We start from the raw sequence: 72,089 nt of genomic DNA on the forward strand, positions 1-72,089 counted from the left end.
AAACTAGTCACTTGGTAGAAGTCTTTGAGGTCTTCTATACTATCAATGAAGTCTTAAGAACCCCTGAGTTTCTTTGAAGGGAGAAGAGGAGTGTTGAAATCACCAACTAGTATATATCACTAGCTAGAATCCATCAATATTTGGGTTGTTGCACATCATATTTTCAGGGGATTCCCATTGTTGTTTTCTTTTCCCCTTTGAATTTGAAGCATATATGTTCACTAAATTCAAGTACCAACTAGTAATAATGTCATGGAAAAGAAAAATAACAGAGTTCACATCAGAGTGAAAAAGAGTACCTAAAATTTTATTTGCATTCTGGGTGATAGCCAAACCTCCGAAGGCAACATTGGTCTCCTGGGAAACCAAAGAAGCCATGGGCCAGATATAGGGCATCACCTTGTCCAAGTTATCTTTACTCATCTTAGTTTTTTGAATGAGAGCCATATCAACATTAGAATCAAGTAATGCACTTTTTAGCGTATGCTACTTAAAGTGATTATCCAATCCTCTTACATTCCACAAAAGTGTTTTGACCATAATAAAAAAAGAGAAACTACTCTAGTTTCCAAAAAAACCAAACCCTTTGGCCTGAACATTCGGTTAACACTAAAAAGGGGCCCCATTGTCTGCTAGTATCTTTTGGGGGTCCCTCACCCCTTTAGCAGTTCCTTTCACCCCTAGGGATTTACGATCCACTCTTCTATCTTTATCCACATCTATTTTATTCTTCCTTTTTTTCTTATCAACCACTATCCAAACTACCTCTTCCAACATTGTCCATTAAAGTGGGCCTTAAATCTCACAATGGAAACATTTTCACATCAATGAAAGAAGAATGATGTAATTGGAATGAAGTTATCAACATAACATTGCTCATCCAAATGGGCCTCAAGTCTCCCAACAATCAGCCAAGTTATGTTGATTGCAAAAACACTTGATATTTTAGACTCCTATAAAATAAGTAATGTAAGTACAATAACACACCTAATGATGAAATTGTTAATTATAGTTTCTATGTCCCCTTAATCATTTTTTTTTATTTATGGATTTCCATTTGGAAGCTTGTGGCACAGGAGGATGGAGAATTTTCCATCGCCTCAAATTAGTTTATTGATTTTAGATGATGCTATGTACAAGACACCTTTTTAGGTTATTTTTCTTGACTTTCAAAGATATTTTTATATACTGAAAATGTTTGAAGAATGCATAGATTATGAAAATTAATCTTAAAAATAAGTTAAATATTAATCTTAGATCAATATGGATGTTTGATCAATGAAATTTAAAATATAGAATTTTTCAAGTTGTATCCTTTTGATAGATCAATATGGATGTTGGACGAGTGAAATTCAAAATACAGAATTTTTCAAGTTGTATCGTTTTGATATCATCTAATAACAATAAAGCTCTATCATAATTTTTAAATAACTAATAATTTAATCTCGTGTCATTTGAAATTTCAAGATTGAAAGCTTACCAACACAACTCCAAGTTATACCTTTTAAGGATTAAGAGATGGCTTTAATAGATTCTCTCTTGATTTAAGACGTGTTTCTTGACGAGAGAATCTTTTTAATGCATATTCATAAAGGAAGGGTCACTTAATTAGAGTGAAACTAAGGTTTGGATGATGCATTTGTCCGAACAATGCAACAAGGGAGGAAAAGTCGGCATAGCTTCATTATTACATTGTCGTGCAGTTATATCGACTGTTGGTTGTTAACAATGGTTAAATCAAGTTATCACCAATATTCTATTGTTCGATGATACGGAAGTCTTTTAAGATTAAAAAAAATACCCCAAAGTGGTTAAAATTGATGCTTTTATCAAAATGTAAGGCATAATCATGGAAATCACATTATATTCCTCCTGTTCTCAACAAAACCAAATTGGAGGAAATTGATCTGGTATTTCAAAAAAAATACCACTTTGAAAACATCTTTAAACTACCCTGGTATAGGCTGGCTTGTTTAGTATAGTTTCCGGTTTTGCTCTATTTTATCATCAGCTTTTGTTTTTGCCCCGTCCAATTTGGTTGTCTCGAGATTCTTTGAATTGTTTCTGTTATGTTCTTACAAAAATGAAATGCATGCAACCGCTAAAAAGGTGTTCTCTAATTAATGTATTAAGCGCTGTCTGTTACGATCTGAATTAAACGGTGGTCAAGCCTTAGTTCTCCATCAAAGACAAAATTCTTAACTATTGTTAATTTAATAAGATTAAGACATTTAGTTGCAGTTATTGTTATCAATTATCAAGCTTAAACTTCATGTCTTCCTATCTAAAGTTGTAACTTTTTATTTCCTATTTCGGATCTTGTAACAGAATTTGCTACAACAAATCCCTGTTCAAGATACACACAGTGACAATATCTCCATGCAATGAGGTGATCTAATTATCTCATTGTTACTATATATACCTTGATGAAAACATAGATCCAATAACACCTTTCATACGATGCACTTAAATAAAAATTGTGTGCGGTGTATAGTGGCATTCGAGGGTTAAGATGTTTTCTCTAGCACGAATGTGTTGGTTTATATGTGATTGTGGTAGGAGTTTAAATCATTTTTTCTTTACACATAGAAGTATTTGTTGATATTGTGAAGGCCAACAGTCACGTCATTCTTCCTTCCAATAAGCGAGTCTCTTGGTTTCTGGAGACTCTTCATTTGTAATATTATTGGAGCCCTTTTTATGTGTTGTTCTTGCTCATTTGGTAATCACCTTTTTACATATTAATTCAATACTCTGCAGTTTGGATGTAGTCACTATTATGGTGAACCAAGATAAATCTGGTGTTGTGTATTTTTCTTATTGCAACATTTTTATTTCTCTATTTAAATCCTTTCAATTGGTATCAGAGAACGAGGTGTGTAGATTGGGAAATCGGTGTTGAATTTTTCCGAAAAGATGGAGGATATGAAAATAGAAAAATTTACAAGAAAGAATTACAGCCTGTGGAAAGTGCAAATGCACTCCTTTCTGGTTAAGCAAGACTTAGCTCTCGCAATTGAAGGAAACTCTAAGAAATCGTCCACAATGTCTGATGAAGATTGGGAAAAGATGGATGAGAAGGCGATGGCATCCATTTTTCTCTCACTAGCGAAAAATGTCTTGTTCAATGTCTCAAACGAGAAGTAAACAAAAGAAGTTTGGGACAAACTTCAGAATATGTATCAAATGGTGTCGGTTGAGAACAAAATCTTCATTATGAAGAAACTCTACAAACTAAAAATGAAGGAAGGGACTGCGATGTCAAATCATATAAATGATTTGAATACCCTATTATGTCAAGCAAGCTTGGTTGGTATGACTCAAGATGACAAAGCGCAAGCCATCATCTTGTTATGTTATTTACCTGACAGTTGGGATCCCGTAGTTATAGCTGTAAGTACTTCAAACTCTACGAAGTCAAAGCTGGCCTACGACAAAGTTGTTGCCACTTTATTAAGTGATGACATCAGAAGGAGTAACAAAGACTCCTCATCCGGTGATGCTCTCGCTATGGTCAGCGTTGAGAGAAGAGGAAGAAGCCATCATAGAGGAAATAATAATAATTACAATCAGCGAAGATCAAAGTCACCCAATCGCTCAAGGTCAAGAGGTAGGAATGGAGAATGCTGGTTTTGTGGTAAGCCTGGCCACACAAAGAGAATTTGTCAAGCTTACAAGAAAGCACAAGAAAATGTAAGAAACATGGAAGCAAATACAGCCTATGAGAAAGATGAAAGTGCTTTAGTTCTTTTTACAAGTGACACAAAATCATATTCTTGGGTGATAGATTATAGAGCTTCCTTCCATGCCACTTCATGTACGGATTGTTTCACAAATTACCATGAAGGTCAATTTGGAGAGGTATTTCTTGGAGACAACAAATCCTGCGAAATAGTTGGCAAAGGTGACATTTTGTTATAGCTGGAAGATGGAGGGAAATGGTTGTTAAAATATGTTCACCATGTTCCCAAATTAAAGCGAAATCTGATTTCTGTTAGTCAACTCTTTGCACAAGAATATTATCCAACCTTACATCTAGATACTTGGAAAGTTACCAAGGGTTCGAGAATAATTGCCAAGGGAAACAAAGTTGGTAATCTTTATCTTCTTGAGAAGCCTATTGAAATAGGGGCTGCTATGACATTCATGGGCAGCGATGCAGCACTTTGGCATCAAAGATTAGGCCACATGAGCAAAAAGGGCCTTGAGATAATGCTCAAAAGGGATCAACTACCGGGTCTCCAATCAGAAAATTTGGAATTCTATGAACATTGCCTTTACGAAAAGAAAAAGCGGGTCAGCTTCTTGAAAGATGGACATAATGTTAAGGAGAAACTATTGGAGCTTGTACACTCGGATGTCTTTGGTCCGGTTGAGGTAAGCTCTTTAGGAGCTGCAAAAAAATTTGTTACTTTCCTTGATGATTGTACTAGGAAAGTATGGATATATATGATAGCAAATAAATTTGAAATTTTTTCAAGTTTAAAGTTTTCAAAGCTCTTGTTGAAAACCAAAGAGGCCATAAGATCAAATTTTTAAAAATAGATAATGGAGGTGAGTTTTGTTCGTTAGAGTTCAACAATTATTGTGCAGATAATGGTATTTGTAGGGTGAAAGTTGTACCCTACACCCCTCAAGAAAATGGGGCAGCGAAAAGACTCAACAGGACAATAATGGAGAAAGCTCGGTGTATGCTTTCAAATGCAGGATTGAGAAAAGAATTTTGGGATGAGGCATGTAATACAGCCGTATATCTCATTAACGGAGTTCTTTTTCAAGGTTGAACTTCAAAATTCTGGAAGAGGAATGGCAAGGTAGAAGAATTTCTTACTCTCATCTTAAAGTTTTTGGTTGTCAGGCTTTTGCATATGTGCCCAAAGAAAAGAGAAGCAAGTTGGATCCTAAATCCAAGCCTTGCATATTCATTGGATATGGAGAGTATCAATTTGGCTTCAGGCTTTGGAGTTTAACAGATAAGAAAATTATTAGAAGCAGAGACGTTGTCTTCAATGAGAAAACATTTCCAGCATTACATTCTCAGGAAATATTTGAAAAATAATTTGTGCCAATCTCTGCACAAAGAAATGTTGGATTGAATCCACAAATAGTTCCTAACACTATCTCATATAGTCCCACCTCTGTACTATTTCAAAATTTATCATCTTCTTCTACTCCTAGGAACATAGGACATGATGATAGTTTTTCACAAGAGTTTTTTGATATCTCGTCTCAAGACAGGAATTTGTCTCTGCATCATGACCAAGTCTGTGAAAGCATTTCCAACCAAAGATCTCATAATACAAAAGTCTAAATCATCGTGGTGTTGGCAATCAAGACCCTTCATATCTACGGTCCTCTATTACTCTCGAAGAAACACACCCAAACAATGAATGGGATGCATGCCATAGTGCAGACAATAAAGACTACATTTTTGGGGGAAGACAACTTGATAACCCACATGTTGCAAAAGCTAGTCCACGGACGCAAGCAATTGAAGTCAATCTGCAGGGTAATCATGTTAATGTGTAGGGTGTTAGAGCCATTTCATAGGGTCAAGCTAGACTGCAGGTTGAATATGTTAATCTGCATACACAAGTAGCAGAAGTCAATTTGCAGCGTAGAGAAGTTAATTCGCAGGGTGCAAGTAATCCACAGGGTAATCACTATGAACATATGTCATACTTTCCTCTTGACCAGAACCTTGGCAATCCTCAGGAGCAATTTCACATAGAGGGGGCAGTTTCATAGCATCCATTCTCTGATTTCACTCACCCTTATCATCGCAAGTCTGAAGGAAGTCACAGGAAATGGTTTTTTACTAGCCCGCAAGATCAAAGGAATAATGGATACAATAAATTGCCTCCCCAAATCACCAGCGACCATGTTATTAATGACACCACACGAGATATTTTTTCTCCATCTGTTGAACTTGGGTGTGATGGATCTCATAGGAATTTAGACTCTGTCTCCCCTACTAATAGTCTTGGCCAAGCATGTTTTGGGCATCAAGATAAGGCTTCTCCATTTGGTCTGTCTAAGGATTATACACATAAAATGCCCAATCAAGAGTATAATAAAATAGAGAAGCAGAAGATTACTTCGAATCATGAAAATAAAAAGGATGTTCAGCCTTTGAGTGGAAAAACTACAGTCACCGGTTCTCCTTTTGAATTAGTTCAAGCTCAAACAGAGAACTTAGAGCCAAAATTAAGAAAGTCTACTAGAGAAAGGAGAATACCAGCCAAATACTCTAATTATGAATTATTGTACCCTGAAGAAGCAGAGCCTTCAATTCTAGTTTCAAAATTTTCAGAACTGCCTACATTCAAAGCAACTCTCAAAGATGTCAATAGTGATAAATGGCAAATAGCAATGCATGAAGAAATGGTTTCTTTACTCAAGAATCGAACCTGGGATTTGGTCTCTCTTCCACCTAATCAAAGACCACTTAGGAACAAGTGGGTATACAAGTTAAAAGAAGAAGCGGAAGGCAACAAATGCTTCAAATCCAAATTGGTGGTAAAGGGATTTGATCAAGAAGAAGGGATAGATTTCAATGAAATCTTCTCACCAATTGTCAAGATGACCACTATCCAAACTATTTTGGGATTAGCAGCAGTGCGGGATCTTGAGTTAGAAAAACTTGATGTGAAAACCGCATTCCTACATGGTGATTTAGAAGAGGAACTTTACATGGAGCAACCTCAAGGGTTCATAAAGAATGGACATGAACATCTTTATTGCAAATTGAATCAGAGCTTGTATGGCCTCAAACAAGCCCCAAGACAGTGGTACGTAAAATTTGATCACTTCATGGTTGAGCATAATTTCACAAGATGTGAATTAGACCCATGTGTCTACTTCAAGAAACTTCTGAGTGGTGAATTTGTCATCCTTCTTCTTTATGTCGATGACATGTTAGTAGTTGGCACAAACAAAAGAATAGTTAATGAGTTGAAGCAAAAATTGGCAAGCAAATTTGCAATGAAAGACTTAGGGGCGGCCAAAAAGATTCTTGGCATGACAATCACAAGGGATAGGAAAAAAAGGGAAATCACTTTGTCTCAAAAACAATACATTGACAAAGTTGTTGAAAGATTTGGCATGGCTAATGCAAAAGTAACTCCTATTCCTCTTGCTGGTCACTTTCAATTAAGTTTTGAATTGTGTCCTAAAACACAAAAAGAAAAAGAATTTATGGAGAAAATTCCCTACAAATCAGCCATTGGTAGCATTATGTATGCTATGGTTTCTACTCACCCCGACATTGCTCATGCGGTGGGAGTTGTGAGTAGATTCATGAGCAATCTCAGAAAAGCTCATTGGGAAGCCGTCAAATGGATACTAAGGTATCTAAAAGCTACTTCAGATTATGTCTTATGTTTTGGCGGAAACAAAGTTCATCTACAAGGTTACATTGATTCTGATCTTGCTGGCGACTTGGACAAACGAAGGTCTACCATAGGTTACACCTTCACATTTGTTGGAGCTGCAATCAGTTGGGCTTCATGGTTGCAACATTGCATTGCTCTTTCTTCAGCTAAGGCTAAATACTTAGCTCTTTCCAAAGGTGCAAGGGAAATGATTTGGCTTCAGCAGTTACTTGGTGACTTGAAAGTTCATCAAAGTGAATATAATCTGTTTTGTGACAGCCATAGTGCGATCTTCATGGCACATAATCAGTCATCACAACATCGCTCCAAGCACGTTGATGCACATCCTCACTTTGTTCGTCATGCAGTCGAAGAGGGCAAGCTGAATGTTGTCATGATTGACACCAAGATCAATCTAGCTAATATATTCACGAAGGTTGTTGCCAAAGAGAAGTTCAAATGTGCTAGAACTTCTCTTGGGCTTGTGAAGAAAAGATAGATCATTTGAGCAGGGTATTGGGTGATCAGTTGCAGCATTGGTTGTCCTTCAGGTGGGAGTTTGTTGATATTGTGAAGGCCAACAGTCACGTCATTCTTTCCTCCAATAAGCGAGTCTCTTGGTTTCCAGAGACTCTTCATTTGTAATATTAATGGAGCCCTTTTTATATGCTGCTCCTGCTCATTTTGTAATCACCTTTTTACATATTAATTCAATACTCTGCAGTCTGGACGTAGCCACTATTGTGATGAACCAGGATAAATCTGGTGTTGTGTATTTTTCTTATTATGACATTTTTATTTCTCTATTTAAATCCTTTCAGTATTCTCTCATTGATGAACACAGCATAAATATAACATAATTTATAACCTTAAGCCAATTACAATATCGGTTGCAAAATAAGACAGGTTTCTAATATGACAACAAAGAAGATTGAAACTCCAATCCCTACAAAATGGATTGGACTAAATGCTGATGAGCCTGTGATGCAGCAGTGCTCCATAGAGCAGCTCACTCTCCCTTCACGTTAAAATGAAGACGTTAGGGAAACACTCATTTCTACCGCGCATGCCGTAAAATGCATTATTTTTGGCTCTGGAATGTGCACGCTTTTGGACACAGAATAGTGCAAAAATATATAGAGAAGAAATAGAAGTGAAAGGTTCTAAAAGTTGAAACTATTACTGATTTCTAGCCATGGCTACAATGCGTGACGGGACCAAAGATGAGAAAAAGGACAATAATTAGATACACAGAGGGCTTACTACCTGAACCACAGGTAATATTGGTATTGATGATAACAGTAAGGCCATCATGTGAGGAGGCTCCTGCAGCGCAAAATCTGAGGCAGCCGGAGCATAATCAGAGTCATCGTCGTCGTCGTCGTCATCATCGTCACCATGTTTCCTGTACCGACTGGGTTTTGTGCTCACAATGCAGAAATACACTCCTCTCTTCATTGTCGACATGCTCGTGCTTACTTTCTTTATTGACAATGAAGTGCACCTGGGATTGAGTAGGAAGGAAGAGGAATTGTGAAAGATTGGCATGGAAGTGAAGGGTTGAACAATGCCTATTTATGATAACGAGCCACGCGCTGCTTGATGGCCTCCTCGTTCGTAGCGCAGGGTTTGAGCGTGGCCAACCGTGGCCTCCGCAGTACTACTTTCTACCATTTCCGACAAAGGGAATTTCGCTTTTGACTCAACTGGATCGATCATGGAGCAAGCATAAATATCTCTTGTTTTTTTCTAAGGGTTTACCGTCCACAAAGAGACCCATCATCCCACCGCACCACGCGTCTCTGAGTGAGTGCCGTGACTATGATCTAATTCTCAATCTTGTTAATATCATTACTTTACACTTTGGTTAAAAAAAAGAAGAATCTCGTGAATCCCTGGCAACAAATCATATAATTCTAATTAATAACAAGGGCGCGAGCTCTAAAGCTCCTGTCTTTTGTTGTGGTGGAATATTTAAATGTTATGTAAGGAGAGATGTTGATTCAGTCCTCAATTATATAGGGAAGAGATGTCTTTAGTAAACATAGAAGATTATTATATTTCAATAAGGTAACATAATTTACATGCTAAAAATACAACCTTCAAGTGAGAATTAGTGAACAATGTGTTGTCTTTTGAGAGGATAGATATTGATAATGTCCCTATGCATTCAACTATGGAGTTTGATGTTGTGTGTTAGTAGTAAGTGTTAAATATCTACCTTGGTTGGTGTTTCAAGGTCAAATAGTATATGTCTCTATAATATACAACTAATATTTTAATTGATAATTAACAATAAATCAATGGGAAGAAGGGATAAAATATAATGACTTGACCATGTTAACATTAGTTCACAAACTCTAAAGTTGAATTTTCCAATCACTTACCTTTCAAAAATATTAACATTGATTATAGGCATAGATAACATTGATTAAATTTCATTGGAGAAGGGAATGATCAGAGATAACACATTCGTAAGAAATAAATGGATGTATAGGTTGCTAAAACAAACAACTATATTATGGAATTATAAAGATATAAGAGTAAATTCATGCATGAACACTGCACATAAGTGAACACACAATCATTTATAAATCTGGTTGAACAAGATATAACTTAGTTTCCAGTAGATCAACATGTTCTAGGTTCAATTCCACTAGAAAATAAATATTATACCTATTAAAGAATTATGTGAAGAATAACAATTCTAAAAAAACCTTATATTAATTTCAATGTTCATTGAAAATTGCATCTCTAAAACAATTATTAGAAAGGCACTAATCTAGAATTTGAATGGAAGAGTCATTTGATATATTTTACAATAGATAACCTTGCATCTTATTAAATACAAATAGTAAGTAAACATAAAAATTGATAGAACCAAAAAAATTAAGTGAAGAATGGCCAGCTTTAGAAATATGAGTAAATTTCAAAGGTAAATTTTTCATAGGTAACAAAACTCCAAAAAAATTAGGTGCACAATGTACACAATACCTTATGCTTGATCCCTTTGTTGTGGAAAAAATTAGTATGGATAAAAATGTATAGATTGTATAAGAGAAAGCTCAAGGATAAATTTGCCTTGAGGTAGGTAGTAGGGTTGACTATCCATACTTTTTTGTTGAGTTTGTAATAGTGTTACACATCCTTTCTAGGTAGGTTTTTTTTTTCCTTCTATTTTTTTCCTTGATTTGCCACATTTTTATTATTTTAAGATTGAAATCAATCAATTAATACTACTAGGGGGAGGGAGCTCACCATCTAAAGATAAGCCATCATATTACTCTTTTCTTCAAACTATATTACAAAATATAAATTTTGTCCTTTTCTTTATTCATTATAAATTTTACAATAAAAGATAGGATACAAGCTTGGACTTCAATTTTATAATTTCCTTTGTATATGGATGAAGTTCTAGAAAGGCCTCATAGCCAAGCATGTTGACAGATTTTTGTTAATTATTACATCAATGTGGTTTCGAGTTGCATAGCCTCATGTAATCTTGTTTCTAATGTTTTAAGTAATATTATATATTTCTTCCATGTATATATTTGAACAAGGGATGTTGTATGTTTAAGTTTGATATTTTTCTACCCTATTCCTAGGTCAATATATGATCGTTAACTTGTACGCAGAGAAGACAAAAAAATATAGGATTTCCTAAGTCAAACCTCATGTTGGTGTTTCCATATCCTAGAGAGAGACTACATATTTGAATTCTTAATTTATATTCTCAATATTATATCATGAAGAGAAATATATTTGAATATTATAATTTGAAACAATGATTGAAACTATATAAAAGCCTAAAAACTATCTATTTTCATTATAAACACTTAAAACCTTTATTTCTTCCCTCAATTTTTTCTTGTACACAAAGAAAGCTAATCTATAAAAGGAAAAATAAGTTTAAGCAAACAAAGTCTAGTCTTCTACTCTGGTATCATAATGGCCAAATACTCTTTGCCAAATAATTTACCATTTCCTTCTTCGCATCCATTTAGTATTAGATGCCCTCAATAGAATTAAAAGTACACTTTATTTCTATCTGCAAGCTCATTTTGAAGAATCCCTAAAACAAAATGTAATCTACTTTAGAAACATCTATGAAAAAAATCAGACCATACTAATTTGTCGTGAGTTATCAATCAAAATGTCAATTGTTAAACTTTTAGATTAAACTAGGTGTAATGTTTTCATTATCCTCTTAGATCAAATTCTCGTTCAAGTTGTTTAATATTTTGCTCTTTTCTTTAATATTGATGATGATGAAAAACATTCTAAACAATTAATTTTAAAAATTTAACAGCCAAAGCATGATAATGTCTATCTATGATGACTTAAGCATTCCACATGGTCAAAAGATATTTTGAATGCTCACTATTTCCTAGCAGGTCGACATTGTTGTTTATGATAGGTGGATTCCTTAAGGCACTGGTGGGGAGCTCCAAGTCTCTAAGAAATGTGGGAAAATAATGTTTCAATGCTAACATCAATAAGAGCAACATTGCACATGATGTGTCAACACTTTGACAAAAAAGTTGGAAGCTTGAGGAGGTTATGAAAGTATACGCTATTTTTTTGATCGGGTCCTTCTCACCAACATTGTATGGTATTTTGGGTTCACATAGATGATAATTCAATGGAGTCATCATACCTAAAATCATTAGCACTTTTATGCAGTTTTTTTTTACTTTCAAAGTGATGCTAAACCACATTATGTGACTATGAAGGTAAGGATTGCTTGAAATAAAGCATGTGTAAAATAAGTGGGTTGAAAATATTCCAAAGTTAATATGAACACCTTTGTGGGTGTAAATTCCAATTCAGTCCCTTGAACTGTATCCTTTCCCATTACACAAGATTAAGAGACTTGCAGGTTGGACATCCATCTATGTACATCGATAGATGCACTCTAAAATCACTAATGAAATGTGATTGGGAAAGACTTTGTGATGGGATGGACTGATTGGAGATTGTTTCAACATTTTGTACTCATTCAAACAAAATGGGCTCAACTTGATTGTTTGTTTGACATAGTACCTTGTGATCTAGTATTGAACTAATGGAAGCTCTTTATAGACAACGAATTGAAGATAGTTACTGTAGATTAATTACACTAATTGAAGAATGCTCATGAAAGACCTTGGACAAATTCTTGTATTCATCTGCATATCTAGGTATATAAAATGTTCACCATTATGGACAATGACATTGCAATGGTGGGGTCATACTAATTGGTTCATGTCTTATGAGTACTAGTTCAAAAGAAACTAGCTTTGATGAGAATATATGGAACATAACACTCATTGCATTTAAGTGAATGAAAAACATAGGTTAGTGAGTTTGACTCAAAAATTACATAGTTGAATCTTGATAGCAATATAATTGAATCTAATAGATCTAAGAAATAACACAATTTAATTTGTTGTTGAAAATATGTCGTATTGATAAATATTATTTATGATTGATAATGGTGGTGATCATATTCTCTTTAATTCGTCTAAGTATTCACAATTCACCTAAGCTAACACAACCTACAATTTTATTTCAACTATAAACACAATATATTATCTACCAAAAGGTTCAAACTAAGAAAGCCCTTCATCATTTTCATGAATCTCAAATGATTATATTCATATAAGATAGTGGTCTATCCAAATTAAGAAGGCATCTAACCATATGAGCTATAAGAATGTCCAAAAAAGACCAGAATTCATCTATGCATAAGTTAGACAAACATCTAGCCAACCAACTATGACAAATCAATCCATTAATAATAGGAATTGATATGGAAAGAGAATTATATTTTGATAAAAAAAACCTAACTTAGAATAAGGTGTTGCCAAGTAAATGAAATAGATGATATGTTTTGTTTTACAGAGAGTAGTTAAGTGGGGTAAGAGGAGTAAGAACCATGAACAAATAATACATAATTTGTATGACATTTTGGAAATACAAAATGATTTGATGGAAGTAAATTTGAGACATAATTGTCACACTTTATATGTTGAGATGATGATAACCAAGAAATTATAAAATAAAAAATGGACAAAGTTGTGATGGTTCAAAATAATACCTAAATTGAAGATGATAAACATGAGATATTTTACCCATTATTCAATAGTATATGCAAAAACAATCCAATATAACCACCATTATAACATATTATTTGATGACTATAAATTCTCAGAAATACTATAATGTAGATTATAAAATATGAAGGCTTTTGTTCTACTAGAAACCTACTTTTTGCAATCTTCTAATAGCAAATTGTCATGAACAGGTGCAGATAGTATTTCAATGTTTTCAACATAACTAATGTTTTGATCTTATTTGTTGCTACTAATCTTTTTTTTTTGGAAATGGTTTGAATTAAGTAAAATTCTGGTATCTTATGGTTTCCTTGGATTTTTTTATATAAATGAAATTTTGATTTTTAATTTATCATTTTCTAGCTATAATGTTGGATGTGTGATTCATATAACTACTTGTCATCGATGTTTTGTTGCTTCTTTTGTAACTCTTGTTGTCTATAGCTATTTAGGTTATAGTGATTAGTTATATATTAGAAAAGATCAATTTATATATTCAAATATATATCAAGCTAGAAAAAATATAATGATAAGATCTCCTACTATGATTGCAAGACTCAATAGAAAATGACATGTGTTATCAATTATAGCTTAGAGTTTATTAAATAGGTGAAGGATTTCAATTCAAACCTGGTGTGAAATTGTTTAGCTTAGAGAATGGGAGACTATAGCAATCATATACTCTACAAGTAGGGATAGAGAAAGTTAGGTTGTGCATGGAAGAGAGACAAATTAATTGTATTATAAATCTATAAATTAGTAGAGAAGAAAAGGACTGTGTATGTCCTACATTGTTGTCTTGCTCTACAATGCTTTGTATGGTATCATCCATTGCTATTGTGAAATTTTTGTAAATCTCAAATGTTAGTAACAGGTGAACAACTATGGACATGTCTTTTTCATAACTATGGAATGGTATTTTTGCAAGCTTTGGGAAGTATTGTTCAAGAAGCTTTCCACTCATGATGCAATTGGCAATGTCCTCATCATTCTCCACAATGCAGTATAGGGAAGGCTGGTAGGCAAAAGTGATGTCCTTCACACATGTGAGACAATTTATTTCATTTGTTGTGACAATTCTATTGTTGTACTTGGCTAGTGACAAGTTGTGCAAAGTAATTGGTATGGTGTTAGATATGCATTCTTTGGCTTTAATATACCTGATATCTATAACATTTTAGAAAGATCAAAAGATGAGTTATTCTGGACTAGGCATTTTAATTGTAAATGGTTGTGAGTTTAAAAATTTAGATGATCTTGATACTGACCTGTATGCAAGAATTAGCTAAATTTTGTAGAGTAGCTTTTTCATGTGTGTCATTCAGAGGGTCGATAAATGTTGATGGTGTTGACTTTATCAAAGTTGAACTAATTGGTCCACTATGAATGACATTTTTTAATAGGAGAAGGGAAGTCCTTGTTGAGGCCAATATTATTTTGAGTTTTGTGAATGCTTGAGATGGCTATCTGAAACCATAACCTACAAAAAGATGCAAATTTGTAGGCCTGATAGTGGCACAATTTTGGACCATGATAGTAGGGGGGAGATTTTTTGGCATTTCATGCTAGCATCTTACCGAAGTTGTGTCATATGTATTTTCTCCATCTTTAATGTGAAGTTGAATTTTAGATGCTAATTGATAATGAGCTACAACAAGAATAGTTAGTGTTGTGAATAGGTACTCATTTGTTGACTCGACTATCAAAGAAATAGCCATATTGGGCATGAGCTTATGATGGTTGCATACTTTTGCAATTGTTTGGATACATGTCTCTAGAGTGAGATGGATAGAGCATTCAAAATCTCCTCTTTCAAATTGGTTTTTTTTCTTAATTATGAATTTTGACAAGTGTAAACTTTCTCTAGGAGATAGCTTGGGGAGGTGTGTTTCTATTTCTTTGTTGGTAACATTGGGAGTGATTATTGTTTGACCTAGCCTATCTATGAGGTCAACATGAACAATTTTTTCTTTTGTTGAGCTATCAGCATCCTTTGCTAAGGCTGGTCCATAAATGACAAGAACATCACCTTCAAAGGCCTTAGTAGAGTGGGATGTACAAATCTGTAAGATGGTTGATGGTAAAAGTTGTGCTAGCTTTAGTTTGTATTTTAGAAACATGAGACATTTTAGATAAAGTAGTCAGGGTGGAGGTATTAGAAAAATTAGAGAGATGTAGTATAATGTTTACCTTTTGTGGTCTTTTGATTGAGATACATCTTCATTTGAAGTTGCTAATAGTTGCTAACAAACGCATAACAAGTTTAGTATACTACACTCTTTCTAAATCAACTACAAAATGTTATTACTTAGAGAAAGCAAAAAGAAAAATTTAAGTGTAGGTCAGAATACTTTGGGTCAGTGTTAGCTTGTTTCTTGTAGATTAGGTTACTATTTTTTGTAGAAGGGCTTTGGGATATGGGAGCTGTGTTGGATGTATCCTCATTGGTTGGGCAGTTTCCTTAATGTATAGATACGTATGACTTATTCAAAAAATGCATAACATAATTGACACTTTAGTAAGCATTCTCAATTAAACACTAAATATAGTATGTAAGACAAACAAGAAAAGAATATGATAGAACTTGAATTATATAATTTAGCAATATGCTTGTGTGTCTATCTTGTTTCCTTTTGATGCATCCATTGAGGCTATTGCAGTAACTTTCTCCAATGGATGAAAGACATGTTGGTGAGATAGTAAGTGCAAGGAATGTACAAAACAATTTGGTGGACTTCTAGCATCCTCAAATATGAGAAATGAAACAAAATAATAAAAATATTTTAAGTTAAACTTTATTACCAACTATCCTAAATAGAATAATATAAAGATTTTAGGACACATGCAAAGTATTCATCTAAGAGTAGGTTATAAAACGATGCAATACAAAAATTAATTTATTTTTTATTTTTCTTTGTAGGAAGCTTATTTTCATTATTTATTTTGATATTAGTTTCTTTTGATTAGCTTAAATATAATAATTGGACGACTTCTGAATTTTGTTAAAAATATTTTTTATATTAAATTATGAAGTATCAATATAATTATATGTTGATAAGTGGTATACTTTTCAAAGATTTATAGCTCATATATAGACTTCTCATTAATAAAGTGATGTTTTTACAACATCTCATTGAACCAAGGGTTTTATCTATATGCTTAGAGGCATTTACAACATTTATTTGAATATAAGGTTTCATCTATTATGGAATGTTTTGATTTCTTGAATATCATTTACATTTCTTAGATTAGACTAAAACCTAAAACAAATAAAAATGTTTCAATTTAACTCATTTCTTGTTTTGGCAAAATATTCTAATTATCAGTGACATTTTTTTTTCAAAACTTAATTGCCAAACAAGATTTCTTCTACTTTACAACTACTCACACCTTTTCTTATTACACTACTAAAATCTTCTTCATTGCTATAGAAAAAATGTGATCAATTTTAGCATACAATTAAGTGTATCCTTGTATATAAATATTAACCCATCATAGAGAGGTTTCCCTATGCATTGATATTTAGGAATCCTGAGATACAGGTTCTTGTGCAATATTGTAAAAAAAATCCTACAAAGCTAGTTTGAAATCCATCTCGTGCTGATATAAAATTGTCTACACATGATGATACTCCAACAGTTACAAAAAAATCCAAAAATAATAGTCCACCTCCATAGTTGTCATCATCGTACATTGGCCCTATAGACTTTTTAGAAATCTCACTATTAGGAACAGATGGAAAACAATCTATAACTACAGGTAGGGTCATATTGCTAACTTTAAGGATAGAAGGAAAATGTCACATTTTAGGTTGGAAATATTAAATAGAATTGTTTGACTTGTAGGTCTAAGTAAGGTTAGAGATGATAGGAATATAGAAAACTGTATTGAATATAGAAAAAAACATTGAAGATCATGGTTTTCTACTACTGCATCTGGAAAACAAATAAAAATGTTGTTAAGAATTTTATATTTACTAAAACCAGTCTCACAAGTTAAAGAAATTAGGAATGTTGTATTTACTAAGACTTGCTTCCATTTTTATTACATTTTATTTTTCATATTATTTAGATCAAATTTAGTTGGATTTTGAAATTTAAAGAATTGAGTTTTAAAGTCAAAACGTTAATATTAAAATCTATTCTATTTATACATTTATTTTCTTCTTATTAACCACTAATAACTATTTTCATACATATTTTATGTCACATGTTTTTATGTCTTGTTATTAATTTGTTCATGTTGTCCATAAATATTTGCACCTATTATTTTTGGCATTGCTATTTGTTAGTTCTTTCCTATGTGGATACAGTCATGTCAATAGTTTGTTGAAAAGACTTTATTGATATTTGTTTGGATTTACCATTGATCTTGGCTAGGTTAACATGAATTGGTTTTCTTGATACAAATTTTGTATTTTTGTTTTTAAATATTTTTTATTCTCTAGTTATTAATAGTTATTGTTTTGTTTCACTAGGATTGGATAAATATTTGTAAAAAGATCATATGTTAGATGTTGGATAATTTGAGCATGGATAATTTGAACATGAATTATCATGTATGTTTATGGCTTAATATTTTGAAAATTATAATCAATTGTTTTTATTTATTTTTTAGTGAATATAAAAATTTAATAAATTTAAAAGTGTCTAGGGCTTATGAGGCCACCCTAGATAGTAGAAATTGAACATAATAACATAATTTAATAATTGGGCCTTCGCACAAGACTCACCAGGAAGTCAACATTGAATAGAAGTAGGGGAGACAGTGTAGTCATCAATGATTAGGAAAAGAAATGATCACTTTGTATTCTATCCATAAAATAAAATAAAATGACTTCAAAGAACATAATTAGATTAAGAGAGTGCTAGATCATGGATATGATAAAACAATTGTCAAATCTACAATTGAAGTAGCTAATATGTTACCTTTGTAGAAAAATAAGGTAGTTGTATAGGAAAGAATATGCTTGCTGCTAGTTATTTATTTTCTAGAAATGTATTATCAAGAAAAGATCTGCAACATATTTGATAGGTTCGTAGCAATTTTTCCTAATTAGAAGATTATTTGTGTTGTTTGTGCTAAAGTGGGCACCATAAGGATATTGCTAGATGATCTAACCAGCAAGCATCTAGTAGAGTGAAAGTGGCAAGACTAGGGTCAATATTTTTTACCCAAATTTGATCTAGCAATGTTCCTACTTGTGTTGTTGGCATGTTCATAGTTGGTGTGAGCTTATGATATTGCATAAATTGGACAAGAGTTGATTGGACTTTTGTGGATTGTAGCATGTCAATATTGAAGTCTCCAACATTTAAGAGTTTGCAATTGGGTATTAGTATTATTACAATTTTCTCTATTAGATCTAGCAATTCTTCAATGGCACACTAAGCCTAAGGTAGATATTTGTGATGCGCAACATATTTCCTAGATATAATAGTTTAGTTGTGATATATTCAAGATGTTTTATTGTGGAACTTTCATGTTTTACCAATGTAATTGTTTTTTCATAACATGTTAGGAGCCCATGAATAGATGATGAGGAGTGGTGGTTGAATTTGGTGATTAGGTGATTCAATTGTCCATGAACTTTGTTTCTTGTTTCTTGGAAGTAAAGCACAATTGATTAGAGCAAATCATGATTGTGGGCTATGTCCAAGGCAAGCAATTGGAAGCTTCATGTGTTCAAATAACATATTATGAAATAGTATGATTTTGTTGAGTAAAGACTATATTTTATTTTCCATTGCGGGAAATTGTGTAAGTGTTGTATTTCTTCATCACCTTTCTTGCATGTTTTGAAGTTTTTATGTTCTAATTTGTGTATCAGGTACAACGAATCAATATTTCATACATAGGACAAGGCAGTGTAGGATAGGCCATGTTGGTGGACTTTGAAAGGGTCAAAAGCAACTACATACATGGTCAAGCCCATTGCTCAGTGAATCGTTCATGCACATGCTAGCTGAAGTAGTAATTGTGATCGAGAAACTATTTTCGTTCTTGTTTTGTCTCATTTTGATATTCTCATTATTGGTGTCCAAGATGGCTAAGTTGAGTTTTTGTAAAGCCTTTTTAAATTTTTTTGAAGTAATCTACCAATTATAGGGTCGATAAAATGAATCTAGAGGATTTCTTCTTCATTAGATGTGTGCATTTGGAAAATACCATCAGCACCATTAACTAGACCATCTTGTGTCCCCAAGTTTCCAACAATTAGTTCAACTAATGCTCCTTCATTAAGGTAGATCATGTTGGGAAGGGAAGACTTTTCAACTTGGGAATAGAAGCTATCAATTGGAGTACCCTTCTTATCTATGGCTTCAAATACATAGAGTTTAGTAGGTAAGCAATCTAACATTCTTTTATTGTGTTTGTCAATGGTTGAATTTGTTTGAAATAAGTATGGTAACCTTCAATTAGTGGAAGCAAGTTTTAGGCATATTCTATTTAGGTAGGATATGTCTTCATTATTTTGTTGAGAGATTCTAGCATGATTTAAAATGGATATGAATTGTGCATTTGTTTGTCTAACTATAGTTTGCAATTCAAAAAAGAGGACATTATCAGACCAAAATGTGTCTGGGAATTTATCATTATTTATTATTGGTTGATCAAATATCCAAGAATCACATATAGGTTGTGCCTAGTATAAGTTACCACAAAATATGATGTCAATGTTACCAAAGGGTTTTGTTGGCATATGTTCGATTTGATAGAGCCTTCTATCTATATTGTACAACATTGTGGAGCCGATCAATCAGGCCTCATCAATAAGAAAAAAATTTTAGTTGTTCTATTTTTTGGTTAAGGTTGTCCAATGTGTTCGAGTCTAGAGGTAGCATTCTAGAAGAGTTGCATGGAAGTTGAAAGATGGAGTGCGTAGTTATTCCACCTACATTGAATGCGACTTTTCTTGTGGAAGCCATCATTAATCCTTTTAGTTTGAAGGGGTCACTATCTAACTACTTATCATATATTCGAACCTTTATTTTGAAGATGACTTTGGCTATGAAAGTTTTGCCAGTACCAGCCTGCCTGTGAGGAATAGGTGCAATGGCTTATCTGGGTCAAGGTGTTTCTTCAGTAGCATGTCTTTGACTATTGATTTTTTCTCCCTATTTAATTGTCATTATAATCTATAATATTAGTCATTGTTAAGTAAGAATGGGTGGGCTATTTCCAAGAATTGACATTTTCTGGTGGCATCAATTGGTGTCGGATACTTGACATGTTTGAGATCAGCCATCATGTCATATTTTTCTACTTCATTGTCTAGTTTGTCTTTGGTGAGGTTTATAGCTAGATTGTTGTCATGCCTAGCTTCTATTGCAGCTTCATCTATGTCACCCTTTTTTTGTGAACATGTGAAGTAAATATTTTTTCAATTTTTGAGATGTGTAGCTTATTTGCATCAAATGTTGAACTCCATGTTTGATGTCCCTATTGCAAGGTTTCTTCATTTCTGCAAAATGGTACATATAGCAAAAGTTTTTCCCTGAAATAATTTTCTTGATCGATATGAGGATTGAATTTTACATAATGTATTATCAATGTCTTCATTGTTCTACATAAATGTATTGAATTGGAAGAGTAGAATGATATATACTTAGCTAATGATAAGATTTCTAGATGTTTTGGCCGTTGGATGTATTTTTCAATTGTAGAGGCACATATGATGTTTTCTGAGTCATTTTTTTCTTTGGCCAATAGCTTAGGTTGTTTTAACATTGAGATTCCATTCTCTGGTCATGTCGCATTGATGGAAATAGTTTTCTTTGAACTCCTAGTCAATGGCAATGAGAGAAAAATGTGGATAGCCTACAAACTATAAATTTTTTGGTAGTTCAGTAGTGTTTCCTAGCTTTCATATATATTGGACCTTTTCATTGTAAGCATGAGTACTTTGTTTTCATAACTAGTGAAATGCAAGGGATAGTGTCAAGTCTTGTTTAATCATATATGAGCTACAGTAGGATGCAACAGCATAGGCATCTAGTATAAATTATGTCTATTTTCACATACCATAGTGGTGGTGCTTCTCTAGAAAATGCATTTATCCATATATCAACAAGATGTCATTTTAACAAGATTACTATCCAAGACATTGTTAATTGCAATATTTAAACATAGTCTACTTCTTCTATTTGGAATTCGTTAAGGAATCCATCAAAAGTCACCTCTCTTGTATAGTTCTTAGTTGCTAATTCCTTGAAGAATGTTTTTACTCTATCTTTAAGTTGAACATTGATAGCTAGCAAGGGCTTTGAAATGGTTGTCTTCCTTATGGGTGGCAGGGGGAAACTAAATTGACAACTAGAGGTCTTTTATTTATTACATGTCCATGTATGATGATGCATTTGTATTCTCATTAGAGCTTCATCTAACAACATGGAGTCACATGAGACATAAGTGTCCATAAAGAGCTCTATTTCATAGTCTTTACAATGGCAATATACAAGTGCATTCTTTGTCCATACCATGGCATGTACATGCTCATTTCCTTGATTTTGAAATTTAGTGATAAAAAAGTAGTTAGAAACTTTGCCAAATAGTCTTGGGTTTTTTAACATCATCTTTTGAAATGCGTTCACCCTATGGTTGAAGTAGTGGCTACATAGCACAGGGGTTTTTCTGATTTCAAAGTCCAGATCTTTATCTTCTATAGTTTCATTGTGTTTGGTCCGTTGCAAAGTAGTGTTATTTTACAATGCTTTGCATAGTGTCTCCCATAAGTGTTCTGCATTGGTCAATGTCACAAAGAAAGTTGGAGGACCCAACTATCTTATCATAGCAAATATATTTTTTTGAGTTTTTTCTAGGTAGTTAGGAGATGTTCAAATACTTTTTAGAGATATGAAGCCCAAGGGAGACTGTAGTATTTTCTCTAGATTTGAAGGATCTCGCACATCTCTAGCACATAGTTTTCTACCTCTTAGTTCAGCTTTTTATATGCAAGCCCATGAAAGTGAAGCTATTTGATGAATAATTAGTTTTACAGCTTTGAAGAAAATATTAAAAATATGGGATGCAAAGTCCTTATCTTTATGCATGAGCTACCACTTTGCTATTTTTTGATAGCTAATTTTTTAAGTTATGTCCTCTAGTCATGCAAAGCCATAGGAAAGTGTTGGAAATTCATTTCCTCTAAGTAGACATCTTGGAATATGCTAAGAGGATTTAACCTTTCTGATGGTGTAATATCAATAATAGTTGTATCTAGGTCTTTGATTGAATGTGGATCATTAAACCAATGTATAAGTGATTCAGCAATTGGCTCATAATCGACATTGGACAAGGTGTCATCCACATCTGTTTCAATGTCAATCTCCATTTGGTTCTTCTTTGTCTTTGTGGCAAATAGAACTTCCCAATCTTTTCTTATTGAGATTTTATCTTGCATGTATAGGGGAGTTTTTGAAAGGATTCTTAAATCATTCATCACACAAGCAGGCCTAACATTGCCTTGTGCATATGCATTGTCATATTGTAGCTTATGTTTTAATCTAACTACTACTATTTTAGTTTCATCAATCTGCTTAGGAAGAGCTACTTGCACCTTGTCAAAATCCATAGGAACATTAATGATTGTACCATTCAATCCATATTGTGCTCTTTTGTATCCTAATTTTGTAATTTGTGCAAAAGTAATATGAAGGGAGACAAATCTTTCTTTTAAAGTAGTCAATGATTGGACAACATCAATACAATTATTGTGCCTAATGTTCCATGGAGCTGTAAAAGATGGGATCTTTCCAATTGTGATATCTTTTGCACATTTCTGGCAGATGGGATAGCCCATTGGAATTTTTTCTATGCATGTCAATGGAAAGCAAAGACAAAGCATCAATGATTGTTTTGTCAAGTACATAGATATATTTTTGGAAATGCAACATCTCACACAACGTACATGGTTGTGTAGGAGTGTTCTCTATGCTTTGTAGGTATTGGTTTATGGATTTTCCAATTGCATGATTTTCTAGATCTATCAGGACATCTCTGTTAGCATGATGACATGGTCTTCTTTGATAGAATGGACATCTTCTTTTTAGTTGTGAGCATTTTATCTTGGTGGTCTTTGGAGAATATTTTATTAATTAAATTTAAAATTAAAATATTTAATTAATAATTTAATTATTTTGAAAAAAAATAATATAATGTCATGATATTTTGATATTTTGATTTTAATTAATTAAATGGGGAATTAATTGAGAAAAATAATTAAATTAAAGAAATTAAAATTAATAATAATAATAATAATAGTAAATAAATAATAATAATAGAAATAATAAAAGAATTAAAATAAAAGTTATAAGTCTACCTAGGAGTAAACGCACCTCTTGATTGCACATATGTCAACAACACAGGAGTTAGTGCACAAATTAAGCACATGGTGTCTACAACCTTGTGACTCATCTAGAAGGTTGGAAAAGACTCGTGCTTAGTTGTCAACACCTTCTGGTTGTTTCTAGAGACATTATAGGTGCTTCCTGAGAGTTCTTTATATTCAGGCACTCCTAGAAGCTTGGGGAGCGTGTTTGGAGGACTTGGAAATGTTGGAGAAAGAAGGAGCTTGCTCTTTGGATTCTGAGGAGAAGTGAATTAGCATCAGTGTCCAGGTAGACACTTGTGATTTTTGCTTTTGATATTTTGCTACTTGCACTTCCTATCTTCTGAATGCTTTCTAAGGATTCTATGTGTGAATGTTCTAGTTATATGCAATTTTTTCATGGATATCTAAATTGTCGTATGAGAAACCTCTACATGCGTAGATCTAAGAATTCTATGGACTAGGGTTTAAAATTTTATAGGAAAACCTATTAGAAAGATCAATAGGTAAATCTAGAGATCAATCATTATAGGAAGAGTTTTAATTTATAAAATGGAAAAGCCCTATTTGTTTAAAAACTATATTTTATTTGCAAGCATTATTGTAAATGTTTCCTTTTTAAAATATGTACATATATATATATATATATATATATATATATATATATATATATATATATTGAAAAATGTTGCTTTCATAATCACAGTGGAAAAATGGTTAGTGAAATTCTTTATAAAAAATTTGAATCGCATTGGCCGAACGTTCATTAAAAAATGATTTTGAAAAAAAAAAAAAAAAAAATTATTAATGCACAATGGAGGGACAGAATCCCATGCCCACACGCTCTGCTTTGTGCAGAGCACCTACCATAGTAGGTACTGTAACGTCAACAAGTACTATGTACCTGCTACTGTCGCAGGCCCTGCAACAACAGGGTTTGCACGCCACAACAGCGGTATATAAATATTGTATGGTGTTTTTTTTTAATAAAAAAATTTTATGTTATGAAATCGTTTATGAAGAATTTCAATTTTTTTTTAATATATGTTTTTAAAATATTATTATTATATTTAAATATTAATAGTTTTTAAATATATATGTATGTATGTATGTATGTATGTATGTATGTATGTATGTATGTATGTATGTATGTATGTATGTATGTATGTATGTATGTATGTATGTATGTATATGTATGTATATATATATATATATATATATGTATATATATGTATGTATATATGTATATATGTATATATGTTATTAATAATTAACAATTATTATATTTGACAATGAATTGTATTAATAGATTACTTCTTTAATAATTAATTACTTTGTAATATTATAGTCTAACAATGTAGATTTAATTTAATCATTTAAATTGACTTGAATTATGAGGGAAAGTTATTAATGAAAAGAATTGGTAATTAATCATGTTAAAATCTACAATGTGTCCTATTGGAATTCGATGGGGGTCATTTTCGAATAACATTTGTATAAACAATACATCAATTAGAAAATTGAGTCTAACAACTATGGGGAAAAACTTTAATCCATCAAAAAACCTATACATGGGTTAGGTAAATGTACAAATTTTTCCACTCAAGATCTAAAATTTGAAAATGAAAACTGAGACCTCCACACTTAATTCAACTATGTGTCTTCAGTAAACCAAAACATGTGCTTGCATTTTGTTTTCTCTATGCTTCTTGTTTTGAGTTTGGGTTGACTAGTTGGTTGACCAATTATAGAACATCTACCAGAGGCTCGGGGGTTATGCTTGTGATGTCATCTTTTGATCTCGATCTTTTTAACTCAACCATGGTTATGTGATGGTATGCTGATTGATATTGTTTTCAGTCTTCTTGTGTAAGTTGTGATTTATGTAACCTCTTTATGAGATATTGATCAGTTGTATTTGGATTACTTTCCAGTCACTTTGATGGAATTAAATTGTTTGTTGGATCTTGTTAATGTCATGTCGTGACATGTTTTGACTCGACCATTTTGGAGTCTTCGATTAGTATTACTTTGAGATACTTTTTGGTTGCTTGTTGAGAACCAATGGATATTGTGATTATTAGTGATACCTTCAGTTGCCAATAGAAAAATGTTGTGGTCATGATTATCTATGGATTCTTTTCAGTTGCTCATGGAGATTTTGATACTCTTATTGTGGATTATCTTTTGGTATTTTACTAGTCACTTGTATAAGACTGTGGTGATTTTTTGATTTATGATTCCATGAGCTTAGGGTAGGTTATCTACTTGTAGTGTCGGGAAGTGGCTTGCAATGGGGGCCAGGGCCCTAAGAGGCTGCCAGGGTAACTCATTATAAGTTTTTTTAATAAGTGAAAACATTACACCTAATACTAACTTAATGAACCTAATAAGATAATTGTTTGTTCTCACCCATGCCTCGAGTGCTAGTATAGACTAGGATGGGAGTAGAGAGAACGCTTGGTTGCAACCTTGCATTTTGTAGTATGCCTCATCTATATGAGAGGATACTAGTGGCCGCATAGGGATCACTAGGGGGCCAATGTCTATTGGGAGACTACTAGGGTAACTCTAGCATGATCTGTGAGATGACACTTTCCTGCTTGCATAGTAGGTTTCCTACATGTCTATGTTGTGCCTCTGGGATTAGATGTCGATTTATATTGGAACCTTTGAGTTAGTATAATTTTAGGATTCCTAGACTTAGAAAGTATTTGTGCTATGTGATTTGATAACCTATTTGGGACTTGAGATTATCTCCTCAGTGCGGTGGGAGTGGACCATTTAGGTTCCACCCGGTCAAGCGGTAGTGCTTTTCCACTCTTCCATTTGAGATCCATTTGAGACACTGTGGTTGATGCATTCCTTGTTGGCATCTATCTTCATTATGTTCATGGATTATGATGGTGGACACGTATCCTTATATTGATGATTAGCATATGATAGATGATGTTAAATACTTGTCTTATGCTTTATTTTGCATGATTAAATTTATTTATGCACATAATGTAGTATATTTTAGGAGTGACATTCCTACCTTGATAATACTGATGATCTCTTCAGTGATTTGGAATGTTACACATGGAGGGATGGCTAGGGCCCACAATGGTCTAATGATGCTATATACGGTTGGGAGGAACCGTGCACTTAGATAATTATGTTTGTGATAAATGGTTAACTTTTATGATGGATGTTTATATCTTCTACGATGATGTATCATGTATGGTATTTGGTTCCATTTACTTTGTTGCATCATGGATTAGAATTAGGATGATGATGTACTTTAGTTTCATAGATGTATATTCTTTTAAGCCTTTCATACCTTGTGGCATGTACAGTGGATGATTGAGCAAACAAAAATGTATTTAAGAACATTGGACTTTCCATTATTATTTCATGTGGATGTAGTACTAGATGGTATTAATATTAGTTAATTTAAACGTGATTCAACATTAAGGGATCCTTGAAGAATGTAACCTGTTATGTATGTTTATGTATACTTTCAGTCGAATGATGTTATTGCTTTCACTACTATGTTATGAATGGTTTTACTTTTATGTTTCAAAAAAAAAATGCTACCAAACTTAGTGAAACTTTAGGTTAATTCTTTGGATCCCTTTGTGAGGCGTTACATCTTGAGTGACTTGTTCATTATTGTTTGGACCTGCATTCTCAGTAGACTTTGGAACCCATTTTTTTCTTATCTATTTTTTAATGTTATCAGCCTTTGTCTTCTTTTCATCTTCAATATTTCTAGTATTCATGCATTTCTTGGCAAGATAACCAAGTTCAATACAAATGAAACATCTTTTAGTAGTATCTCTTTTCCTCAAATGATGCTTTACTCAATTCATTCCAATGTGTCCAAATTCTCCACAGTAACGACATCTGCAGGTGTTATAGTCCCAACCAAATATAGCTTTCACAATTTATTCTATTATATTTAATATCTTGGTTTTGCATTCTAATGATTTGTTCCCATGCTTCTTAGATTTGTGAAATTTGCCTTCAAATCTTGGTTTCTCTTTGCATTCATTTTCTCTATGAATATTTTAATTACAATTGTAACATTTTCCATTGAATTTTGCTTTTCTATTGCTCTAACATTTGTTTGAAGTATGACCTATCTTACCAAGGTGATTGCAAGTATGTCTTTGATTCTTTCGAGCTCCTTGCTTGGATGATTCTCCTTCTTCTCTATATCAAATTCCTACTTTTCATTTTTTCTATAGAGATTTTTCTAATTCAATTGATTCATGTCTGCTTGGGATTTCATCATTCTTTCATTGGTTTGCCTTTCAGAGTTTAGATCATTCTACAATTTCATTCTGTGATCTCATGTTCATAATTTCTTCATTTGCATTTGTGAGTTGATCAATGAAATTTTCTTGTTGAAGGGATAGGTGATAGCTTTCATTGTTCTTTCCTTCTATCTCTTCTCTTATCTTGTTTTTCTCTTCCATAACTTCACATAGCCTTACTGACTAAATTTTTTTTTCTCTTCTTAGTTTTCTTACTTCTTGCAGAGAACTGTTCTTTTCTATAAGTTCTTTGATTGCTTCATTTGCTTCATCTGAGCTACTTGTTGAATGAAGGTCTTCAATTCTTTCTTCAATGTAGAGATGATCATTCATTTGAATTGCAAGATATTTTCTTCTTTTTAGGGATTGAGAGAGTTGCTCCTTTGCTTTCTTGAGTTAGGCAGTATCCATTTCTAAATCTATCTTCTTATTATCAATAGCCTTGTCAAGTCTGAATATCTTCATGGCCTTTGATCTTTGCTCAATATGTCAAACTTTTCTCTAAGAAACACAAAGCTCTGATACCAATTGTTGAAAATATTCTTAAAGACTAAGTTATTGAGAGGGGAGGGGTGAATCAGTAACTTCTAAAACTTTAAACCAATCAACACTTAGTCGAATATAAAAATTCTAATCTAACTGCATGCATGATAAAATGAAAAAATGAAAGCATACATTACACTTTGACACAAAGATTTGGTGACCCAGAAACCTTCCAAATAGAAAGTAAAACTAGGGTGGGATGATACCCACAAGCTTTAGTACTGTAGTATGAAGTTGGCTTGTTAAGGCTTACATTGATCACTTCTGATGATCTTCCCTATTAGGAGCAATAAGGACTGCTAGGTCCACCTTGCTAAAGGATTTACAAACATACAATGAAGTATGCTCTTAGTAAAGAGATTTAAATAAGATTGTAAGGTCTACCTTGTTAAAGGATTTGACTTATCCACCTATTGGGATGAAGCAGTAGCTGATCTTTGATCTGTAACTTGGTTTGCTGAATGAGATTCCTCTAAGTGTATAAATCACCTTGTTGTGAGAGATGAATCTTTGCTGCTCCTTATACTTTTGTAGCCTTTGTAATTTTCTCTTTCTACTCTTTTCTGATTAGATTTGATTACATTCTATTCTTCATATTTATTTTGGATATGATACAATACACTACATATATATATCAATCCAATTATAAAATTACAAATTCAGCCACAATACAAGTGTACACAAATATTACAAAGTTAGTTCAAATGTAGATACTCGTCTTTTGAAGACTGACTTGGTGAGGTTTTGATACTTGGCATCCATTGTCACTACTCGGTATCATCATGCACTTGGTAGACATAGAAGCTTAATCCATACTAATCACTTTCAAGTAGTCTTGAACTTGGTCTGCACTGGTGACTCGATGAATACTATGAAACTTGGCATATAAACTGAATCACTTGTTTACCAATGCATAGATTGCTAAACACTATCACCTCGAGCTCGGTATAAACTAAGTCACTTGGTTAACACTGAGTAGCTCAATCAATACTGGACTAGCATCACATCAACTACAAACTTGGTAACCATTGCACAACTTGGTTTCCACTGGTAAACTCGGCATAAACTGAGATGCTCAGTTTACACTACTGATCTTCACAATAACTATAACTGCTTGGTATACACTGAAATTTGTCCAAAGGTCTCGGTAGCAACTGTGGAACTTGGTAACAACTAAAATGCTTGGTTAACATTGTTAACTGTACAATAAGCTTGGTAGATACTTATAATATGAATAAGTGTATGTTACTAATGACAAACTTGACTAATATATGTCAAAAGAGCTTCTTAGAGGGAATATCAAAATATAAAAGGAGATGAAAATTGTTGATTAATTCAAGGATTTAAATGGAAAGATTTTCATTTTTGGGGATATCAATGTACCATATACATCATAGAGTAAAAATTGAGTGTAGAGTAAATTTGGAAATGATAATTGTTGATTTTCTCAAGGATTCACGTGGAAATATTTTCATTTTAAGGGAGTTTCAACAAGGGCTCTTGCTTAGTATGAAATATTATAAAATTTGTTTTATTTATAAATTACTTTCCTATTGAGAAGGTCATCATGGGGCATGAGTTGTTATAGAAATTTAGATCATATTAGTCATTTAGAGAGCTAAATTAGCACAAAGAAACTAGATTTTGGATGATACTCAACCTAATGTTGTCCTTTCAATGATCCCAAGAAAAATTTACCTCTCAAAAAATTTTATGAATCTATAATGAAGTCTTCTAATTTTTATGCTCTTGCACTTAGTATTTGCCTATACTCAACTATTCAATTGGTACTTTCCATGTGGAAGAGCATAGACAAGGAAGAGAGGTCTTAGAAAGATGTATTTCCCTAAAGTATTTTAGACTTCAAATTTAAGAGTTAGTTTATGATATTATATTATTATTTTATAATCTAAGAATTACTTTCAACGACATAGAAAAATGGAAGATAGTAGGAAACTTAGTCATGAGGGACAATTGCTTGTGAGTAGAAATAGAAGCACTACTAGTTGGACTTAACCTAACCATGGAATGGGGAAGAGGAAAGTGGTTATAGGAATTTAAGGCATTTCTTAACTAGAAGATTTACATGGAGAAGTTTCCATGTAGTTAGCGGTGATTCTAAATTAGATTTTCACTGCCTATTTAAAGGTTAAGTTTGTCCCATTTAGTTTGGCTAAGTTTAGATCTCCTGATAGAGTTCGAGGCAATGAGTAAGGGATAAAGAAAGCATTAAGTTATTTTTTTATCACCTTAATGGTGAAGGTTCATATGCTATAGCCATTAAGCCAGAAAAACACTGGTCACATACTTGAATTTATGGTTCATGCAGGTGAGTTTGGAGATGCATCAAATTGAAACACCTCTATATAAAAGCTTGAGCCCAATATGGGTCCTATGCAAAGAGGAAATAGTGCATCAACCACTTTGAATGATTTAAATTTTTAAAAAGCCACATCCATTGTAAAATAAACTATAAAACTTTTACAAACAAAAAGAGCTGATTTTAAAAATAAAATAAAAATCAAGAGATAAGAATATTGGATTCACCCATCATTAGTCCACTATTTTCAATAGGTATATACTATATTCTCTTATAAAATAATCCATGAAATTTTATATAATATCTAATACAAGTCAAGAAATCAAGTCCAAGAAGCTTGAATGGCAAGAGAAACAAAATAACTATTCCCGAATCTAGGCAACTTGAAAGTATAAAGAATATGTATGTATGTGTAGATATACATAAATATGTATATATACATATACATATAAATATAGTGAGGATGCCAATTTAAATGGAAATGATGTTATGTTAAGACATAAGTAAATAGCCAATAGTATTGCCTATTACAAATTTCCATTGGAACAATCTACCAGAAACTAGAATTGGCACTATCTATGGACCATTAAATGTTAGCTTTCAAATTCTTGAATAACAAAAACAAAGCTTAGTATGACACCTCATTGTATGAAAATTCTTATGTGATGTCATGGTATTACTTTGGAGAACAAGTCAGTGGATGCATACTCTTTTCCATGCTTAGCAACATTTTAAAATATTCTCTTTGCTATAATTGTTGCTTGATGTTCACTATTGAACTTCAACTCATGTTTATCATAATTCAAAGACCTGTCAATTGTGTTAGTGATTCTCAAATGCCTAATCTTCTTTATCCATCTCTTCATTTTCCAAGCATAAACATTCCTCTGATTCAGCTTCTTTTGTTGTTTAATAGTTATCACATTGGTACCTAGTATTCTTGACATGTGTTTTTAGTCTCTTTATATTTTATTTGTGATCAATGAAATGGGTTTTTAAAATATATGCAATCTATAGTAGTGATCAAGAGTACTTATGGATCTTAACTATTTGAGCATGCCAGTTTAAATGGCAATGACGTTCTATTAGGACATAAATATACTACCAATAATACTGCCTATTACAAATATTCATTGGAACAATCTACTGGAAACTAGAATTGGCATTATGTATGGACCATTAAATGTTAACTTTCAAATTCTTGAATAACAAAAAAAAAGCTATGTATGACACCTCATTGTATGACAAAGCTTATGTGACATAAAGGTATTACTTTAGAGAACAACTCAGTGGATGCATACTCTATTCCAAGCTTAATAGCATCTACACATCACAAAATCTTCACATGGATGCTACTAGAAGACAAAATGTATGATTTCTATGATATTATGATTATTTCTTTTCAGAAATATCGCATATGTTGACACTTTGTTTAGAACTTTATTAATCAACATATTGACTTGTTACTATGTGACTTCTGATAGAGAGAAATACCACAATTAGTTTGAATTCTAATATGAATCAAAGTGACAAAATCATTAAAGATATTCTCAATATATTCCAATTAACCATATCTTCCAATGAAATTGTTCGACTTCATTCGATAATTCCTGTGATGAAAAAACAATATGCAACCTAAACTAACAATAAGGAAATCTTAGAGAACTTAAACCCAATTACTTCTCTACTATGATAACATGTGGTGTGATGCAATGATTATCTTACTTTGCTTAGTTGGAGTGTTTATATAAAACATCTGAATGGATATGCCAATCATGTGAATCACTTTTCTTTTAGGAACACTTTCTCTTTTTGGTATTCCACATTTTTCTTGCTTTGGGTAAGTTACCAAGAGATGATTATATTTCGTATCTTTAGATCTAACTATATATTGATGTATTTTCTTTTCTTCTCTAACTATGGGGGGGGGGGGGAGAGGTCTAGTTTTAGGCAATTTTTCACATAAAAAATATTTTTACCATACTAATATCAAAGGCTTGTTAAATAGATATAGATGCATGAAAATTCAGCCAGCTCAATGCCCATTTTTTCATTTTTTCATCCTAATGAAACTTTTAAGCATAGTGGACCAAAAAGAAATGGTCTACTATTCTTTTTAGACTATTCCAGCCATTTTTTATCATGACTTACAACAAAAAGAAATTATTTTGGGCCTAATTCTACAAAAGGACATCTTTGCTAATTCTACATGACATTTTATTTTATTTAATATGGAAAGGTAGATGCATGGATTTATTTTCAAATCATGATAGTTATCTAAGTGGTGAAATGCCAAGGCTTTATTCTGAAATCATATTTCAAGCACTTTTTTTACCATTTTTTGCTCTCACATACATAAAGACACAAAAGATCAGTAGTGTTCCCATCTTTAAAACAAAATCCTAGCCTTTTAAAATATATAATAATATTTGCACTTTTTAGAGTATCTATTATTTGAATATATAAATGCATTGCTCAACCAATACTATCTTTTCCAATAAGTAATAAAAAAAGTTTTGAGACAATATTTGAATGAGATCGAATTGCTTCAACAAGCACAAACAATTTTCATTATTGTTCTGCTCTTGGATTGTGTAACTCACTAACCATAATTTTCCTATTCATTTATCTTGAAATTGCTAATGTATTCCTTGGTTGATTAAGTTTCTTAATTCCTTAATTGTAGAGATAAATTTATGTCTAAATTTCTATTTATAATTGTCAAAGTTGAAAGGGGAAATGTAAGAACATCTCATATTTATTTTTACCTTATTTTTTATTTAAGTCAAGGCTTATATTAATTCATTGGTAATAAGGTTCTAGACCAAATCACCAATAGTTACATATTGATTCAAATCTAGTTATTAATTGGAGTATGGTTTTTTTTTTTTAAATTTGAGATTTTGTTATTTGATACAAATAGATATGTATTTTATCTCTAAACTAATGTGTGCAATGCATATGCAGTTGTGTCAAAATTTGATGTAAGATAAGTGGGATGTTTTTATTTATTTGGTTAATTTTTGTCAAATTTTGTTACTTTCCATTTATTGACATATCATTAATATTGAATGCCATTTATTCTAAACAATTTTCTTGTGGCCAAATTTGAGTTTGATGTGAAATTGGATCAATTGAGTGACCTATCCTTAACTGGCATATTTTTACTTCTAGTTTCCAGTTACTATGAACATTATTTGGCATCCAATTTTAATTTAATGTTGAATTTCGTTAAATTGATTGCTCATTAGGAAACTAATGCAATAGTGTCACCTATTGAAATTTTCAATATTTTTGTGGATTTTATGATTTTATATTAATATGGAATATATTGATTCCATACAATCCTTTTCTATAAACAAGACTAATGGCCAAGTTATTCAAGTTGTCTTTTCCTAACTTCTACACTGGGAGAACTATTGCCTTCTTGTACTTCAATTTTTTAATGATTGCTTATATCTAGGTTCAATTTTCATTAGCAAAATTGTACCATATTATATTGTATATTATTTTATAAGCTAATGTTCTTTTAGAGTATTTAGAGTTCATAGTATTGGGAGTGTTGGAAATAATCAAGACTAGCTAGGTGGAGGGGTGAATCAGTAACCTTAAAAACTTTAAATCAATTTAGCACTTAACAATATAAATCATTCACCATTCATTCATATAATCTACTGCATGTGTGAGAAAGATAAACATTCATAACACATGAACACAGTATTTTGGTGACCTAGAAACCTTCCAAATAGAAAGTAAAATTGGGGTGGGGATGATACCCACAAAACTTCACTAAGTCTGTAGTATAAAGTTGGCCTATTAGGGCTTACATTGACCACTGCTAATGATCTGCCCTATGAAGAGTAATTTGGATTGCTAGGTCCACCTTTTTAGAGGTTTTACGAACATGCAATGAAGTATGCACTCTATTAGGAAATTTATGCGAAGACTGTTAAGTCTACCTTATTAAAGGATTTGGAAAACTGATTCACCTATTAGGATGAAATAGTAGATCTGACTTACAACTTGATTGTTGATTAGATCCTTCATGTACATATCACCTCTTGTGACTAATATATGTTTACTACTCCTTGAAGACCTTGCTAAATACTTTGTTCTACTATTGATTCACATTCACTCTTCTCAAACATTACATGTCCATTCCATGATACATCCTTTCATGAATTGCAAATGATGCAATACATTACATATATACCATTCCAATATTCACAATTACAAGGTCAGCTAAGACACCAGTAAACAAAACATTAATTAGTCGGCCAATCAGTAGAAAAATTTGGGTTCTTCAAGCTGACTTGTTGACCTTCTGATACTCGGCATCCACTACATTACTCAAAATTTTTATGCACTTTATAGAAGTAGAGACTTGTTCCATACTAATCACACAATGTAGCTTGGAATTTGGTAACCATTGGAGACTCGGTAGATATAGTGTTACTTGGTAGATACTAAATACTTTGTTTACCTTGCTATCACTCAGTAAACACTGCACATCCATCACTTGGTAGAAACTAGCTTCTCATCACACAAGCTAATGACTCGATAGACACTGTGAAGCTTGGTGACCACTATTATATTTGGAGAACACTGTAAGCTTAGTATACACTGCTGAACTGTACACTCACTCGGTAGCTTCAGGAATGCTCGGTGTGAACTGCTTAACTACTAAACTTACTAGGTAACCACTGAATGTTCAGTATAAGCTGTAGATTGAGTGATGAACTTAGTAATCATTTACATTCGAATAAGTGTTGTCTCTAATGACAAATACAAAATAATGCCAATAATCTCCCCCTTTGGCATTAGTGACAAAAACATTTATGAGCCTTATGTACACTAGCATATTGATTTTTGATTTTTCAAAATTGATCTTTGTAAAGCTGGTATATGTACATATCTTACATATCTCCCCCATACATATGGCATAATATATACATAGCCTTTACCTGTACATACATCAATCTATTTTCTTCTTATTATCTCCACAAGTCTCTTACAATTTCTTACTCCCCCTTTTTGACAATAATGCCAAAGAGTATATGAAAAATATTCAAATAGAGACACCAAAATGTGAGAGAAATTTGGAGTGTACCTTGAGAATAAGAGCCAATGTCTTATCCCAATTGCCTTGTAAAATTTTGCAAGTGGAGAGTTCCACTTGAACTTCTACAAAAATTTCAATCATATGATCTACTATAGAAAAATTGTTATCCTAGACCAATGTTTTTGGGTATGCAATGTGTTTCTGCATTGAGTCCATAACTAGAAGGATCATATTTTGTATATCAATCAGTGTAGACCTGATCTTGGCTTCCTCTCTTAGCAATTCTACCTACAAATTTGACAAAAATCTCACCTTCATGTGATGTGCTGAGCTTGAACTAGGGTCAAGTTGTAGGCTTTGAGTGCTTGCCTTCATATCAATATCAATCTTACTCAATTTTTCCTTTATATCCTTGGTGAACTTAGTAACATCACAAAGCTTTCCAAAAAATGATTTTACATTGGTTAAAGATTGTTCAAGATTGCTCAAAATTGTAATTAGCTCTACCTAATTAATGACAATGTATTGAGCAATGTGCTCAAGCACCTTATTATCAAACTTCTTCTCTACCTTCTCAATGAGCTTTTCTTGGCCAAAGGTATCCTCATTGAACTTATTTACAACTTCTTCCAACTATAAAAAAATGTGTTGAGATGAGTCAACATCAACACCTATAGCCTCAGTTATTATGTTCTTAGCATTTTCAATTATAGTAAATTCTTTATCTCTTTTATCTCTAAGCTACTTTTGCCTTGCCTTTTGTTCCAAAAGTTGACTGACCAGTCTCATTTCATTGACTGTGGCATTGTCCAAATCCAATTTAGGAATGAAAATTTCTTTGACAAAATCAATGTCTTCATCAATTGCTTTACTAGTAAGAAAAAGTTTTAGAGGAGTCTTTGGTTTTACTTCTAAGCTTACTTCCTTGGACTTAGAAATGGAAACAATTGTTGGACTTGTAGTAAAAACTTGAATTGGTCCAATTGAAGGAAAACTAAAAGAAATGTCAACTGTATCCAAAACTAATTTACTATCTAAAAATGAAATACCAATAGGTGGTATATAGACTAGAATACTTACAACTGAAGAACTAACTAGAACAAAAGCTGGTGCAATTAAAGCTATAGTTGACAAAACTGTAGAACATGATGGCAAACTTACTATACATGGTGCTATAGAAATTGACACAATTGAAGAACTATGTGTTGTGCATACTGCTAAAGTAGATTGCATGGGAGCTGATGAAGAGGGTTGTAGCTTGATAGATGAAGTGGTAGACACTTCCATTGTAGATACCTGGAGCTATGAGGTACCAACTAATGATTGTGCAGATGATATATCTGAGGTATTTGCAGTCATACTTGATGAAACTGTCTCCAACCCTGATGATGTAGCAATTTTAGGTGGAGAGTGAGGAAGGGAAGCAATGACTTCTATTGCTATTTTCATTGGATCATCTTTGTCATCTTCTTCCTTGCCTTCCTCTTTAGCTTCTTCATCTTTCTCTTCATCATCAACCCTTAATGCCTGATTGTCTTGAACATCAAAAGTAACACATGGAGTATTATCTTCTTCTTCATCATCACTATCACCATCATCCTCCTTGATTTCCACTAGACCATCACTAGGCTTATGCAGATGATAGATGTTCTTCCACATGTTTTTTGCATCTCTAAACACATTCTCTATGTCTTTAATCAAAATCAAACATGTATGGAATCTAATCATCATTTTACCTTCATTGTTTTTCATTTTTTCCTTGGCTTCTGCATCTGTAAGATTTGGCAATAACTTCCTCAAAGATTGTTCATATATATCTTTTTCTATTTGTACAACTGCTTCCCACCTTGACTACAATATTGCCAATAATTATTTTGAAATCTAAGGAGCAATATGATCTAGGGAATACTTTCATTTTCCCATTTTGGTGAGTACCAACTCCTCAATTTGCATTTTCTTAGCATCAGTCCTTATCTAAAACTTGAGAGCCTTGAAGTTTGTGATGCCTGCTCCTTCTTCCATTTTTTTTAACCTTTCTTGGAAGATAAGTGGGGGCTTTCTAAGCACAACTTCACCTTTTCCTTTTCCTTTTTCTCTTCTAGTGAAAATAAATATAGAGGCCTTTGGAGGTTTGGTAATGATTACCCTACCTTTATTCTTTGCTAGCTCTATCTCCTTCTCATATTCTTGTTCATCTCCTTCTTCTTCTTCTTCTTCTTCATCATCCTCTCCTTTAGCTTCTATAAGCATAAGAGGACTAGTGGCAGTTTTCATCTTGGCTATCTTTCTCTTTCCTTTGCTGATAGCTTGGGGTAGCTTGATTTCAAGCTCAATTCTGTCTTTGGCCTCATCATTTGTACCAAAAATTGGTTGTTTAGGATCTGCAGGTTCATTCACTAGGGCTTCTATGATATCTTTGGTTTCATCAATATTTATGGAAGAGGTTTTACCCATTCAACTTGGGGCCTAACTACCTAAATGTACACTCTATCACAGTTAACCATGAAACACACATCATCTTTGTAATCCTCAAAAAGTTTGGGAGGAATTCTGAACCTTTTGTTCATCCTTTCCTTGAAAGCTTCAAAATAATTGTCCTTAATGCTATCAAAATTTATCCCCATTTCTACAATGAACTCATTTATTTGATACAAGATAGGAACATCTTTTCTCCATACAACAAAACCTTTAGATGGGAAAAACTTTTGCACATAAAAGAAAAGACATGTCAACAGAGAACCAAATTTGCAAGGGTTGTTCTTCGATGTCCTAATAATGTCCATATTCTTGTTCAATTGTTTCAACAGTAATTCTAACAAGTCAAATTCCATGTTTTTCTTCACAACCTTAAATGCTAAATCCACTACCTCACATGGCACACTGTTCAAATGACTAGAGCTGTAAATTTTATGAGCAATTATATGAATGCCAAACCTTAATTCCACATTAGAAATAGTGCTATTTTCAAACCTCTACCATCCCACTCGACTAGGGTTTTCTTTTGGAGTTCATCCTGACCTAGGGTTTTTGTGGTTTTGGCTTTGCTTAGCATGGGATGATTCATAATCTTGTGAATCATTTTCTTGGTGATTAATATTGGCTGCTCTAACCAAAATTTTCCATTGTGCACACAACTGAGAATGTATCTAATCCACTTTATCTGAAAACTTTTTAGCAGGTGTGTGATATGGGTCAACCCTTTAGTTTCTAAGTGCTTATGCTCAAGTTTAAGAAAACCATCAAAACACATCTCTTCTAAGCACTATCCATCTCTAGGGTTCCAATTTCTTGAATAGAACACTTCAAATGAGTGTGAGTGTCATTAATTAGAAGTACCTTTGGTGGAATTTGAGATTGTGCACAATTAGGGTTGAGTGCCTCTGCAACTGCTGGAACTAGCTTGAAATTTGGCACTTTCCACTCCACACCCTTAACCAACATTTCTAAACCTCTTTTCACCTTGCTGCTACTGCTACTCCTAGATGCCATTGCTGCTCAGTAAATGATAGAAATTTTTTGAACAAATTCTTCACAAGAAATTTGCTCAAAATTTCTTGTGTGCACTCAGAAATCTCTTAGCTCTGTGAATTCTGAAGTTGCAGTGAAAAATGAAGTCAAATTCTACCCCTTTTTATGAAAATTCACCATTAATGTTAGGTACCATAATGACGTAGTGTGTGAAAAACTGTCATCCACTCACTAACTTGGTAGAAAATTGTGACTCGACAATCAAACAAACTTTCATTACTCCTGACCTTGCTCGGTTGAGTCTACAACTAACCTTGCATAGTAAGGCCTAATCTCATGTGATCCTTTTGTATCTAAACTACTGAATTAGATCTTCTACTTTCTTGCATTTGGAACTACTTGAGATATAAGTTGAAGATGTAGTTCCAGTTCCTCCTTCATGAATCTAATTGGAAATGGTGGAGTCACCCACTTCTTGAGTGACATTGCCATCATTTGAACTGTTCTACTCAGTAGATTTAGGAATCTACTATTGTCAAATCTGCTTCCTGATGTTATCAGCTTTAGTTTTCTTCTCATCTTCAACTCTTCCTATGTTCATGTAGTTTTTAGCTATGTGACCGATTTTAGTGCATGTATAACATCTTATTGTTGAATCCCTCTTTCTCAAGTGATGCCTTGTATAGTCTATGCCAATGTGTCCATATTCTCCACAATAGTGACATCTACACCAAGTATTGTAATCCCAACCAAATATTGCTCTAATAATTTTTTCAATTGGATTGAATGATTTGGATCTACATTCAGATGCCTTGTGACCTTGTTTCTTGCATTTATGACATTTGCCTTCAAATTTTGATTTCTCTTTGCATTCATTAGCTTTATGACCATGTTTATTGCAATTGTAGTATTTTCCATTGAATTTTTCATTTCCATTGCTCCAACATTTGTTTGATGTATGACCTAACTTACCATAGTGATTGCAAGTAGGTCTTTGATTCCTTTGGGCCCCTTGTTTAGAAGATTCACCTTCTTATTTGTATCCAAGTCCTACTTTACCTTTTTTCTTATAAAGATTTTGCTCACTTTGTTGATTCAATTGATCCATGTTTGCTTGAAATTTCATCATCCTTTCATTGAGTTTCTTTTCAGAGATTAGATCAGATTTCAATCTTTCATTGATTTGTCTTTCGGTGATTAAATCATTCTTAAACTTTCACTTTCAAATCTCAAATTCATGATTTCCTCATTTGCATTGGAGGGCTGATTGACAAGACTTTCTTGTTGAAGGGATTGATTTTAATTTGCATTTTTCCTTGCCTCCAATTCTTCACTTGCCTTATTCCTTTGTTCCAAGATTTCACACATTCTTATTGACTGAATTTCTTATTTTCTTTTCAATTTTCTTAACTCTTCTTGTAGAGAGCCATTCTTTTCTAGGAGTTCTTTGATTGCCTCATTTGCTTCATCTGAACTACTTGAAGGAAAAAAGTCTTCAATATTTTCTTAAACATACTGATGGTCATTCATTTGTCTTGCAAGTTCCTTCCTTCTTTTTAGTGATTGAGAAGAATGCTCTTTTGCTTCCTTGAGTTGAGCTATGGCCATTTCTAGATCTAGCTTTTCATTCTCAATAGCTTTATCAAGTCTGAATATCTCCATTTTCCTTGATCTTTGCTCAAGCTATCAAACTTTATCTTGAGAACCACAAAGCTCTAATATTGATTGTTGGAAATAATCAAGACTAGCTAGGTTACTAAGAGGGGAGGGGTGAATTAGTAACCTTAAAAACTTTAAATCAATTTAGCACTTAACAATATAAATCATTCACCATTCATTCATCTAATCTACTACATGCATGAGAAAGATAAACATTCATAACACATGAACATATTATTTTGGTAACCCAAAAACCTTCCAAATAGAAAGTAAAACTAGGGTGGGGATAATACCCACAAAACTTCACTACTGCGGTATAAAGTTGGCCTATTAGGGCTTACATTGACCACTTCTAATGGTCTGGCCTATTAAGAGCAATTTGGACTACTAGGTCCACCTTGTTAGAGGTTTTACAAACATACAATGAAGTATGCACTCTGTTAGGAGATTTATACAAAGACTGTTAAGTCTACCCTATTAAAGGATTTGGAAAACTAATTCACCTATTAGGATGAAATAGTAGATTTGACTTACAACTTTATTGCTGATTAGATCCTTGAAGTAAAAATCACCTCTTGTGACTTATATATGTTTACTGCTCCTTGAAGACCTTGGTAAATACTCTATTCTACTACTGATTTGCATTCACTCTTCTCAAACATTACATGTCCATTCCATGATACATCCTTTCATGCATTGCAAATGATACAATACATTACATATATATACCATTCCAATATTCACAATTACAAGGTTGACTAAGACACAAGTAAACAAAACATTACTGAGTCAGCTAATCAATAGAAAACTTGAGTTCTTCAAGCTAACTTAGTGACCTTCTGATACTTAGCATCCACTACATTACTCAGCATCATCATGGACTCGATAGAAGTAGAGGTTTAGTCCATACTAATCACACAATGTAGCTTGGAACTCAATAACCATTGGAGACTTGGTCGATATAGTGTTACTCAGTAGATACTGAAACCTTTGTTTACCTTGCTATCACTTGATAAACACTACACATCCATCACTCAGTAGAAACTGGCTTCTCATCACACAAGCTGATGACTCAGTACACTGTGAAGCTCGATGGCCACTATTCTATTTGGAGAGCATTGTAAGCTTTGTATACACTGCTAAACTAGACACTCACTTAGTGGCTTTAGGAATGCTCGGTGTGAACTGCTTCACTATTGAACTTACTAGGTAACTACTGAATGTTTGGTATAAGTTGTAGACTAAGTGATGAGGTCAATAATCATTCAAAATCAAATAAGCGCTATCATTAATGAGAAATAAAACATAATGCCAACATGGGAGATTATGATTGGTAGAGTTTGGGTATTTTTTATTGTTATTGGATTGTCTACAGAGTTTTGGAGTTTGAGAAAAGTTGTCTATGGTTTGTCTGATTGAGAATTTCAACTTTTTCTTCCAATTAAAATCTTGTGATTTATGGTTCTTATTTTTTAATTTTTTATTTGATAATTTGTGTAAATTTGAATTGATTTTGATATGGCTAATGATGAAATAAGCCCAATTAATAATGGTTTAACTTACGATCTATAGTTATAATATTTTAGAGTGCAAAGATTCCAATACAAATTGAAGATATGAGATTGAAAAAATCAAGTAAGCAATCAGTTAAACTAGTTATAGAAAAGGAGCCTCTTCCTCCCTCTTTCATGAGAAATTTGAGGCTTTCTAGGAAATTTTCTCAAAAATTTAATCAACGAATCAAAACCATTATGTTCAATCCTAGAAGACCTACAAACTTGCTCAAGAAGAGTTATTTTTAATCATCTTATCAGTTATGTGAATTTTGTAAAAAAATCTTCAGCTCTAAGATACATCACAAATAGTTCTAACTTAAAGAAATAAGAAAAATATACAAAGAAATAAATAGAAGAATATATGTGTTCTTGCTCTGCAGATGAATCAAACAAATAAAATTAAAACAAAAAGAACCCAAAAGAATATGAAGGAAAATCTATCCAAATCTATTGTGATAACCTACTGACAGTAAAATAATGTTTTCACTAGAATATTTTGTATCCTGCATACAATTTTTTTTTGATGCATCTTTTCATAGTTCCAACACATGGAGTAAAATACAAATAATTTACTTATTTTGTTAGTTATTTGTACAAATGAATGAATAGTGCTATAAACAAAATATTTTTCAAAGCCCAAAAAAACTTGCTACCAATATAAAGAAGTAGTAAAATTAATTTGACATTTTTAGGGCCACCAACCAATTCCAAATCCAAATCTCCTAGGGTGATCTTTTTCCTCCCTCTAGCCCTCTATTGTGGGTATTTGAATCAAATTAATTTTAATCCCTTTTGATTTGGATCTCTAATGGAGTATAATTTAGCCCTCTTTTCTAGGTATATGGATTGATTACTACATATAAGAAAAATTATAGAACCAAATCAGGAAAGACTTAGATGGGTTTAAATAAGAGAGAAAGCAAAACAAATCATAAATAATAAAATGAAAAATAGATCATGAATAAATTCACAAAAAGAACAACTAGCCACTACTTGAAGCCTTCAAGCATCTTCGTGAACAAAGGTTCTTTGATTAGGCACCATCCTTATGTAGTCACCAAACAATATTGTGTCCCTCTTTTTAAGATACATTCTTATTGATGAAATGAGCTTCATTGGCCCAAAGCTACTATTGAAAATAGATAGTAGACTATGAAAAGCATTTTTAGAAAATTAACAGGTCTACTTTGGTGACCTTTTCATCCTCTTAGTCAATGACCTTGCCCAACTACCCCCCGTGATGGACAAGCCTCTATATACATCACATTCAACTAAACAAACATTATGGGAGAAATTCAAAGAATTAATTACATTAGATACAATATTTTTCCAACAAGGAAATAATACAGACCAGACACAGTTTTGTCAAGTTTTGCAGAACCTACAAAATGTCAAACTGACGAAGGAAGATTGGGAACTCCTACTCATACACACTAACTAACAGATTGCATTAGATGAAAAGGATGAATTTGACAAATCAATACACCAATTTTCTACAAATGATCTTGTCAAAATACACAATAAAAAATGTTAAAATTAGTGAATTGTCCAATTGCAATAAGTATAGCAATAGCTACCACATGCAACATAAAATATGTAGTTGTTGATGAATGACTTGAAAAGGAAATCCTACTATGCAAAGGACAACATATCATGCTCACAAAAAACATATGGACACAAGAAAGCCTTGTAAATGGAGCATTGGGTGAAATAATTGAGATTGTTAATAGTGATGGTTTTAAACCCCGACAACTTTCACTATACATTGTAGAAATAAATGATAATTATGATGGTCCTCCATGGGATAAAAATGATCCAAAATTAATACCAACAATTCCTTTGACCTCGAGCATGTGAAGGAAAATACCCCTAACAATGGCATGGGCTTTAACCATTCATAAATCCCAAGGGTTACACTACACAAAGTAACAACTCACATTGGTAGAACAAAAAGGCAAGGGCTCACATTCACAGCAATATCTAGAGTCAAATCATTGAAATACCTTTACATTCAACTAGTTTTCTCCCTTGAAGGGCTCTCCAAAATGGAAAACAATCTATACATAATCATAAGTAAAGGAGAAGAAGCTTGATTACATCAAATTTCCCTCTCCACACTCAAAGTATACAATAATTTCATAGAATAATGCTCAATAATTATGTTCTTCTAAATTTATTAAAATAATTATGTTACCACCAATGAAGTCCAATTACATAGGACCCCAATTCAATATTTCAATAACTGGAAGTTGTTCCAATGAGTCTCTTGATTATTTGGTAAGGCCAAAAAAATCACTTCATATTTTATTACTTTTCTTTGTATGGACTCATTATTCTTCTAGATCTTGCATTTTCCATAATTTTCCCTGGTACTATTGGGTAAACAGGGAAGCTTGGTAGTTATGCTCCATGTCCACTAGACTTCAATTTTTCCCAGGTATTATTGCCAATCCATTTATATTCAAACTCAGTATGAAGTTATAATAATACTACTTGATTTGAAAAGAGGAAACATCAATTAACTATGATCATGTACAAAAAAAATATTACAAAAAAGATAATTTATTTTATCATTTGGATTTTTAAAGAGAAGATTAGGCAGCAATGGACCTTTTCTTATTTCAATAGGTTCATTTAATTCCACCCAGACCTTCAATAAATTCATTTGATAGCTAGAGTAATTAAAATTGTAGATTTCTTGATAATGAGATTTTTAGATATGTGTGTAAATTGATACTAACAATTAACATGAATATTGAACTTATAACTCAATTCATTTAGAAAAGTTATGCATGGAGTGGCAACAAATACATAGGTGCAATCTATTTAACTTTCCATGAGTGATTGTTTATTTATACTTTGTCTAATTGATTCGCATCATTCTTGTAGGCTATGTATGCCAATACCTCTATTGATGTAGGTATGAAAGGTGCCAACAAAGAAATGGAAGCTATGAATAAAGCTACAAGTGATCATATAATCAGCAATGTCTTGAAATTCTTGGTTCCTCTATCAACCAATTCATACTAGGTTTGTTTCTTTATGTCTATGCTATCAGCCAAGTTTTCTATTTTAAGATAGTTGATCTCTATCCAAATGTAAAATGAGACTCCTTTGTTTAATCATTGGTGTACTCAACCCTTAAAAACTTTTATATAAGTCATTTTTCATAGGGTTTTTTATACCTTCTCTTGCAACATGTTGTGTTTCTATCAATTCCAACTCTTATCCTTTGTAGAATCATTTAGCTACACTTATTTCATTCAAGCTTCAGGCAATAGGAATAGATATCTAACTATAGAAAAGAACCAACACAATAATGGACAAGTTGATAAAGATTTGCAAATTTTTTGTAGTGAGTTCAAATTATCTTATGACTTTTTATACACCTCTATGCATGGCATGATTCAATCATCTAACACTTTGCAACTTGACCTATGTTCACCGTTCTTTACAAACTTATTACTTGAAAGCATAAAATAACATCTCATCAAAGATTAATACTAGAAATGAATGGAACCATTTTACAACTCTAGAGCCTCCTTTGTTAGTTGTTGCACTTAAATCCAATCTCCTAATAAAATAACTGAAGTTGATTTGATGGTTGTTGTTTGAGAGTTTTTATGTTGATTTATTAGTGGAGGAAAGTTTACAATTGCAATTATTTTTGGAATGTATCATTTCTCCTTGTAATGAAAAATTTATGATCTTACATGTTTGACAATCAGCTTGACCCTTGGACCTATGGGGTACAAGTTCTAGTATCTACAAAGAATTAAAAGAAATATATGTAAGTCCTACCGTGCATAGGTTGTAGGGTGAGCGTAGTTCAATTCATTAAATCTGCATTGTATTGTAGTTACAACTTAGCATGGATTACTATCATGAAGAACTACAATTTTAGTTTACATGTATAACATGTGGCATTTGATCAAATGTACATTTTTATTATCTCTACCTCCACATCTTGTAGTGCCCTCTAAATGTGGCATCAAATATTTTCATTTTGTTACAAGTAGCAAGCCACAAGTCACCTGTATTCCATCTACAATTATAATATGAAGAGCTCCCCATGAGTCATCTTTATTTCCATACATGGCTCAAAAAATAAATTTAATAAACTTTAGAATATGAGCATGATTATCCACAACTCCTATCATATGAAACTTAAGTTTCCTCTTTAATTGAAATTCTTACGAAGCGGTGGAATGCATGAACATGCCCTACAAATATAAAGTTTACTTTACTAGAAAAAAAATATTTTCTACATGGATTTCCTCTTCTCTTCTCCATCTCCATTATGAGTGGTGATTGTGTTGTATCAAGGTGCATGTAGCAATGTTATAAGCCATGATGTTCTTTTTCTATCTAGATCTTCCAAGCTCTGCCTAATCTCATAACCACCACAAGCCCTATCATTTCAATGGAATGTATTACAATATAATTTAAAATCCCATTTTAAATATGACTAGAAAAATGAGAATGGGGGTTTACAAATCTACAACCATTTGTATTGATCTAAAGTTGGGTTGAAGTCTATCTAAGAGACAAGCATTATGACATGCACTCCTACAACATCAAATGAATTGGTCAAACATTAGAGAAGATAGCACTTGTACTTTGAATAACATAATTTGTTGAAAAAAAATATATTTTAGGGTATAAAATCAAGTTTTTAATAATAATTTATAAAAAAGTATAAGGGGCAAACAGAGTCATTCCCAAATAGAGAAGAAACATCGCAGCCACAACATATATAAAGTTGATTGCATTTTCAATTTACAGGAGGACTAGTATGTGGCATGAGATCAACCCTATAAACTAAAAGCTTCCATGAGAGTTAGAAGATGTGTCAAAAGAGTGGGGGCTAGTATACACTTGTAAAGAGTGGGGACATAAGTTTTCATGAGTGTAGTTGGAGTCATTGAAAAGAGTGCTTCACCAATTTGGGCATATTGCCTTAAAGAAATCAGGTTTCACTATACACATCTAAGTTGACAAATCAAGTCACATTCTCTCGTTGATAGTATGCATTTCATGTGATTTCTTATGTCATGCCACAAAAGATTGTTTGCGATTTTACCTCTTTATATCAATTTTTTTTAATTGGCAGTCATTGATGGAGCTTACAATGCTTCATTACACACAAAATCACACTGTTCATTTTCAAAACTTTCTATGAAAGAATACCCACTAATTTTATATGTAAATATTCCATTAGTGACTATATAAAATATTTAATTATAAAGTTCCCACTTTTAGTTACCACAATTGCATAGCGTATCCAAGCTTTTCCATGGCTGATGTAAAAGAGTGACAAGGGCATTGAGCATGTGCTTGTACATTAGATGTAAATCTTATTATTTCAATTTATCCAATGTATGTAAATGAAAAATGCAAAAAATGTAGAGAGAACATTGACTATGTTATGAAATTCCCAAAGAATAGTGGTCTCATGATATGTTGCTATTGAAGGGAAATGAGAGAACCATGGAAAGTCATCTGAGATTAGTATACACATCATGTATCTAATAGTTCCTTGAACAACTTCTAATAAGAAATTACAAGTGCATACTACTATGCCATAAAAGTGGAAATAGACATAGTTGATTTTGCACAATTAAAACCTTAAAGGAAAGTGATTAAAATTTACCAATCTAATTAAATTTCAGTAGCATTACGACATATAGATTAATATTATACAATCATAAAACTAGGAGAATGAGATAGAATAGAGAACATAGATATACGTGGGGAAAACCTTTCCTGGTAAAAGCCCCACCCTACAAACCATCAAGCTAATGTATTATTTGGCATCAAGTTACAATACATTTTTATCCTTCACATGGAGATTTACATCTTTCTCCATTCTAGAGAAAATTCAATAGCATAACCCTATGCAAATAGCTTCTCATCTCTCTCCTATAATTCTCTTCAATAATGTTTTGTACTTATAGAGTTTTCATACAAGAGGAAATAGTTTCTAAAGCATCTATATTCAATGCATCTACAAGTTATTTCAAAAACTTCCTTATGCACAACCCTTGTATAAAAAACAAAGCATAAGAGAATAAATCACCAAAAAATAGATGATTTCTATTTTTCTAATCCAATTATTTTCTTGTGGAAGAATCTAGCTTCATTTAGCAACTTTCCAAGAAAGAAAAAATAAAGCAATAAATCATGGTAAGGCTGAGTCACCTTATCCCAACAATCTCTCACTTTAAGAAGACCTTAAAATATTCAAACTAATGAAACTATATCATCACAGCTATCCATGAAACAACATAAATCATAACATATGCTCGTGTGCTCCAACTATACACCTGTCCAAATAACACAAGCATAAGATCCAAGTGATAAAAAAGGCTACACACTACTACCACCACTCCACTATGCTCATGAGAAACACAAAAGTATACAAAAAAATCAACTTCTTAGCCCAACAAAATTGTGAAGTCATCCTCTAGAAAATAAGATAGAACATTACTTAGAGAACAACAACCAAACTAATTGGTCCAATCCAACTAATAATCCCATGAGATTGAAAATACCATCCATAATAAATGCTTACCCATACAATCACCCATACCTCAAAGGTATCCAACACTAGAAAACTCATGCCAGCAACATAATCAACCCATAAGCTATAACCTCAAGCTCTATGTGCAAACTAGTCGATGAAGGCCAAACACATATAAGAACTCCCACTACATGGGTAATGTTGAATTTGAAAAATAAAAAGAATACTAAGTCTACTAATAACAATGCAAAGAAAGTGAAACCATGTTTTACCAAGGATGATCCACAAAGACATATAAATCCTATAGCAAAAACACTACAAGAAATATCTCTCTCATTCAGTCTCCACAATTCTCTCATGTTCTCCACATCTAACAAAGAATAGAGATAAATGAACCACCTTGTCAACACAAAAAATAATGAAGTACAATTCATAACATGTGACTACAAAAGAGTGACCACCATAGCTCCTATGGATCTCAAAAATAATGTTATGTGAACCAAAACATCTAAGAAGATAACCAATACCAAAGAAAGATCCTTCAAATCATAAGCATGTAGCATGTCCTTCTACAAACACTTCTAAATGTGAACTATGTCAATAATGATCTCCTTCACAAACCCAAGAGAAAAGTGACAACAACATCCAAAATTGTTTAACCTCAAGAGATCAAACATAACATGATATCATGAATCTACATGGAAATGAGCCTCTCAAAGAAGATCAAACAACTCCATTTATCATTTTAGGAAATCATCCCACTACCATCTTGTACTGTCATAATAAATGAAAATACACATAAAGGAGATAATCATGTTACCCATCTCTCACAATGAATCCTCTAGAATCATATAATTGTGGCTCAAGATCTATGAATATGAAAGAAGAGATAAAACAGTTGAAAGCAACATTGGGAAATACCTCTCAAGTGATAAAATACTGATTAGACCAAGAGTAGGGACTGAGAATGCTCCTCCAAGATATGCAAGTGATCCTGTGACTTATTCAAGAACAATCACCTCATAGGTCTCTATTGAACTCATATCCAACAAAGGTGTAGGCTCCTCTGACTTTGGAATTTCTATTAAAATCTCATCACGAGTATACATCTCAACAACATGTCTCTCATATCAAGAGAATTCTAGCCTTACCTAAGTCTCCAAGTATCCACAACCACCTATAATCAATCACTCCATGCGAAAATCCACTACAACATAGCATTGTAATGAAGTATCAAGCAAATGATCAAAGTACTTAGTACCAAGAAACTAAACCAAGATCAATGTCAAAGCTCCAACCATGGAATCAAGAATATAAACATTACATCATGATATAAACCATCTCCTCCAAAGAGATAACATGATCCACGTGATCATATCAAATAATTGTATCATGTCATAACTCTAAATTGGTAATAAAGAGAAAACCATGACATAAAAGACACCATGATAACATATCAAATAAAAGCATTAACAACATCTCTACCAAGGACCCTTTGAATCCTAAAGATGTCAACATCTTCAATCACATGAAGATACCATCTCCAACTAGTGAACCAACAAATGTGAAAGACCCTTCTATAGCAACAGGGTCTATGGCATCCTCCAACATCTGCAACACTAAAGAAGATCATCCATCACCATATGATTGAAAATATAAGCAATGTTAAAGCTCCCATTGAAACATGATACTGAGCAATCTAAGCATATGATACACCATCCTCCAAATTTAAAAACCCTTTAGGCCCATACATCACACGAAGTGAAACCAAGATCTCCACACTAAGGAAATTCACCATGCTATACAACTCCATAACTAACCATCCAAGTACTCAAATATCATCCATACTCCCATCCCAAAGTAACCACATATATGCACAAGTTACCATGAACAAGGCCAACTAACAAGTCTGCTCCAACATTGAATCAAATTTGATGGATATAGACAATCCACATCTAAGTTATCCCACTATAATTAAATGGGTGGCCTACCCACCTGATTGCATAAGTTGTAGATCCAATCATTGTGACATGTGAACCCACTATCACATTAGTTACATGTACAAATGAGATCAAAGAGAATAATCATGTAGAAAACATTACTCAAACACCAAATCAAGCATAAATTTGATTTTCCATTCATGTCCACATTGAGAACCATAGTCGTGAAATCCAACAAAACATAACCATAGAAATATTGAGTAACTAATCATGTACCAACATCTCCATGAAAAGAAAGAAAAATACCTCCTCTCACCATGCACAAATAATGCATGCATGTAGAACTATAACTATCTCATCTCATAGCACTCTAAAGAAACAAAAGTTAAGAAAATAGCTCTTCAATAGATCCACAAAAAACCAAAAAAATTATCTCAGCACATAAAACCTGCAAAAAAACATTATGTTCAAGAACACCCATGCACATCCACACCCACTTCTCATCTAGAAGACTCAAAGTCTAAAAATATACCAAATAACTGAACCCATAATAATGGATTATCATAGATGAACATCACCATTGATTTTTTAGGAAGATCTATAAACCCCTTAGATCCAAATAACAAGAATCCAAGCCATGCATGTATAAGCATCCAAGAGGAAAATATAGTACTAGAACTCTAGGCCCACTTGTAGACCAATTCTACAACCACTACTAGTACCTGCATCTGAGAGAGATAGACTACCAAAAGCTTCCAGATTATCCAATGGTCAACTCCATAACCTCTATGCATTCTAGGTAATAAAAGATACATCTTCCAATACCAATGCATCAAGAATTATTCTGCTATCAACCAAGAGCTCCAAATCAATGTCATTTCAACATGATCAACTCTATTTTCTCTTTCTTCACCATCCTTCAAGAAATGTTTTTTGTCTCCTGAAAAATAAATCAACTGCAAGAATTTCACTTATCAAAGATATAATTATCAATTAATTTGTTCAAAACAAACTTCTTCAAGCTCTACAAGCTAAGAAATATTGATAGAAGAAATACCTAGGACCAAAAACTCTATGAATCCTCACATGCAATTCACAAAACTAAGCTTTGATACAAATTGAAGGGAAATGAGAGCACCCCATAAAGTCATCTAAGATCAATATGCACATTTAGTATCTAATAGTTCCTTGAATAGGTTATAATAAGCAAATACAAGTGCATACTAGTATGCCATAAAAGTGAAAATAGACATAGTTGATTTCCCACAATTAAAATCTTAAAGGAATCTAATTACAATTTATCGATATAATTAAATTTCAGCAGCATTACAACATATAGATTATTATTCTACAATCATAAAACTAGAAGAATGAGATAGAATAGAAAACAAAAATATCCGTGGGGAAAACCTTTCAAAGTAAAAACCCCACCCTCCAAACCATCAAGCTACTGTATTATTTAGCAACATGTTACAATATATTTTCAGCCTTCACATAGAGATTTACATCTTACTCCATCCTAGAGAAAATCTGGTAGCATAACCCTATACAAATAATTTCTAATCTCTATCTAATAATTCTCTACAAAAATGCTTTGTACCTATAGAGTTTCCATACAAGAGAAAAGAATTTCTAAAGATTTTACATTCAACACGTCTACAAATTATATTAGAAATTTCCTTATGCACAACTCTTGCATGAAAAACAAAGTATACGAGAATAAATCACCAAACAATAGAAGTTTTCTATTTTTCTACTCCAAGTCTTTTCTTGTGGAAGAATCTAGCTTCATTTAGAAACTTTCAAAGAAAGCACAAATAAAGCAATAAATTGTGGTAAGGCTAAGTCACCTTATCCCAACAGTTATTGCAGGAACTCTACATAATTGATAGTTGAAAAAGCGTTTTAGAAGTTTTCAATAAATTGCAAAAAGATAATTATGAGATCTATTTAAATATTCATTACACTCACCCTCCTTGGCATGTGTAGACTAGGATTTATAATGAAGATAAATGTACATTCAAATGTATAAAAGCTTTGTCAAATGGCATAGTGGCTAGTATGAAACCAAATTCAACACCTTTATACAGATTTTCATTGCCTATGTCAAGAATGGGAATGCTACAAATTAGAGGGCATTGACATTCATCAAAGAATAAATGATGAAAAAAATTTCATTTATTTCAAGGTTTTAATCATTTTCTGACATTGATTATCTATCCCAAAATGGGGAACTAAACTTGTATTTGTTCTCTATTATTAAGATATTTGGGTGTTGTTTTTTAACAATACTAAATTAATTTATAGAAGACAAATGATCATCTTGTCATTGGCTAATAGAAGGGGATTTTAATTTTCAAAAGTACTCAGTGAATCATAAAATAAATTAATTGTGTTTTATATTTATAGAGCCCTAAATTGAAAATGAATATATATGTTAGAGATTCCTAGCCAAATAGAATATCTAGTTCAAAACAACCTCTTTGAAATGTGTATATGTCAAATTAAGCATATGATAGATGAGAATCTTGGAAATGCAAGAAATGATCTTAAAATTTAACAATCCCTACAAACGAAAGAATTCCATAATTTTAATGGCTATTGAAGGGGAGATTTAGTAATAATGGTAGTCTACTAAACAATGTTGATCAATGAGGCAGATGGCCAGCTACAACTATTGGTCTCTAGATTTCTATTGAGATTTGGCTTCAATTAGAGGCATGTATCTATTCTACTATTTTCTTTTTGTCATAACTTGGGCTCTAGAAATCTATAACTCTTCCTTTACATCTGCTCTTACTGACAAACTTATCAAGAACACCCAATCTATTTATTTGTTTATCATAATTATGCCCAATCTAGAACTTTTAGGGAAGTTGTATACCCAATCTAGAACTTTGGGGAAGGTTCTAAAAACACCACATGATCTATTTATCATAATTATTCCTAATCTAGAACTTTTAGGGAAGGTTTATGCCCAATCTAGAACTTCGGGGAAGGTTCCAGAAACACCACGTGATTGTTATGATTATTATGTAATAAATTTGTGATTGTTATAATTAATATTTAATAAATTTATTCCATTTTTATTAGTAGGTAATGAATTTTATGTTGTTTTTGAATAAATTTGTTTTTTTTCATTGTTTCGAACAATAAAAAAATCAAAGAATTCATACTTATCAATTATTTAAAATAAATATTAAAAATTAACTATTGTATTTTGTTGGAGTAAAATTTAATTATTCATTATAATTGGTCTATTGACTTGGTCAAATGAGAAAAATAGAATCAAACAATTCCATAGCTTACCTACCATAGGCAAGAACTAACAAGATATAATTGGGTCTTTTTTTGTTGAATAAGGCTGCAAAGTACACAAGTTTATGTTGAAATCGGGACCGAAAAAAAAAATTAGAATATTATAATAACATTTTTTTAGTTGGTGTCCTATAACTAAAAGTGTAATGTATTAAAATAATTAAAGTTGTTAGTTTTATGGTGCCATAAATTTTCCATGTAATTTTTTAATACTATTTTCAACATGTATAATCTTTTTCAATTAAACAAAATATTAGCCACATGTCTCCTATAGTTCTCTTTTTTCATTTTAAAAAAATCATAATTAAAAGACAAAATTAAAAGATAATGAATTATGCTATGGATAATAGTAATCTAAATCTATAAATTGGATTGGGGGCAAACATAAATCATATTAGATTTAACACATAATGAGAAAATAAATTTAAAATTTAAAAATATATATATTAGATGAAATGAAAATATTATAGAAACCAAGAAAGAAGCAAATAAACTATATATTTTATCTTATGCTCCATTAGTCAATTCTAGCATCCACTTAATTAAGAAAAATACATATACTGGTATTATTTTATAATATTGCCTATAAATGCTTATAAATGTTAATAGGAAACCAACAAACTTGATGCAAAATATTTAGAATTATTTTTATAAATTTAAAATTTTATTGTAAGTAGGAGAAGAGATAAAGTTAAACTATTTCATTAAGAGGAATTCTATTGAGGAAAATGGAATGATGTGCATTTTAAGAAAATAACTTTTTAATAATTCAATTTTTGAAATTAGGAAACATATTCAAATATCCTTCCTAAATAATGTCATTAGGACCCACCCATTTAAATAAAAAAATAAAAACTCACTAAAAAAATATTTGTTAACTAAACCAATCTACTTGGAGAAAACTTAAATTTAGAAGTTTGAAATTTATTCACTAAGTCCTACAATTTGTTGAATAATACATATACTGGCATTATTTTATAATATTTCCTATAAATGTTTATAAATGTTAATAGGAAACCAACAAACTTGATGCAAAATATTCAGAATTATTTTTAGAAATTTAAAATTTTATTGTAGGTAGGAGAAAAGATAAAGTTAAACTATTTCATTAAGAGGAATTCTATTGAGGAAAATGGAATGATGTGCATTTTAAGAAAATAACTTTTTAATAATTCAATTTTTGAAGTTAGGAAACATATTCAAATATCCTTCCTAAATAATGTCATTAGGACCCACCCATTTAAATAAAAAAAATAAAAACTCACTAAAAAATATTTGTTAACTAAACCAATCTACTTGGAGAAAACTAAATTTAGAAATTTGAAATTTATTCACGTAAGCCATTTACTTAGTTCATTCCCAACTAGTAATACATGTTGAGCACAACATGTAAATATTAGACCATGCCAAGTTGCAATGAGTGCCAAGTCACTCATATGCCGAGCTGATAGACCATGTCGAGTGATTTAGAAGCTGAGTAAATAGTGGATGCCAAGTAATGCATGTGTCGAGTCACAGTATATAGAATAGTGCATGTTAAGCATCAAAGACTTCATATGTTGAGTGACATAGTTTTGACATATTTGTTTGTAATGGCACAAACAACTATGTAAGCCATTTTTAAGTTGACTTAAGGATAGATTATGATCTTCTGGAGATAAGGATGAATCTATATTTGGATTCCCTATGTAATTACATGTAGCCAATCAAAAAAAGGGAAGGTTTAAGTGGAAAAATGGATGAATCTCAGCCATAGATTTATATCTAACCCTAAGCCACCTAAGTCTTCTTAAGAAGGATGAAGCCCTAAGCTCTTTATGATGAGTGATCAAATTGGAGGAGTGAACAAGATAGTTCACAGAGCATTCAAGGTGACTTAGAAGAAAGAGTGAATTGCAAAATCAATTAGAGAAGAATAGAGGATAGAGAGAAGGATAGAGCATTGAGACATTTAATTGTGAAGGATCAATTAGACATTGTGTAGGGGTGATATTTTATCAGGAAAGCAAGTGTCAATCATAGGATATGTGTTGAGACATTTTAACAAGTGATTTTAGTTAAATCTCTTAATAGAGTAGTCCTAACAGGTTGTATGAAATCTTTTAATAGGGTGCTTACTTAATTTTAAGTTGAAGTCCTCTAACAAGGCACACTTCTAACAAGGTGTTGAAATCCTCTAACAATGTGAGACCTAACAATCTTTGTAAACCTTTAACAAAGAAGATATTTCACAGGGTAGACCATGATTCATGGTCAAAATATTGTAACCTTAATTGGATACACTTTATTTCTATAGTAGTGAAGATTTGTGGGTGTCATCCCCACCCCAGTTTTACCTTCTCACTTGGATGGTTTTTGTGTAATCATATCTGGTGTTATGTGTACGATTGATTACATGTTTACATGATTTAGATGCATATGCTTTACATGTTATTTTAGTTTACATGTTGAATGCATATGATAAATGAATGGTGAAAGTTTTATGTGTCCAAGTTTAAACTCCTGATTCAACCCCCCCCCCCCCCCCCCCCCCCCAAAAAAAAAGTTTGCTCTTCCCACTTGTAATTCCAACAATTGGTATCAGAGCCTTGTTCTCTGAAAGAGAAGCTTTGTAACTTTGAGGAAAGATCTTGAAATGGATGTCTACAAGTTGGGAAGGACTATTCAAAACTAGGAGATTGAAATACATCTCATACTACATCAAATGAATGAGGCAAGAGAGGAGCTAAAGAAATCCTTGAAGAGAAGGAAAGAAATTGCTATTGTGGAGAATGACACATAATACAAAGAGATAGATACTACCAAGCTATTTGCAGATGGAGTCTCAAGTGAATTTGATGCAGTAGTTGTAGATCTAATAGAAAAGAACTGAATCCAAGCTAAGGAAATTAGAAATCTTAAGCTAGAATAAGAATCACATGCTATACTACTATGCAAGGTGACTAAACAAAAGAAGAAAGCTATAGAAGACAAAGCCATGGTTGAAGAAGACAAAAGAATTCTGGCCAACAGATTAGAAGAGAAGTCAATAGAGTTAACCAAGATCTCCAACATGCAATTTGATACTCTAAGTCAAATGATGAATGCCAAATATGGATTAAATGTCAAGAACGTTGAGATAACTACATTGAAGTTGTAGAATGAACAACTATAAAGTGACCTAAAAAGATAAAAGGAACTTACTAAAAGTCTCAAAAAACCAAATGAAGTCATCAAATACTTTAAGCAATCATTGAGATCCCCTAGATCCAACAAAGATACATCAGCATTAGGCTACACAAGCACTAAAGAAGGAGAATCATCCAAAGTTTCTGAAGAAAGGAATAGCAAATGTAAGAACTTCAAACCTACTAGTCATAATTGTCGTAAGAAAAGACATGTTGCTAATGTGTGCAAGAGCAAGAACACAAATCAAAATGTCAAGCCTAAGAACATAACTCATTGTCATAAGTACAAAAAGAAAGGCCATCAGGCACATGAATGTAGAACCAGGACCATGCATAAGCAAAGGTTTGAAGGTTATTACTACAACTATTAGAAGTATGGACATAGAGCTTTTGAATGTAGATCCAAATCCATGTGGTCATCAAACAAGCTAGAAAAGGAAAGAAACTATGGGAATTTTTATAATTGGGATTATAATACAAGATATAGATGTCATTATTGTCAAGAATATGGACATGTTCCTGAGAATTGTATTAGGACACACTTCAATGGTAACTAAAAAAGGTGGTTGAGTCAAATTATATGTTTTAGTTGTTTGAAAACTAGTCACATCAGCAAGCATTGTCCAACTAGATCAAAGGCACCACGTTGTGAATTTGATAAAGCCAAAGGAAAGATAGATGTTGAACACATCAGAGATGAGATGAACAAGACATTGAAAAAGAAAGATGATTGTAGTACATCAAATGGAGAAGGGATCACTTCACCCAATAGGTCAAGTGATCAAACCTCATCAAAATAAACAATCAAGAGGTATATGGGACTAATATTCAAGTGTTATATCTTACACAAGTTCCAAAGGAGATAGTATTGAAAAGATTATATTATCATGAATAAAGATGCAAGATATTGAAAATTCAAGTTAAATATTTAAGTTTTCCATGTTGTTGCCAAGCATGAAATATTTCTTGTGTGTGTTGAGTGGGGATGTTAGTCAATGTTGAGCTACCAGACTATCTAGTTGACGTCAAGTTTGTAGTAGCTATTGAGTGATGGAAATATCAATGGATGTTGAGTGCTTCTAAAATTGGTTGATGCTGAGCTTACAACTGTGTAAGCACTCAGCATTAAATGCAAGGTTTTCAAAGGGTATGTGATTGATTTATACTCATTATTCATCATTTTGAATTCAAGCAAGAGAAAGAAAAGTAGAAGGTGATTTAGAAACCTATCCAAAGAAATTGTAGAGATTTTAGCAATGATCTCACACCAGCATATAGATTTCATAAGGTATTTATCACAAGCTAAGCTGCGCAATTTTATTTTCATAAACCCTAGGTTGATAAAATGGTGTCTAGTTCAAAAAATGTTGAAGGGAATGAAGTCTTGAATTTTTGGCTTGTTAGTAATGAAGTTAAATAATCCATATTTAAATTCATTCGTGACATCACCTATAAACAAGATCCTTCTAGCACTTTGTCAATGATCATGCCAAACGTAATTATGGTGTAAGATGTAAGGAAGTGCTATAATTGCAAGATAGGAAGTAAAGGAGACATAGATATAAGAGATGCATATATAAAATTGTGTGAGAATGGTTTTCTAAAGGAGGAATAAAAAATTCTTGAGAAAAAGGGTTTGACATGAGCCCTAGATTTTCCTAATGTGTTTAAAATTGAGTGGATTTGAATTGTTCTAAGAAAAATTTATGATGGTTCTTTATGGCTGGAGGGAGGACCTATTAAGATCACCAAGGCAATAATTCATAAGGTTACAGCTACCCAACCCTAGATCGGCCAAAGACACTCAAAAGTGACTCCAAGGAAGTAATTGAGAAGAATTTTGGAGCAAAATGGAATAAGAGAGACATGATAATAGATACTATTGATGATCCATTATTGAACTTTTCTATAAGGGTAATCTCTCATAAATTCTATCAATCTAGCAGACTAAATAGTGTACCCTACATAGTTATAGATGTTGCTTACAAGATTGTAAAGAAAGATCATACATATGATCTAGCAAAGCTACAATTACAAAAGCTTATGGAGAATCTTGGAGCTATCAAGAAAACCAAGAGTGCTCAATACAAGTTTGGTTCAATAGTAGTTTGCATATTCTTTTATGTATAGAATACATTTTCCTCTTTTGGTACTGTAGGATGGAAGACCAATAGGTCAATTGCAGTGTAGATCAATGAATTCATTGAATAGATGTGAGAAAACTTTAAAACATTGATGAAAATTTACTTTGAAGATTTTAAGAAATCAATGAAGGAAAGAATGAGGACACCAATTTCTTTAGTTGAAAAATACTATAATGACATATGTTTTCTTGTTGATGTTCATTACACTTTTGTGCAAGCTGCCACACCAAGGGTAAGATGGTTAAGACCACTTGGGTATGAAATTAATATTGATGAAGCCTCAACAACCATCATAGCACTACTAGCAAAGGAAATAGATAAAAGTGCAAAGATATTTGGAAACTATGAGATGGTAAAATCAAAGATTACCATTAAGTTGAAAACTACCCCACACTCAAGAAGAAAGATAAGTCGGTTAAGAAGCAAAAAGTAAAATTTGGAGAAGGTGCAAAAGAAGAAGAGGATGAAGAGGAAGAACAAGCACAAACACAAGCACCTCTTGCATTGACTCAAGGCATGGGAGAGGATAAGGAAGAGGATGAAATTGAACATGTCAAGGGAGAAGAAGTTGAGGAAGCACCTACTCCTATCAAGCCAAAGAAGAGGAAGGATAAGGCATAGCTAGTGGCTAAGGCAAAGAAGATTGTCAAACCTAGCCCAACCAAGCCCACTACTCCTACCACTAGAGCAAGTACACATGTTATAGCTCAAAAGGCCAAGGAAAAGACCAAGAAAATAGAAGAAGGTGGATAAGAGCATAAAAGACAAAGGAGAAAATATGTGACACAACTAGATTTAGATGAAGAAAGGATAGAATCAAATGAAAATAACCAATTTAAAGTGGTAAGTCACAATCCCCTATTTGATCTTGAAATTTTATGTGAAAATATCAAAAGCAATGCAAATTTATTTGGTTTGAAATATATTGATTTTGATAACTTGGAAAAGAAGAGAAAAATCGAGTGGAAGAGGCATTATATGCCATGATGTCTAAGTTTAAGAACACTCCACTAGAATTTTCCAACACAATCCAAAAGGTTTATATGATATTGTTAAGCAAAAATGGCATTATTGTTTGAATTTGGAGAAATAGATCAAAGAAAACACATTAGCTCAAGTAATGCTAGAGCTAACAAAGAGAGAGATTACTAAGGCTATCAAGAGATATGAAATTAGGTTTACTCCTAAATATAGATACTTCAGCATTCTTCAAAATAATATTGAAGATGTGGTCAGGAAATCAACTTAAATATGGAAACTTATCTATGGGTTGACCACTATGAAACAAGGAGAAGTTGACCCTTTAGAGGGTAAACAAGATGATAAAGATGGTGACAAGAAAGATGATGATAAAGATAATATAATTGGGGAGGAAACAAAAAAGAAAGATGATGACAATTCAATAGCTAATTAGTAGCAAGATGAATAGAGTGTGCATGACACACAAATGCCTAATATTAGTCCTCCTCATGATACAAGTGTGACAATTGAGACCATAATTGTAAAGGATGTTTCTAATGCTTCAGCTCAGAACATCAATCCACTTACTACAGAAGACTTGAAGAAGATTCTAGACCAATCTACACTCCAAGCTAAACTCTGAAAATCTAGTTTTGGTCAGTGTAGAAGAATTACAAAAGGTAGTAACTAAGGTCACAACAGAAAAGGTGAATACACAAGAACCATGTTCTATTATCCCTTCAGTTACTAGTGTATAACCTTCAGTTCAAACAATAGTAGATACATCTACTAAGGTTGATACAAATGTTAAAGTTGATACTATTGAGAAGAAGCAAGCAGAAGAGAAAGATATTACAAGTCAACAACTAGAAAATATGATAGATCGATTCATCTGTAACTAAAGCACAAGAACAAAGTGCTATTCAAGACATAGTGATAGAATAGGGCAAGCCTAAAGAGTATGATTCAACACCTAAGGTGAAGGAACAAGAATCCATCCAAGCATTGGTAACTCTACCAACATCTGGTACTCCTTCTACACAAGTTCTTCAGAAACTAATCATAGAAACCATTCCATTACAAATATTAGTACCAAGCCCCAGTTCATCAAAGGTTGATAAGGTAATTCACTATGGAAACATAAGCCTTGATGAGAAATTGTGATTCCAAAGTTTGACTATGACACTATGACATTGGAACAAATAGAAATATTACAACAAGCCTTAGAGAAGAAAAAGCATCAAGAAATGCTCAAGAGATAACATAGGTAGAAACAAGCACTCCAGGATATTAAAGACATCTTTTTAGATGCATTTAGCCTATCAACTCCTAAAGAGACCAAGCCACTAATAGAACAATTGATAGATATAGTGGAAAAGTTCATTAATGAAGACTTTGAGACAACTGCAAAACTTTTAGAATGGTCTGAGAAGAAGTTTCAAGGAAAGGTGAATGAAAAAATGTGTAGTGAAATAGCACTAACTCAAGTTGCATTGGCAACTAAGGTTGAAGAGGTAAAGAAGTTACATGAAATATATTCTCATTGTACACAAAGCTATGTGATCCTACACTCTTTACTCAAGAGACTAGGAGTCATATTTTGAGTCTGGAGAGAAACCTCAACATATTAGGTACTAAGCTACCTTAGAACCTAGCTCAAAGTGAAGCATTTCAGAACATTACTTTAGACACAAAGTTAATTAGTTGTACTAATAGTAGATGAGGCTATCATAAGAGTCAAATTGACATGTATACAGGCATCCCTTACCCCACACATGGAGATACTGCACAAAGAACTAGGTTATGCCAAGACTCTACTAAAGAAAGACACTAATCTTTCTACTTTAGATGGTCTAGTGCACCTTTATATCGAGCTTGCAATCAAAATCAAGTCATTGGATGTTGCATGTGATAATTGGGATGCAGCCCTCAAATCATAATGGATGTCCATAAATCTCTTTTGGACAAACACATGATATGTGTATAACCCATTTGACATAAGTGTCAAAAAGGGGGAGAATAAAAGAAAGCAGAGTAGATATAATATGAGAAACATATTTTAGGGGGAAATATAACATGGGGGAGATATAATACAAGGGGAGAATAAAAGAAAGGGGGAGAATAAAAGAAATCAAATTAGACATAATATGATAAACATGTTTGGGGGAGTAGAAAAAAAGGGAGAGAAATAGCTAAGATAGAGCATAGTAGTGGAGTTATATCATTAGGGTGATATATTTTTGGAGATATATCATTGAAGAAAGCAAGTAAATAGATATAGATATCAACTAAGACAGAGTAGATCAGATGAAAGAGTGCCAGATACAGTGCATTGAAGTCAAAGGAAGCACAAATTTTGAATACAAAATATACACATTAACTCAGGGGGAGTTATCAATTTTGAGGTATATAGGTTATTGCAAAATTTTGAAATCTTGAAAGTTTTGTATATAAGCTAAGTCATGGATATGTTATGCTTGAGAAGATTAAGGTTGATTAGGCATATTCAAGTATTTTTAACACTCATGTCAAAGTAGGAGATTATTGATCTTAGATTGGTTTTGATAAGTGAGTGTCAACACACTTAAGCCATTTACTTAGTTCATACCAAACTAGTAATACATGCCGAGCACAATGTGTAAATATTAGACCATGCCAAGTTGCAATGAGTGTCGAGTCACTCATGCACCAAGAAGATAGACCATGTTGAGTGATTCAAGAGCCAAGTAAATAGTGGATGTCAAGTAATGCAGGTGTCGAGTCACAATATACAAAACTATGCATGTCGAGCATCAGAGACTTCATATGCCAAGTGACACAGTTTCGACATATTTGTTTGTAATGGCACAAAAAATATCTAAACTATTTTTAAGCTGACTTAAGGATAGATTACGATCTTTTGGAGATAAGGATGAATCTATATGTGGATTCCCTATGTAATTACATGTAGCCAATCAAAAAAAGGGAAGGTTTAAGTAGAAAAATGGATGAATCTCAGTTGTAGATTCATACCTAACCTTAAGCCACCTAAGTCTTCTTAAGGAGGATGAAGCCCTAAACTCTTTATGATGAGTGATCAAATTGGAGGAACAAACAAGATAGTTTGCAGAGCATTCGAGGTGACTTAGAAGAAAAAGTGAATTGTAGAATTAGTTAGAGAAGAACAAAGGATAGAGAGAAGGATACAACATTGAGACATATGATCATGAAGGATCAATTAGACACTATATAAAGGTGATCTGTTATTAGGAAAGCAAGTGTCAATCGCAAGATCTATGCTAAGACATTTTAATAGGTGATTTTAGTTAAATCTCTGAATAGAGTAGTCCTAATAGGCTATATAAAATCCTTTAACAAGGTGTTTACTTAATTATAATTGGAAGTCCTCTTACAAGGCACACTTCTAACAAGGTGTTGAAATCCTCTAACAAGGTGAGACCTAATAGTCTTTGTAAGCCTTTAATAGGGCAGACCTTTCACAAGGTAGACCATGATTCATGGTCAAAACATTGTAACCTTAATTGGATACACTTTATTACTGTAGTAGGGAAGATTTGTGGGTGTCATCCCCACCCTAGGTTTACCTTCTCACTTGGAGGATTGTTGGGTAATCATATATGTGTTATGTATTTGATTGATTACATGTTTACATAATTAAGATGCATATTCTTTACATGTTATTTCAGTTTACATATTGAATGCATGTGATAAATGAATTGTGAAAGTTTTATGGGTCCAAGTTTAAACTCCTGATTCACCCCCCTCACAGAAGTTTACTCCTCCCACTTGTAATTCCAACACAAATAAAACTTTTCAATGCTTAGTAGACCTATATCCATAAAACCTTATTATGCATGCATCCATTAGAGCATACAATACTTAAACTTTGTAGGTTAATGTCCTTGGTTAAAGCAACTTTGTAGAAATGTAAAAATATAACATAAGAGATTCAATAACACATTTGACACAAGGATTTTACATGGAAACCCAATTTGGGAAAAACCACTGCTAACATGCTACTAATTCTCACTCTTTTGAAGTGATTTCCTATGAAAGGTCAACCCTATTAAAGGTTACAAAACACACTATTCAATATGACCTAGTTAAAGGGTTTCAATCACCCTATTAGGAGTGAGTCTTGTTAGAGGACTTTAGATCATGTTGAGAATATATTGAAGAAGATTGTTGAAGAAGCATGACCAATATGTTTCAATAATTTTTTTTTCACTGATGTCAAACCCATTATTTGCTAGTAAGACAACTACTTATATGATTTAAGTACTATCACTTATTTTATTGATGAAGAAGATTTGATAAAAAGATGTAACAATAGCACCTAGAGGAAAGGTTGAGTTATGATTATGTAAAGAAGTACAAGAATTAGTTAAGACAATGATAACATGATGTGTTGATAATCTACTTGTAGACGCTCAAAAATGGTTTGCATCTACAACCTCATCGCTTCTTCATACTAATTTGTCCCATTTTCTCATTCTACTAACTTTGATCTTTTGGCTAGATTGACCATATTTTGTCATTTATATCCTCTTTCACATCAATTTCATATCAACTCAAAATCATATCAAATCAACTTAAAATCACCCCAAATCAACCTGAAATCACTCAAAATTAGTCCTAATCAACACAAAACATATCAAACATCCCAAATCAATCATCATTTATCCACTCCTAGGCATTGTTGGGGCTTTCAGTGTCTTGGAAACCTATCAACTTATCAATCTTATCAATCTAACCTTAGTACTATCATGGCTCTCAGTACTAGGTCAAAATATCATTCATGTCATTCAATCTTTGACGTTGTTGAGGCTTTCAATGTCAGATCATGGCATCATCAACCATTTTAATAATATTGATAGTGTCTGTCAGTGTCATTATGATAAAACCTTATCAATCAATTTCAATCTTGTAGCATTTACAATGTCGGTTAAATGTTACATATCAATTAATTCATGTCATGTGTCCTTGGCATGTTATCAATTTTGATCTATCAATTAATTTGACCATGGCTTTGGTCTACCTTTTCATCATCTTATTTGATATCCATCATCGTCACATTTTCATCAAAAGATACGGTTGCATTCATTTAATCAATTTGGCCAATCATCTACTAATTTTCTCTATAGGATTAAATAATCCATAATTTAATCCTATTCTTCCTAATTATCATCCTCAATTAATTAATTTTATTAATTAATTAATTCATTATCTGCAAACCATGGAAATTTACAATTTCCTAAGTTCTATTTTCCATCATTAATTCCATTTTCTACTAATTCTTATTTTGTGGAATAAAAGGATTTTTAATTCAAATATTTCATAAAATATTTCATCATCATGAACTTGGATGTGACACCTCATGGATTCTCCTTTGACACTTGGCTGAGACTTGTCATAATTAAATATTCTTATCTCTTATGCATGTCCCTATTTGGCTTATTCATCATAGATTCTTGGCTTTAAGTAGGTTGAGGAATCTTATAACGCGTCATAGATTCTCTTCCAAATTTGACTCTCGTGTGTCATAGAATCTTACTTTTGGCATATTCTTTCATATGCATCATAGGAATTATTATTACCTCTTACGCATGTCCCTATTTGGCTTATTCGTCATAGATTTTTGGCTTTAAGTGGGTTGAGGAATCTTATGACGCATCATAGATTCTCTTCCACATTTAGCCAAATTTGACTCTCATGTGTCATAGAATCTTACATTTGGCATATTCTGTCATATGCGTCATAGGAATCTCTTGCCACATCTCATGTCTGTGGGTAACAAATACAATGCTCTCACCCTTCATGAAAATTATAAAATAGACACTCTTTCTCTCATTTTGGGTCCTTGAATCCTTGAATGCTTAAGTTTTGAAAGTCCAAATCTTTGAATCTTTGAGTATCTACTTCTTTGCATGTTGCATTCTCTCTCTCTCACAAAATCACACTTCAAGTATTCTCATGGCATTATCCACATCATAGTCTTTGGCTTCAACCTTGTGTGCACTATAGGCAAATTGGAGCTACAATCATTTGGAGAAGAAAGAAGAACATGGGAGCTACAAACGAAAAAGGGGGTTTCTATTGCTTTATTAATTAGTTTGGCTTTCATGGTAGACTAGTGGGTGCTAATACATGTTGATTGAGTTTGTGATTTTCTCATAGTGTGTTATGCATTTAACCCATTTTTTTGGTCCTACATTTTGGTGAACCCAACATGAACATGCATATCTAACTTGGGTTTTCTTGTTTTGTGCTTGTAGGTGCAAGGAAGGAGCTCACTTGGAAGGGTATAACAACTATCTACTCGTCCTTTTCACACCTAGATCTGTACTGTCGAAGCACACCTAGGTTCATAGTAAGCACATGCACCGATCAAAATCTGCATTTCAAGCTCCTATCACTCTCTAGGACATAGATTAGGTGATTTTGTGTTACTAATGGTCTATTTGCAGCATGTGGAAATCATTGGATGAAGATATGATCATAAAAAACTACTGATGTGTGCTTTGCAGGACGTTGTCAAAGACTTTGTGTGTCTTTCAAACCTATGTGTGTGGATTTCCTAGATTGGATAACATTTCATTTGGTGCTTAAAAAGAACCTTTTTCTTTTCTGCCTGGTGTGTCTATGGTGTTAGATCCCTAGGAGTTGCATTGGACGTATCCTCTCCCCTCACCATTCATGGATCTTGGGTGTAAGAGAAATCTGTGTAACTTCTATAGGAGGCCTGCCTTGGACCAAGATACTCGATATTGGGTATGCTAGGGGATGACCTTAGAGTGGTAACGGGCCAAAGCTAGGTCAACGTTCCAACCACTATATAAAATTTGATTACGGTGAAAGTTGTATCGGCGGTATTGCTGCGTGATAGCTCTCCTCCAGTACCCTTTTGGTGTGTCAAACCTCAGTTCTCGAGGTTGGGAGACCTTCTGCAAAAGTTTATCATTAACTTGTTGAACGGAATTCCCTTACTAAAAGCCATGTTTTAGTGGCCAAAATCCTTTCTATCCACTGGCTCAAGGGATCACCCATGCTCGTGAAGACATCCTACATTCTCGTGGTCCTTAGTAGAGGCAAAAGTCCCTTGGGAAGTCATGCCCCTTGGGAAGCGAATCTTGGTAGCCCCGAGAAGTGAGTGCATTGTAAGGGGGAGCCTATGGTGCCAAGATCCTAGCTTGTCCACTCTGGATAAGCACAGATGAACTTCGGTTCAAGTAGGAATTTAGTGGATACAGTCCTAAAAGCCTAGGTTGTGGTGTGTTTGTTAACTTTTACAAGAGCTATTCTTGTCTTAATGTGTCTTGCGTGTGTGTAAAACATAATCAAGATAAAAGCCAAACTGTTAAATTTACACCTGGGATATCATTTGAACTTTTCAAAACCTCACACATTGCCAAAACATTTTAACCTTTATCAAACTTTGCAAACATTGATTCAACACACTCAAACCTTGGAAAACATGGCGACTTGTGCTCTTAAATGTGCTTGGCAAAACGTAAATCTCACACTTGCATAGATTTCACTTGCATTCACCCTATTCTAGGCTTCATTCTTACATCATATAGACTTCATATTGCACCTTTTAGTCCTCATTTATTATCTATTACTTTTCATATTGCATCCATTTTGGTTCAGTTTTACTTTCCTTAGTTTTTGCATTCCCATCTCAGAATCAACACTTTGCATTCACTGCCTTGCATCTTTGCATACATATTCATCATCTTGACCACTTTATCCATCATTTTGGGTGTCCTAATCATCATATTGAGCATCCAAACTAGCCCTAACACTGTCCTCTACCATATACCTCTCTCTGACATCAATCCTGAAACCATAGCTTCCAGAATTGCCTCAGTTTCAGCCCAGCTTACCAACTGCGCCCAGAAACTACCAACTATGCCCAAACTAGCTCCAAGTGCATCAATGACATAGTTGGTACTATTAGGGTGCACTTGGGTACCTTCTTGACCATTTTGGGCCTCCGAACTACACTTTAGGACCCCAAAACTGCATTTAGGAGCCTCTACACCTACCCCTTCTGCACTTGACCCAAAACCGTATCTTGCACCCAAAATCCCCTTTTGCATCATAGTAATTGTCCATATCACATATATTCTCAGCATCACCACCATTTTGAGTCCTCTAAACGTCATTTTGAACCCCCAAAACCTTTGAATTTAGTCAAAAATCTAAACAAAGTATGAGTCTTAGAGTATCTCCTCGTGTTGACGGATGATGGATCTTAACTAGTCCTTTTATCTTTGCTTATCATTTTCTTTGGTCAAAATTTATCTATGTCTTGATATATTTGACCTTTTCATCTTTTATCAATTTGATCTTTTCATCTTTTATCAGTTTTTGGTCAAGATCCAAAGTCCTTTATCACAAGGTTAAACTCTTAGGCAAAATACTTTCAAAAGGTTTTATCTAAGTTCAAAACTTTCCATATACCCTTGTCATAGCATAATCATATCCCTAGCATCCCCAAATGTCATTTTGACCTACCCTAGTGGTATGTCCCCTTCATATTGCAATGATCAAAATCCTTAGCATCATTTTCACTACCAAACCCTATCAAATTGTCCATCAACCAAATTTAGCTTCTTGAGCATTTACCCTCATTTTGCATGTCCCAAACGTCATTATGAACCCTAGAACATCATCCTTTGCATGATATACCTTTTAGACATCAACCTTTAGCATCCTTAACAAGTCCAAAACATAACCCTAATTGTTATTTTGCATACCTTAGAGTCATTTTCATCCCCTCTAGTCAAACTTCAAAACATCACCTTGCATTTTGCATTTGCATAATATCCCTAGGAAATTTTCACTTTGCACATCAAAACCATAATTCATCTAGTATTTCCTCACATTGCATAACATTCCTAAACAATTAAAAATCCCAAAAACACTCATATCTTGCATACCCACCACTCTTTGCACTCTTAGGTATCATGTCAGCACTTACTAGGAGACAATCAGCTCAGAGACCCGAGGAACTCTATCAACTTTTGTTTTCTGAGGCACAAGCACAATCAAAACCTCGTCCAAGATAAAGAAAGATCAATAAAATCCAACAAACCTTTGACGAAGACCAAATTGAGGCATCACAACCATTACTATCAGACCCCTTAAATATGTATCCGCAAGATCCTCATAATCAAGTTATGGCACAAAAAACCTTGAACAATGCACCTACCATGAGATTTCCTCCAAACACTTCCCCCACACATGGGATGGTTCAATGGAGTCCTTACTTTGAACCTATATTTGTGCCAATACCACCAGGAGAAGGAAGTGTACCAACCTCACCTGAAGATGAACAATCACATTCCTTTGAATTCAGCCAACCTAACACATCAAACATACAACAAGGTATTGTACACCTAAGTGATGACCCTGACACTGATTATGGCATCACTGAAAAAGAAATGGCTAGGGCATGTCAAGACAAAATTTTTTGCAAGAACTTCAAATGTTTGGCAACTCAAGAAATTGTCAAATTTAATCCAAACTTGGAAGGTCCTAGGTCCAAAAATCAAACCAACACAACAATTGAAAACATCCAACCCATGATAAATTTGGATTTAGACAAGGGAAAACAACCTTTGGAGTTTTCAAACACAATAATGGCACCTATAAGATCCCGTCAAGAATGAACAATTGAAATCCTCCAAAGTACATTTGAACACATCAATGTCAACCCCTTGTTTGATGAAATACCACCAATCCCTAAACACCCCAAAAGGACATTAAGACTTGATTTTAGTCACATGATGCAACAACAAGATGCACCTAAAGGGACTCGTGCTCTAGGGATGCCAGACATACCTTCTTTGGAGGCAAATCAACAAAGTACACCTTTGCTCCTAACTTTACCCGGTGCTACAACATCAAACACTATAGAACCTCTCATAAGTACAACATGTGAAACATCAAGCGCAACCATCCCTATGGACACACAAAGGAAAAATTTTATTGATATTACACCCATTCCCAATAGAAATGTATCTCATAGTCAAGTCAATATGATGTCGCAAGCAGGAACATCTAAAACACAAAGGTACCAAAACAACAATCCAGACATGACACTCAATTCTCAAGGACTTAGTCAACCCCCATGACAACAACAACCTACAATGGTACAAGGACTCAACACTTCCAAGGCACAACGAAGTTTACATCTGCTTAAAACACATCCCACATATCAACAACAACATCAAACGCAACAACAACAACAACAAGTGGGGCAAACATTCAACATTCCTAACACGCAATCCCATGTGGACCCACTTGACTTACACACAATTTATCAAAAACAATTCCAACAACAACAAATGATGTTTGCTAACAACAAGAGCAACTCAAGCAATAGTTGGAATACCAAAGATGCCTTGAGCAACAAATGATATGAGAACGAAAGAAGGTGAAAACATTTCCCAATATACAGTCGCAAGAATAAAAGAAGTTGTCAATGCAATAAGAGAAGCTACTAGTAAAATAGATGATGATACTGTACTAAGTAAAATTTTAATTACACTATTGCTTATATATGATACTAGAGTTTTTACAATTCAAGAACTGAGATGTATACTAGGGAATAATCTATCACTTGAAGGTCTGGTAGGTAGACACACTACTTTTGAGCTATTTAACTTTGATAATTACAAACCTAAGAATATTGAATCTACTTTCAAAGATAAAGTTTCATTTAAGGAAATTGATGAGAAGAAGAAGAAGAAAAAGATAAAGTATGTGTCCAATCACAGTGATACAGATGAGGAGGATGTAGAACAACTTCAAGCAAAACTGGATAGAAGATTCACAAAGGTAAAGGCAAGTTCAAAGGTAAATTACCTATCATTTGTTTAAATTGAAATGAGGTTGGTCATATTGTTGTTAGATGTCCAAAAAAGAAGAACTATAGAGGTGGTGACAAATACAAAAGTATGAGAGATGAAGATAGCAAGGACTACAAAGACAAAGGCAAAAAGTCATGCTACATTGCTAAAGAGGAAACAAAAGATGAATCTATGAACATGATGGTGAAGTAGTGTATGTTGCGATGAAGGATGAATCTAATGAAGATGAGGCAATAGTATTTTTGACTTGTGTGAACAAGAATGACAGATGGATCATTAACAGTGGGTGTTCACATCTCATGACTGGAGACAAAAGTAAGTTCATTACCCTGAATTGTTATGATAGAAATAGTGTAAGATTTGGTAATGATGCACCATGTTTTATAAAAGGAAAAGGTTCTATCAAACTCATAGATAAGATTTTATGTGATAATGCTTGCTATGTTGAAG

This window comes from Cupressus sempervirens, chromosome 10, assembly GCF_028749045.1.
Source record: "Cupressus sempervirens isolate cs-2001-9-10 chromosome 10, ASM2874904v1, whole genome shotgun sequence".
Taxonomy (NCBI): domain Eukaryota; kingdom Viridiplantae; phylum Streptophyta; class Pinopsida; order Cupressales; family Cupressaceae; genus Cupressus; species Cupressus sempervirens.